Source organism: Lactuca serriola, chromosome 9 (genome assembly GCF_051521515.1).
Source record: "Lactuca serriola cultivar US96UC23 chromosome 9, Lser_US96UC23_V15, whole genome shotgun sequence".
NCBI lineage: Eukaryota > Viridiplantae > Streptophyta > Magnoliopsida > Asterales > Asteraceae > Lactuca > Lactuca serriola.
Genome location: NC_136416.1, coordinates 55,394,442 through 55,466,530, shown reverse-complemented (window position 1 = coordinate 55,466,530; position 72,089 = coordinate 55,394,442). Strand labels below are relative to the sequence as shown.

The 72,089-nt window shown below is 34.3% G+C and overlaps 5 protein-coding genes across 16 annotated transcripts in view; 3 read left to right on the top strand and 2 right to left on the bottom strand.

Annotated features, from left to right (window-relative positions):
* The window catches only part of LOC145073416 (imidazole glycerol phosphate synthase hisHF, chloroplastic-like), a 6,995-nt gene extending 4,986 nt beyond the window's left edge, over positions 1 to 2,009 (top strand). For 4 of the 11 annotated variants that reach the window (XR_013691346.1, XR_013691356.1, XR_013691353.1 and 1 more), the window contains one exon: positions 1,822 to 1,991. The gene's annotated coding sequence lies outside the window, so the exon portion shown is untranslated. Of the gene's footprint in view, positions 1 to 1,821 lie in introns of all 11 variants that reach the window. The other 7 variants (XR_013691357.1, XR_013691355.1, XR_013691354.1 and 4 more) reach the window with 4 other exon arrangements.
* Positions 2,010 to 18,324: 16,315 nt separating this feature from the next.
* Positions 18,325 to 23,276, top strand: LOC145072786 (serine/threonine-protein kinase STY46-like). 2 transcript variants are annotated; one of them, XM_079019261.1, is made up of 16 exons: positions 18,327 to 18,957; positions 19,850 to 19,964; positions 20,062 to 20,156; positions 20,251 to 20,355; positions 20,486 to 20,540; positions 20,651 to 20,761; positions 20,859 to 20,909; positions 21,184 to 21,350; positions 21,442 to 21,549; positions 21,618 to 21,691; positions 21,779 to 21,954; positions 22,054 to 22,149; positions 22,264 to 22,344; positions 22,450 to 22,503; positions 22,582 to 22,716; positions 22,902 to 23,276. In XM_079019261.1, exons 1-16 carry the CDS (start codon positions 18,749 to 18,751, stop codon positions 22,959 to 22,961), a joined length of 1,692 nt encoding a protein of 563 aa, XP_078875387.1. In that variant the 5' UTR covers positions 18,327 to 18,748; the 3' UTR covers positions 22,962 to 23,276. The 2 variants fall into 2 exon arrangements, with proteins under 2 accessions (XP_078875388.1, XP_078875387.1); XM_079019262.1 differs by lacking the exon at positions 20,859 to 20,909 and having other exon boundaries at positions 18,325 to 18,957.
* Positions 23,277 to 31,000: 7,724 nt separating this feature from the next.
* LOC145074145 (uncharacterized) lies at positions 31,001 to 33,550 on the bottom strand. Its single transcript, XM_079020560.1, has 7 exons — positions 33,400 to 33,550; positions 32,568 to 32,985; positions 32,178 to 32,413; positions 31,838 to 32,096; positions 31,536 to 31,715; positions 31,296 to 31,451; positions 31,001 to 31,227 (listed from the first exon to the last, which is right to left on the bottom strand). Exons 2-7 carry the CDS (start codon positions 32,595 to 32,597, stop codon positions 31,051 to 31,053), a joined length of 1,038 nt encoding a protein of 345 aa, XP_078876686.1. The 5' UTR covers positions 32,598 to 32,985; positions 33,400 to 33,550; the 3' UTR covers positions 31,001 to 31,050.
* Positions 33,551 to 36,493: 2,943 nt separating this feature from the next.
* Positions 36,494 to 39,118, bottom strand: LOC145075092 (Pseudouridine synthase family protein). The gene is made up of 8 exons (XM_079021400.1): positions 38,657 to 39,118; positions 38,327 to 38,470; positions 37,978 to 38,220; positions 37,669 to 37,871; positions 37,501 to 37,579; positions 37,219 to 37,394; positions 36,938 to 37,040; positions 36,494 to 36,731 (listed from the first exon to the last, which is right to left on the bottom strand). Exons 1-8 carry the CDS (start codon positions 39,023 to 39,025, stop codon positions 36,717 to 36,719), a joined length of 1,332 nt encoding a protein of 443 aa, XP_078877526.1. The 5' UTR covers positions 39,026 to 39,118; the 3' UTR covers positions 36,494 to 36,716.
* Positions 39,119 to 66,856: 27,738 nt separating this feature from the next.
* Positions 66,857 to 69,838, top strand: LOC145072922 (RNA-binding protein 1-like). Its single transcript, XM_079019414.1, has 2 exons — positions 66,857 to 67,761; positions 68,721 to 69,838. The coding sequence occupies exons 1-2, from the start codon at positions 67,537 to 67,539 to the stop codon at positions 69,585 to 69,587; spliced, it is 1,092 nt and encodes a 363-aa protein (XP_078875540.1). The 5' UTR covers positions 66,857 to 67,536; the 3' UTR covers positions 69,588 to 69,838.
* Positions 69,839 to 72,089: the final 2,251 nt, after the last annotated feature.

The window sequence follows — 72,089 nt, the reverse complement described above, 5'->3', positions numbered from 1 at the left end:
ATATTATTTTAATATTGAAATTTAGTTTATATATGATTACACTTTAGGTTTGATATTTATTTAATTTTATTAACCAACTTATAATCATTATTATAAAGAAATTGAAAAGTCATGGGAGTTTCAAATAAATGTGGTGAAAGGCAAAATACATGGGAGTTTCAAATGAATGTGGTGAAAAAAAATGTTTCCTTTATAATATAGTATGATATGATATGATGATAGGCGAATGTCAGCGCGTGGCACAGAAGCATCTATATAGCTGAAATCTTTACAAATATATGTTTTTATACAAATTTATCACTTTTCACTATTTACAAAATATTCTTTAGGCTGTTTAAGTTGAACTAAAGTTTATATTTAAATTGATCCTATAAGGTTATATTTAAATTAACAATTTAAATATTTTATATAAATTGTTCAAAAGTTTTAACTTTAAAATGATAATGGTTTACATACAACAACATATTTGACCTAATAAATAAGTATAATATGTTAAAAGTTAAAAACATAACTTTATAAGTAGAAGAAAATATATTATTTTCATATTGAAATTGAGTTTATATATGATTACACTTTAGGATTTATATTTATTATCTTTACAAAATATTAAATCTAATAAATTAAGTATAATATGTTAAAAGTTAAAGAGATAACTTTATAAGTAGAAGTAAAAATATTATTTTAATATTGAAATTTTTTTATGACACTTTAAGTTTTTTACTTATTTATCCTTATTAACCAATTTATAATCATTATTAGAAAGACGCTACAATTTATCACTTTTAACTATTTACCATATATTCTTTGGGTTGTTTAACTTGAGCTAAATTTTATATTTAAGTTAATCATGTAAGGTTATATTTAAATTAACAATTTAAGTATTTTTATACAAATTGATCAAAAGTTGTAGCTTTAAAATGATAATGGTTTACATACAACATATTAGACCTAATACATTAAGTATAATATGTTAAAAGTTAAAAAAAAAAAAAAAAAAAAAAAACTTTTTAAGTAGAAGAAAATGTATTTTTTAATATTAAAATTTAGTTTATATATGATTACACAACCAACTTATAATAATTATTAGAAAGAAATTGAAAAGTAATGAGAGTTTCAAATGAATGTGGTGAAAAGAAAAAATATATGAGAGTTTCAAATGAATGTGATTCAAGAAAAAATACAAGCTTTATAAGTATATAATGAAGAGAGATAAGCCATTTTGAGTGGACCATTCAACACGTTTTTCTTTAAGTATATATAATGTGGTTAGTACCATAATGCATTTTGGATAAATTTCAATCTGTATGACACGTTCAACTTATTTAATATGTTTCATATTCTACTAAACCTTAGAACTTTATATATTAGGTGTGAGACACATATATTATACGAATTGATTTAAAAAAAAAAATTAAACATTAAAATATAATTAGAAAATATTTTTTAATATACAACTATAAAATAAAAAAGAGATATGCATTTATTGCAATTTAATATCATATATATTGTATTTAATACTTTACATATATAAATATATGACTTTAATTTTAAAATTGAAACAAATCAAAAATTGACAAGTCTAATATTTATTTAAAAATTTTCACAAAATGACAAATGTCAAAACTCATCAGAAATTGACATGTGGCAAAAAAAAAACTTTCATTTATTAAGGAGGATTCGACCTATCAGTAATAAATATTATCAAAATCAACCGGATGCAATTTGCAAATAATTAAATTGAAATGTAATTTTTATGCTTTGATAATTATCGTTCAACCACCAATGAGGCTAAATTATTATTGTTTTTAAAATGTTGGTTAGGTGGGTTACAGAGTAAGACCACTCGACCGGTAACTATCCTTTGCTTAAAGCCAATCCACAAGATGCGTGGACGTCATTTTAATTTAGTGTTGGATTCCTTTATCATAAAAAGTTATCAATGTATCATCTATGTTGTTTGGATATAAATTTTCTTACTTAATTCATTTATAATATTTTAACTATGTATAGAAAGAAAAAAAGTCATTATATTTTTTATTGTTTTTTTGCAGTTTAAGAACAATAATATATTTAATTTTACAGGTTTAACATGTCACCTATGAAGTAACTTTTTTTTTTTTCATTAAATGCAGTTTATAAAAAAAATAATAAATAAATAAACTTGATCACAATCACAATTTTTTTATATTTAACTTTTTTTCTTAATTAGCAGTACTTTTTGTTAGAAAAATATATTAAAATTATAAAAGTTGTTAAATGATGTGTTATTATGCCTTTTTTGTAGGTTTTTTTTTTGTAAATTTTCATTTTATTTGTATTTTGTTAAAAATGTTTCTTGGTTATCACAATAAAAATATTTTACAGTTAGACAATTTTGATTTATAATAAAATATTTTCAGAGCTTATGCAACATTTTTTTTACATTTTAAAATAAGATATGTTATTTTTAAATGATTTGGTATTGACATTTTTTTATTGTGGGACCTACTCCAAAACAAATATCAATATATCATTACATATTTTATCTGGTTATTCCTTTTTCATCACTGTTGAAGATGAATTAAAGCTTGAAACTACGACATCTTAGTAACCTTATAAACAAACAAATGCAAACGAATTGAAAGCATCATATATAATTTACCCTTAAATAAACAAGTAGACTTAAAATATAATATTCATAATGGCTATAACTAAGGGCTTATAAGACATAAAACAAAAAATTTATAACATCCTAATGGCTAATTCCGAATTAAAGTACATATATTAAATAAAAAAAACATGATATTTGAATGTAAATGATGACTCACAAGAACATTAGCAAATGAAATCAAAATTAGTGTTAGGTCTGGAAAAATGAATCAGAGTGTAGAAGGGAGTTTAATTATAACCTTCTAGCAATCAGAAAAGTAAGATATATTGCACTTAGTCCTAATATTCATTCTGTTTATGTCAAACTTATTCATTCATATTGGTTCAAGAATTATTTATTCCGCTTTATGTTCAACGATTCAAATACATTTTTATAGACGCAATTAAAATTGGCTCAAAATTTTTTCCAAACTCAAGGGACGAAGTTTGAGAGCTACCTAGCAACTAGCAAGGTTTAGTGGGTGAAAATCAGTATTGTATGTTTATTGAAAAGATAATTTGCATGTATATATGGTACTCTATTTATATGTTTTAAACTCATATATTTTAGATTCATGTTGATATGTTTTGATTAAAAAAAAACTTATGCATCAACAATAGTCCAACAGTAGGGTACTACCAATAGTATATGTATTGGTTCAACAATTTCCTAGCTTACCATGGTAACATGAAAACGATGTTTAATAAAAATATTAAAAAGGGGTAAATGGTGTATTAAAAAACTAATATGATATGATTGCGACAAAGTATCATACCTCTTCGTTTAAATAAAAAAACTATAATAATATTTTATATCATAATTTATTAAAGTATCGTCTAACAATAACTTTGATTTTTTTTATTTACCCTTTAAAAGATGAGTAAGTAGATGTAATGGTGAAATTGGTATGGTATCGATTATTTTCTTCATGAAATATGTACCGTATCGATTATAGTTGATATAAAATTCTTACTACAACTATCATTTCAAATATATTTGTATGTTGATAATGATATATATCATGTATATGGGTTTTGTGAATGAGGATCTCCGTGTTCTACAACATTGTCACTACAAGAATAATGAGCATTAGCGGCGACACATAACTTTCGCGTTATGTGTAGCCCCTAAAAGGTGGCTGTCGCCGCTAATGCCTATCGACCCCGATCCGCGTCGAAATATGAGGTGAAACCCTAGCCGTTGATTTTTTTCTCTAATCCAATGACTGAAAATCGATATCGTACATACCAATACCGGCGACACCAATAGCAGCGACAGTGTCGCTGCTAATACTCGAAAATTTTGACCGCCAAAGTTTCCCCCCAAAGTTGTCGTCGATAATACTCAAAAATTTTGACCATCAAAATTCCCCCCAAAGGTGTCGCCGCTAATACTCTATATGTCGTCGCTAATACTCAACCTGTCGCCGCCGCTAATACTCTTCGCAGATATAACCCCCTTCAGCTCCTTCTTCCCTCTTCTGTGAACTCCTCTCTCTTTATCATCACCATGCTTCTCTGCCAGATTACACACTACCACATGCTTTCTATATGTTTATTTTAAATTTTGTATGTAGAATGTGTATTTTATATATGTATGTGTATTTATATGTGTATTTATATGTGTATTTTGTATGTATTTGTGTATTAGTATGCATATATATATATATATATATATATATATATATATATATATGTGTGTGTGTGTGTGTGTGTGTGTATATATATATATACATATATGTGTGTTTTCATATGTGTATTATGTATGTATTTGTGTATTAGTATGTGTATCATGTATGTATGTGTGTTTGTATATGTATGTATATGTTTTTGTATGTATTTGTGTATGTATGGATGTGATTTTGGTTATATGTTTTTATAACGATTTTATATTTTTATAACAGTTTTTATAATTTTATATTGTTTGTTTTGTATATGGAAAGAATATTTTAAAAAAAAATATTAAAAAAAGAGAAAACTACAATTAGCGGCGACACTTTTAGTGACGACAGCAAGTATTAGCGGCGACTAGCTTATTAGCGGCGATAGAGTCAATAGCAGCGACTTTTTTCATTAGCGGCGACAAACTGATCAATAGCGACGTGACAGTACCGGCGACTCAGTACCGGCGACATGTCGCCGCTATTAGTATTACCGGCGACTTTTGGAACTTTTGCCGGCGACTATTGTCGCCGGTAATGACCTTTTTCCTTGTAGTGTGTGACACATGAACGAGAGTTTTGTGAAACATAGTTTTACAATAAATGGGATTGAAAATTCGATCCAAAATCATTTTGTTAATTTCGACAATTAGTTTAAAGCAATGGAAGTGCGAACATGAATTTAAACTTTAAAGTTTAATAATATGATAAATGTTATATCAAGACATTTAAAATCTTAAATATCAAACATACTAAAAACTTAAATATACAATATCCCTATTCTAATAAAAAAATAGTTTTAATATCCTTTTGACATATGTCATCATATTAGGACTCCTAATTAATACACATTTTATTCTTTTTTTTGTCATGTGTCACTCTATTAAACATCTTAATTAATGCATGTCACTTGTCAACCTATTAATTCTCTATTTCAAATTTTAAATTTTTTCACTTTAATTACAATAAATTAATAACAATGCAATAAAAATTCATAACAATGCAATAAAAATTAAAATAAAATTAATACAAATTATAAGGTGATATAATTTCACATATTTATTTAAATTAACGATTATAATTGATTAATATTAAAGTTTAATTAATTTTGTAGCCGTGGTTTCACGGGTTATAAACTAGTATATATATATATATATATATATATATATATATATATATATATATATATATATATATATACTAATAAAAGAATAGCTCTTTTGTCATGTGTCATCATATTAGACATTTTAATTAATGTGTTGCCACTTGTCAATCTATTAGTTTACCATTTTAAATTTATTAAACCTACTCATTAATGTGATTCTATTTTAAATTTTAGATTTTAAATTATTGTTTTCATTAATTCACAAATAAAAAATATCTAATATATATTAAAAATTAATTTTATATATTTATTTGAATCAATGATTATAACTTCACATAACTAATAAAAATATCTCTTAAATTAATAATTTATTTAAAATAACTTATTATTAATTTTGAGTTTTTACTATAAAAGTTTGATTAATTTTATAACTGTGGTTCCCACGGGTTATAAACTAGTATATATATATATATATATATATATATATATATATATATATATATATATATATATATATATATATATATTAGTCATATCTTGAATTTTAAGAGATATAAGTTACAAGTTATGTATAAATAATTATTAATACTTTTCAGAAGTTTGAAAACTTGAATTATTGAAGGTTATTAAGAAATCCAATTTGGAAGAAAATGAAAATTTAAAATTTAAATTCATGTTTATAAATTAATTTATATTTCTTAAACTATACATCGATATTAATTAATTTATATCAATAGTATAAACAGACAATATAAATATAAGGTCTAAACATAAATATATTAAACAAAAATGGTACCTTATATTATATTATAAAAATATGAGTCATATCTTGAATTTTAAGATATACACGCTATAAAGTCTTTTAGACAAATCAATTATGCATAAATAATTACTAATATTTTCCAAAAGTTTGAATACTTGAATTATGGAAGGTTATTAAGAAATCCAATTTGAAGCAAAATTAAAATTGAAAATATTAAATTTATGTTTATATATTAATTTATATTTCTTAAATTATACATCGACATTAATTAATTTACATCAATAGTATAAACAGACAATGTAAATATAAGGTCTAAACATAAATATATTATTTAAAACTGGAAAATTTTTTATTACATAATAACTAATAATAAAATCTAATAACTATTTACCCATAAAAAACTATTCGCCAAAAAAACCATTTATCACCGCCGCTTTGCGCGGAAATATATATATATATATATATATATATATATATATATATATATATATATATATATATATATATATATATATATATATATATATATATATATAGGGTTAGGTTATTTTGTTTTTACTAACTATTGCGTGCCAGAATGCACAAATCTAGTGTACCGTATGATAGTAGAATATGATAACATGTACCGTATAATCACACAAATTTCAACATAAGGGCATTTTAGTCAATTAATCTATATTAAAAAAGGAAATTTTCGGATTTTTAGGGATGATTAATTCCTTTATTTTTTAAAAATCGGAATATTTTAAATTAATTCAAATTTAAAAAGCCGATTTTATTCTGTCAGAATGATAGAATGCGAACCATAAACTAGTAAATATATTTTTCGATTTTATTCTGTTGGAATGGCAGAATGCCAACCATAAACTAGTAAATACATTCTGAAAGAATACACAAAAAAATTCTTGAACTAATAATATAACAATAATTACATTGTATGATTGTGATTCATTGAATAATAACAACATTCTGAAAGAAAAAATAAAAAAAAAAACATCAAAATCTAACAAAAACACTAATCTATTCTGAAAGAATATTATTTTTAAGCAACACTTTATACATTGTAGCATAACACATTCTAGTATAATACACTCTCGTTCTATATGTTTTCTTCCTTCTCCACATCAATGTTAGCCTCTTCAAAACCTAAATCTACAAAGAAAAGATAATCAATTTTCAAAATAAAAACAATTCAATGCATTATAATAGAATACAACAATAAAATATTCTTACAGAATAAACTATTCTTGCAGAATGGTTTTGAATATTCTTAAAGAATTTGTAACATATTCTATCGGAAACGAATGGTAATTACCGGATTTAATTTGAAGAAGAATTCCAAAGCCAGGGTAAATATTGGATTCAAGTTGGAAAGGCTTGGTGGGGGAGGGACTAAACTTGTTAAAAAGGATGAAAGTTTGATATGGAGTACGGGACTTGAACCCGATGATCTTCCCTCCCGTTTTAAGGTAACAACTCCCATACCCTAACCCTAACTCGTCTTCTCTCTAGCCGCCACCATCTATTCGGAGTTTACCAAGCCGCCATCTTCACCCCTCTTACGCTGCCAGCCTTTTGCCTCCACCATCGGTGTTGCAAAGCTGCTGTTGAAGACGTGAACCGCCACCCCCTTCACACTCGTGTTTCGACCGGCAAGGCCACCGACTGCCTCTTGAGGCTCTGCCGACGTTGTTCCGGTTTTCTGTGACAACCCGGAATTTTCATTTGTGCAAACTTTAAAGTCAAGCACTTCAATTAAAAGTCAATTACATTTCTAATAATTTTTAGCCAATTTAAAGTCCGTTTTAGTGTTTTTAGTATTTATTCTTCAAACGAACTGATGAAAGGAAGTACCGTCTCGAGTCGTGGAGTTGCAAAACCGCACATACCACCTTAATAAGGAGTTCACGGACAAACTTTTAGAGTTTGGGCCGTAAACTCCCTAGTAGCCGTGAACTCATGGCTTAGACATGAGTTTACTCCCCAAAACCCTCATTTCTCACTTTCACCCTCAAGTTTACTCCCCATTCTCTCTCAACTATCAACCCGTTCTTCACCCGATCTTCTGAAAACGTAAGTAATTCTCGACTTAAATTGTTGTTATAACCTAATATCTAGTAGCTATACATCATTTCATCCATTCATTATTTCTTTTTAGCTAGATCTTCAAGTGTTCTTCAAAACACCAAGAACACACACTAGTGTTCTTGGATCTTAAACACCCAATCGAGCTTTTATCTTGTAAGTACATTTGCCGTAGCTTCTTGTGAGCTTAATATGAACTTCATAACACTTGAAAATCATCAAGAATCATAAGAACAAAGGATTTCACGGCCAAGGATGTTCTTGGGCCGTGAACCCCTCTTAAGGTGGCTAAATGGACCCTAGTTCCTTCCTAAGCCTTGGTTGCCAACCTTGATCCTTCCTAGAAGTGTTTAAGACCTTAAACAACAATCAAAACTAGTCCCCGTGAGAGTTTACGGCCGTAAACACATAAGGATATGGTCCTTAGGCCGTGAACTCTACAAGGTAGTGTTAGTGTGCCCCTAATGCTTTCCTAAGGCTTGGAATTGATCATTGGATGCTCAATCATGACTTGTAAGACCTTAAAACAAAATTTGGCACTTAGTACCATGAGTTTACGACCATAAACTTATGGGGAAATGGTCATGGGCTGTGAACTTCATAAGGAGTGGTCCTTGGACCATAAACTCCAATGTCATGCCATACAACCCTTAGATGCAACCCGTTGGTACCATTAACACTTGAATCAAAGTGTTTCTATATCCTAGGGTGTCTTAACTTGATTAATTAGTGATTAAATGTCTAATTAGATACATATATGTTTATTATATGTTAACTAGGATCATTGTGTGTGTACAAGTCTTCACTTGTCACCTACCACCTTGTCCAACACTTCAATACAATCCACTCACTACAGGTGAGTTTATACCCCCTTAGTTAACCTTTGAAATGTTATTAAATGTTTTGTAAATGCTTTATGGGGGAATACAATTTGAATCATGATAGTTATTAGATCAATCACATGTGATTAATAACTAGCATACAAATGGATTTTCTATACTTTAAACTATTTTACCAAACAAATGACTTCAAACTACTTATCAAATTATTTTACATGTCAAACTCTTTATCAAATTCACTTTTGTATACTAAACCTTTCTTTTACAGATTTTCAACTTATATATTGTTAAAACCATGTCTACTACACATATAGTTATATAAATAAGGTTTGAAGGACTTAGGAGAGATAACCCACTTTATTTCATGTCCTTGTTTGGTTGTGGACTTAAAGTACCCGATTGTTTGCCCGAGTGTCGTTGAATCCTTACTTATATATTATGTATATATGTATAGATATAAAGACTTTTATCTCAGTTCAATACATTCAGTCATACAAACAAGGCTACTAATAAACTATAATATGTATAGTTTAGGGTTATATTACTTACTACTTCTAGTTCAATGAAGCATACAAGAGTCAGTCCATTCATGAGTCATTACTTACTACTACGAGAACTTATACAACTATACTATGATGAGAACATATACTATGGCCCGAGTTGTAACCAGAATCTCCTGAAGGGAGAGCGTGAGTTTGCATATAGATCTATATTGGATTAACTATCCTACACCTTGCTGCTAGCTACAGCCGGACCTGCAGGTCTGCGGGTGCCAAATGTCATACCTTTTGACGACTTACATTGTCGTGTTTTCCAGTCGATAGTATGGTACAATTAATCACATAATACCTTTATATAAATCCGGTTTAAGGTAGTTAGTACAGCAGTAGTCCCTATAATACAAAACTACAGTAAGACATTAATTTACCCTTTACATTTATTTGGTGATTATTTCACTTAACCATTAATGTACAAACTATATTTTGATAATGATAGTTCCACTTGGGAAAATTACACACTTTTACAAGAAACAAACATACAAAACAGTTGTGCTTTGGTAGAAGGCTACTTTTAGTAGAAAATATAGGATTTTCTAGGAGTTACAAACTTTTACAAACACTTACAAACATTCGCATACTTTTACTACAAACGTTTACAAACTCGTACTTCAAACACTGTTTCAAACATTTTGATACCAACATAAACACTAAATACTTATGAACTCACCAGCTTTAATGCAGATAAACTCTTTCAAAATTACTTGTATTCTCAGGTCATCAGTAGACAGGTACTGATGCCAACTTTTGAGAAAATGGAGCGCATTCAAGACTCATCTTTATTTTGATTCATATTTTGGTGTCTTATATACTACATAACACACTTGTATTAAAATTATATATTTAATGCAATGGATGATGTTGTTTACTTGTTTGCTATTATACTATGTTGTGGTACTATACATGACGTCCTCCGCCCCAGAACGTTTCCGCCGTTCTTGGTTTTGGGGTGTGACATTTTCCTTCTTCTCCTGTTTCCTCTCTGCAACAAGAAACCGGCATCCGCTGCCTGCCGCCTCGGAGGTTGATGAGCTTGTGGTGTGTCCGTTATCACCGGAGCACGGTGACGAGTTCAAGGCTTGTATTCCGACAGGGGTGCACTATGTGGGTCATTTCACGAATAGAAGCATGTTTCAGATCATGTTTGCGTGTGGATGCTTGACTGGAAATCATGGGGTTTGGAGTTGTGTTTAGAAAGATGATTTTTAGATAAGTAGGGGGAATCGGTGGGTGGTGTTGTTATATGAAACTGATAACCTAAATTAGTGGGATATTGATTGATTTTGTTTTCTTTTACCATAATTAATTATAGTGTAGATTACTCTTATACCCTTTTATTATTTATTAGTGATTTAATTATTTCTTGAATTCTCATTGGTGCATTTAGGCACACAATACTTGCTAAAAACATTTGAACCTAGCTCTCTCTCTCTCTCTCTCTCTCTCTATATATATATATATATATATATATATATATACACAGAGAGAGAGAGAGGGAGAGAGAGAGAGAGAGAGAGAGATAGGTTCAAGTGTTTAAAGTAACTATTGTGTTATTGTATGCATAAATGTGGACCAATCATTTTAAAAACCTAGATATGGATAAAATTGTAATCTTAGCTTTTAATTAATTTTGGTAATTAATTATTCAAATCATAAACCCTTTAATTTAGGCAAAATCATTTATATTTACCGCTTTAAAACCCTAGACATAAAACATCGACCTTTAACAATCAAGCAGCTCTTGGCTGCTTCTCTCCCGGTTCCGGCATAGTGTGTGAAGGGAAGAGAGGTGGGTGGTTCAATCGACGGGATGAAGAGGCGGCACTTGGTTCGAAGGAAGCAGTTATCGATCGGTTCCCTACCCCTCTAATCAGATAAGTTTCTAGTATTGTATGTTCTTCTTCAATTTTGATTTCGATAAGAAGCATCCCCTTCAAGGTCTCTGATTCCGATCTTTACACACTCTACCACTGTGTATTTCATTACAACAAAATCGATTAGGCAGGGACAAGAAAAATCAGCGGTGGCAGTAGGCGGCTCAGCCACTTCTTCCTTTTTTTCTGGTAAGGTGAGAACGAGAGACAATGAGGTCGATGGGTACATGTTTCTTTCTTCTTCTTCTTATTTTGACTGATTTACTGTAAACCAATGAATTTTAATCTTCAAATGGGGTTTTTTTTAATTTGATTTGATTTCAATATATAGAATGGATGTTTGGGTTGATTGTTTGACAAAAATTAAAGAAATTTTGGATGTGTTTAGGTTTATTGTCTAATTCTTTCAAGGTGTAATATTTTTGGTGAATTGAGAATTTGTTCTGATTGTTTAATTTTTACAGGAAATTGAAAGTTGTTTTGATGCACACCAAACGCTCGCTAAAATGCTTCAACTGAATGGCATTTCTTCGTTTATAGTATTCTATTAGAAAAGAATGTTTTTTATGATAATCATGAACATATTCTGTTAGAATGCCCCAAATTAATATAATTATTGGTAAGTGAATTCCAATTCTATCAGAATGGAATCACGAATTTCAATTATGTTTGAATGCAATATGGATATTTTGTCACTAATTTATTCATTGGATTTGTTTCCACTGAAGCTGATGCTTGAAGAACGGACCACGAAATTTGAACGAAGCCTCTTAGCAACATTATTCTTTTAGAATGTATTAGTGTATTTGTTAGATTTTGATGTTTTTTTTCCCGATTTGAAAGTTTTTAGTTTTATTCTTTAACAATAAATGTAATTCTTAGCAATTGTTATATGTATTCTATAAGAAATAATGTTATTTTTGTTTTAATTCTTCAATTGCTAGTTCGAGAATTTGTTATTATACAAGAAATTTTCAAAGTCATGATCAAGAAATATGTTTAAGAATATTTTTATTATTTTATGTTTCTAGAATATTTTTATTTTTGAACATACTCAAACATATTCTGTTAGAATGTCCAAATTAAAAACCTTATAATTCGTAAAATCGGATTTTTAAAATTAATAGAATCTATGATCCCTTAAAATATGCATATTTCCTTTATTAAATCTATATTAATAGACTAAAATACCCTTCTAGTTAAATTTGATGGTATTTATCAATTATATTTAATTCAATAATATATATTAATCACTTTCTTAAAATAAGTGAAATGATTGGCCCACATTTATGCATACAATAATATAATAATTACTTTGAATATAATAACCTAAGCATATATATATATATATATATATATATATATATATATATATATATATATGTGTGTGTGTGTGTGTGTGTGTGTGTGTGTGTGTGTGTGTGTATATATATATATATATTGAATTGGTTGATACGATACTATAGCGGTATTGAAAATTTTGTATAACTCTCCTACTATTATTACTCAAGTGGGTTTGGTACTACCAACCAAACATGGTGGCTACTAACATTTTTGGTTCGGTTGGTAACATCTTGGTTTGTTTTTTGTGGTATATATTTGACAGTCTTGAGTAGATGTTTGGTATGTCTTTTATTAGGTTTTATAAGAGGTTTGTTCTGACTCAGTTAGATTCATATTGCTTGATGTTATAATTGGAAGTCTCTTATTCGGTCATATAACATCTGAGATACCTCTTATTGAGTCTAACTCAATCAACCATTGAATTAATTAGATTTGACTCAATCAGTAACTATTAAACAACTCCTAAATGAATAACTGGCTACATTCTAAAAAACTAAAAGAAAAAAGAATCAGATGAAAATGTTTCTCCTCTTTTAAGAAGTAAAAAAAATACAGTCTACGAAACACATCTATATAAAAAGATGTGGACTAAACATCTACAGTCTTCAAGAAAAGACTATTTGTTTTTTAAAATTTACAGATTGCATAAAACAACAAACTTTTTTAATAAAAGAGTTGTTAAGGTGATAGTGGGATTGATGGTTAAGAGTACCGACATGGCAACAGATCCAACGAGTCATGGTATTGCCTATTGAAGACAACTGCAAAGTTTACCTCTCTCTCTCTCTCTCTCTCTCTCTCTCTCTCTCTCTCTCTCTCTCTCTCTCTCTCTCTCTCTCTCTCTGTTATGTGTAACTCATATAAAATTGCAAGAAAACGTATTTTGTATGTTTTTAATTATTTTGTGAATTAGTTTTTATGTTATTAATTAGTTTGTATTTATTTAAAAAATAATAATAATAAGTAAGTTGAAAGGGATGAAAAAAAATGATGTTTATGTATTATTCATTGTTGGATCAAAATGATGAAAATGAAAAGAAAAAAGAATGATATGACAATGATCTAACAAATAAGTTGAGAGGGATGAAAAAAAATAAATACCTTCCATCCTTATCAATTACAAAATTTTGACTCTGGGTTTTAATTGTTTATGAAACGTGATTCATGATGATCTTTTAAAAATTATGCACTACAAAAAAGGTTATTTAAAATTCGAATCCCACATACTTTATAATTTAAGGTGACTAATGTTCTAAAAGAAGAAGATAAAATAAATTTATGAACATCACTTACGCACATCTTTCTTTTTCTTTTTTTAATTTTTTTCTACTTTAACGAGATAGAGTTTGTAAACCCAGTGAAACATAATTTACTTTTCTGTGTTTAGATCCTTATTTTTATTATGTTTTGTGAACGAAGAAATAATAGTTTTCAACATGTCCTTGTATTATTGTGGATCAAAACATCGAAAAGAATGTAAATACCAAATTATAAATGTATTTACGCATATATATATATATATATATATATATATATATATATATATATATATATATATATATATATATATATATATATATATATATATATATATATATATATATATATATATATATATATGTAACATTTTTTTTGTAACTATGGTGTCAAGTTTTTTAATATCCAAGTCTATATGGTTTGTACATACGTATCATATATATTTTAAAATATACACATCAACAATAAAAAAAATTCATATGGCCCATAATAAAATTTTAGTGACATTAAAAAGAAACTAAAACTCAAATTTTACACTTTTTGATAAAAATACCAAATATCATTTTGACAACTTAATAACCCTCATAGAAAATGAATTGTATATATTTGATTGATTCAAGCAATCATGTATTATTGGATAATTAATTATAAGGGCAGGCTGAGGATTGGCCTTTATTGATACTTTTATAGAGGGATCTAAAGAATTTAATTATAGAATCTTATTCTATGGGAGGATGTTGGTGGGTGCTATTGGATATGGAATCATCAAACTATACTTAACTTCCATTTAACCTCCTTATACTTTCCCAATGTTTTCATATAACATTTACCTTATACAGTGGATAGTTCACATTTTGCTCACACCGGCATTTTTTAGAAAGAAAAAAAAAACAACGTCAATTGAAGGTGGTGGTGGTGGTGGTGGTAACGGGTAGCAACGCGCAAGCGTATAACTCCCAATAACGGTAAAGGGGAGCGGTGTTTGTGCATTATAACACCCAAAAATGCTCCGATAGACGTTGTCCATACCCATAGTCTTAGGAAAATGACATTTAAGTGATACATCTCACGATAAGAGCTTGTAAGCTGTAACACTTGATGTTCTCAGAAACAAGTTTGCATAAATATATACCAATAGCACGTTAAGATTAAATGTTGACTCTGAATGAATACACATATTTTCATGGGGGTGTTCGGACATACAATTTTAAATGATAATTTTAAAATGACGAAGAAATTTATTTGTTATTAGAATAACTGTAAAAATTTAATTTTGAAATGGTGACGGATAGAAATCCTCAACCAAAAGTTGAAAGCTTAAATCACATATTATTACACCTAAAAGTTGTCACCTCATCATCTTAGTCATATATGGTGTAGTAACATCAAGTGTGAAAATGAACAATACCAAATAACATGTTATAATACCATCTGATTTCCATGCCATCATTTATTTCTTTACATTTTTTGTTTTTTGAATAATTATAAAAAACAAATCAGTTAATAAAACATGATATTTTAATAAATCCTAAATTAAACATAATATTTACAACAAAGGACAAAAACATTTAAAAAAACACACACACACACATTAAAAGACAAAAGAAAGTTACATTTTTCCCTAAATAGTTCATATTCGTTACCATCTTATATATAATTTGTCAAGTCTTCTCGAAGTTACCTGTGTTTTCGTTGTTCTTGATATCAGCGACTCTATGTAAATATTATGTTGTCTCGGGTTGATATTGATGTATAGGTCCCATAGCCGAATACTCCGTAATATTTCGTCATTTATCTTCAATCACCATGTTGTGCATTATGATACATGCATACATATCGCGTAGAGTTTCTAACTCATATGGTCGTATCACATGTTTAACTATGTGTCATTTTGATTTCAGAACCCCGAAAGCATGTTTCATGTCCTTACATGCTCCTTCTTGTTTTCTCTTGAAAAAATTGTCTCTTGGGTCTACCGAGTGTCGAAACACTTTCACAAACGTGAAATATGGTGGATATATTTCATTCGTAAGGTAATATCCAAACTTATACTCATGTACATTCACTGTGAAATGAGCATATGGTGTCTTTCCTGAAAAAAGATCATCGAATATTGGTGACTGATCAATAACGTTTACGTTGTTGTTGGAACCCGCAACCACAAGAAAAGAATGTCAAACCCATAAGTCTTGAGAAGCAACAACCTCTAATGAAGCGCTCCATGATGACCACTTGTGTGTTGGCATTTCCATGCCACAGGACAATTTCTCCATGTCCACTTTGTGCAACACATAGAGTTGTTTCATATCATTCAATGAAGGTTTGCATAAGTATTTGTCACCGAATGTTTTGACAACACCTCTCGACAATCTATACAAACTTTCTCGTGCAGTTCTCTCGTGTATTTTCATATAATCGTCAATAGAATCGGGTGACTCCCCCATAGTCATAAGCTTAATTGTCACAACACATTTCTGCAACCCTGTGAAACCTTGCTTACCTCTAGCATTGTACCTCATTTGGAAAAATTCATACCTAAACATATATTTAATAGGTACAATGGTGTATTTATTTTATCTAAAAGCTACATTATAATTTACAAAACTTGAAAGAAACGATATCTGATTTCCAATGCATTGACTATCCGTTCAAACATATTTTTTCACGAACGAAACCTTCTTTTGAAGTCGCTAGGTTGGTAGACACAATTATCCTCAAAATAATCGTTAACTAGATGTCTATGCCCTTATTCACGATCTCTGTTTAACATCGCACGTCGTGTGAGTAGTGTAGTTGGATCTGGTTGTAGTAGCACGTCCATAGAATATTGTTACATTATACTCACAAAGATATCGTCTTCGTCGTTATCATCATTAAACGAGTGAAACGGATCAAAATGATCTATTTTTTGTTTTGAATTATTGAAATTTTATATAAAATAGAAAGAGTTAAAAGAAAATGGTAAAAACTAAAGTTTTGATTATGTATTTATATAGGTAATTTTTTATTTTATGAAATATATTGTTTTTAAATGGTCCATTGCAAGCCAAATTGTAGAATTTTTCCCGTTACCGTCGCAACGCGCACCCGCGTAAGTCGTAACGCCAGAAAATGTGCACTCGGGGTGGTGTTTCCCCCATTCTAACACTGGTATTGTATGTCACTTTAGAAAAACACGGTTGGGCGTTGTCCATACCCAATAGTCTAAAAGAAAAGGTACATAGGTAAATTTCATTTTACTCTTTGATGGTTATCTTTATTGCAACGACTATAAAATTGATTATTAGCCGGGGTGGACCTAGGGGTGGTCCATGGTGATACCGGCAACCCCTAACTTTTCCGGCCGCAGTGGAATATTTTTGAAATTTTTTTTTCTACTACCGTGCAACTCCTATTATAAAATCTTGCGTCCGCTCTTGATTATTAGACTCTTAGTTAAATAGATAATCAGATTCAATCTATTTGTCCATATATCAAATAAATAATCAATTTCAAAACACACATACACCATATTTATAAACCTATGTCGTACGTACATACATCAACATAAACATATGTATTTATAGATACATAATGAATACATACATACATACATATGCATGCATACATGCTTAAACTTCATGCAAGTTTGGACGAAACTTGCTTCACCCTCCCATTTTGACACACAAGTGCGAGACGTATAACGTATTACATCTTATATGGGTGGGTTGGGTCAAGCTCATACACAAATCGTACATTGTTTACCCTAGGAAGAGCATGTACCACGCCAAATCGCCAATAAAGGTTTGGTTGACCAATCCCAACTTTGTCAAACTGTTATGTGGTTGATATGTGTTCCATCCTTATTCCTGCTTATAAGATACCAATCATCATCGGATGATGACCATATCATGCTTCTTTTTGTCCATGTAATTTCTTGTAGAATATTTGTAAACACCTACACATGTACAAATTTTGAGAGAATTTGAGCCGATTGCCATATAGATTAGGAAGATGACCTAAATAATACATCACGCATGAGACCACATTTGAAACATAAGTATTCCGAAACGGACCAATTCCAAAATAGATGACCATTTTGTTATATATATAGTTTTTTGACAATTAAATGAAAATACAGGGGTGCTTAAAGTAATGATTTCACATATGAATCTTTCAATTGGATATCGATGGAGTTATAAAAAACCAATAAAAAGGGTGAAGTAAGCAAGGCAAAGAAGAATGGCTTGAATCCACGTCGATACCCGCTCAATGGGTGCGCATTACGCCATTATCGTTTTCCCCAGATAAAAGTTGACGCCAAATCTTGATTTCCAAGAGATTCTTTTTGTAAATCTTGTATTTTATGCTCTAAATGTTGTACTGTTATTTGGGTTTAGAGCTTTTTGCTCTGGACTCCAGGAACTACCATATATATAAAGGGAAACATTGTTGAGCAGGGCGGTATTCACCATTGTTAAAACTTTGTTTTCTTGTGCTTTAAACTGTTTCATTACTGTTGTTTAGTGAGCACAATTTTTGTCGTTGATCTTCGGTTTCTTCGTTGTGTGTGATTGTTTGATTCATTTATGAGTAGTTTTTGGATGTAAGCGAAAAGCTAGTTTATCGTGGTTAGGGAGACGTTGTGGTGAAGGAATGGTGATGGAAGGAGGAGATACCGAGAGTTGTTGTAGTAGCAGAGCTTCGGAGGCGTCGCCGGCAGCGGTTGCGAGTAGGAAGCGGAGACCGAAGGTAGAGGTTTATCAGGAGGTTCTTCGCCGACTTAGAGAGTCGGATTGTGAAGAGGCATGTCAACCTGGTTTTGAAGATCAGCTATGGTCTCATTTCAATCGTCTTCCTGTTAGGTAATTTTGAATTCAGTCGTCTGAAGCCCTAAATTTCTCTTCATTCGAGTGATTCGTTATGGAATTTCTCAATATATTGCATCATCAAATGAAGACAATTCTTCAAAACAAGGTGATTGTGTCAAAACTTACTGCAATTCGTCAGATGTTCAGCTGGTATTTTTTACAAACAGTTGGTGTACGAAATTCACATACTAATTTTATCCCGTTTTTGAATTTGAATCCTGTTCTTCTACACTTTCATTCTTCTTTTGGAATCTAAAGTACGTTAAAATTCGTAAAGCATAATTTCAATAGTAGAAAAGGCAATGGTGTGTATATTCCTAATTTCTTATTACCTACTCTACTCCATCCTTTCAGGAAAGATAGATACTTTGACCATGGAGGTGAAAACCGACCAATTTCAATTTTCATCCATTAAACTTGATGTGCTTCATAAATTATCTCGACAAGTTTTGCATCAACCTTTTTCAACAACTACTAGAATTGGAAAATTTCTTCTGTTGAATCTATAACACATTTGAAGCTCAAGTTGTCTCTAGAAAATACTATATTTGACCTTAAAAGCTTAAGAGTGCATATATTTTACTCGAAATTGACAAAGTCTTGTTTTTTTATGCTCACCAGTCTAATTTGATGGCAAACTTGTCGTTTTCAAATGTGTTAAAATATACCCAAATTATTGTAGTAGTTGTGGAGAGCTTGTTGTTGGGATCTTTAGTCAAAAGCAGATTCTCAAGTATTTTAAACAGTAAATTTATTCTTGTATCCCCTTCACAAAGCTACAATTACTTAAATTTACAGCAGTTGATTTCTTGGGATCCAATGATCATAACTCTGGTGCCATTTTCTTCATTATTCTTATCACTAATATCATAAAAAATCTTTGTAGATATGCTTTGGATGTGAATGTTGAAAGAGCACAAGAAGTTCTTATGCATAAAAAGTTATTACACATGGCACATGACCCAACTACTAGACCTGCATTTGAAGCTCGCCTTATTCAGGTATGGAAAATAATAAACAATAAATGTATTAATGTAATATAAATGGTGTTGATTACTTGATTTAATGTACAAAGTTTTAAAAAACTTTATCATGCAGTTTCATTCTAGCACTGATGAAAATGGTGGTGAGTCTAATTCAAGCTATACACAGATGAAAGATGCTCAAATTTCTATCCATCCACTCAGGAAAAGGCATGATTTGAAAAATTAACACCTAAATCTTGCTTTCAAGTTATAACACAAAATAATATTTATTAAAAACTTTTTAATTTTTTTTTTTTTACAGCAATCATCCACCACCTGCATTTGGTGTAAAATCTGCTTTTGAGGCCAATAAATCAAATCAAGAAGGTGGAATCAAAGTTATGAGTGCAAACCAGCACTTATTTCGGTAATATTCTGAAAGGTTTGATTCTATTTGATCATTATGTTTTTGTTTATTTGTTTTTTTTTTCTGCTCAATTCTTTGTGTGTATTCTTAATTATTTTTGTGATATAACAAGACTTTCAAACTCATGTAGGCCTTTGCATGAAATTACAATCTCAACAAATGATAAGCCTAAACTCCTATGTAAGGTAATTACATTTCCTTTTTTTTTTTACTTATAAATACATTTATATACAACAGTTATTGTATTAAATATTAACTATAACTATAATCTCCTTTCATTATGATTTGTATTCAGTTGACTTCACTTCTCTCTGAGATCGGCTTGAATATTCAAGAAGCTCATGCCTTTTCAACAACCGATGGTTACTCATTAGATGTCTTTGTTGTTTATGGTTGGCCTTATGAGGTATTTCACTATATTTATCTATTAAATATGATAAAAAAAAAATTCAAAATTTTAATCCTTCTTTCAGAAATTGTAATTTATTTCCACATATTTGTAGGAAACTGAGAAACTCAAAGATGTACTAGCAACGGAATTACCAAGGGTTGAGGTGGTTAACCTCCTACCTTTTTAGAGCCATTTTTTATGATTAGCATTAGGAGGACATTTACGTCTTTTGCACAAACAAAACATCTAGACCAAGTCTTTATTCCACCTTTTTGGGTGGGACCCTAAAACCCTGTAACCCTAAACCCTAAAAGGCTAAAACCCTAAACCCTGAACCCTAAACAATGAAACACAGTACAACCTGTTTTGTCTTGTTATGTCCTGTATAACAAACAGGGCCCACATTTTTGTTTCTTACATGTTGAAATTGACTGCAGGATATACCATGGTCAAAAAATTCACAAGTGTCACCTTTTAAGGAGTTGGAGAAAAAGAATTTTCAAGAAAGTGTAAAGATGCCTGTGGATGGAGCTGATGTTTGGGAAATTGATGTTAAACTTTTGAATTATGAATACAGAATTTGTGGTGGATCATATGGTGATTTGTAAGTTAAAGTTATCCACAAGTTATGTATCACAAAATTCATAACTACAAAATATCATTTTTATAATTATTATTTGTTTCTTTATACACAGGTATAAAGGTACATATTGTACTCAAGATGTGGCCATAAAATCTCTCAAAGACGATTATTTAAACGAAAATGTGAAGAGAGAATTCGCTCAAGAAGTCTATATAATGAGGTTTGTTACATTCATTTCCCCCCTTCAAGGGCTTTTTAGGTATTTTACATGTTTTTTCATAATTGCAGGAAAATTCGGCACAAAAACGTTGTGCAATTTATAGGAGCATGTACAAAACCTCCAAATCTTTGTATAGTTACAGGTGATTAATTATAAATAATTCCTCTTCACCGTAGAAAAATAATTTTTTGAAATTTGAATTTTGGCCCTGAAATCTTTTTTTTTTTAGAATATATGACAGGTGGAAGTGTGTATGATTTCCTACATAACCAAAAAGGTCATTTTGATGTGCCAGCTGTACTCAAAATAGCAATTCTTGTTTCAAAAGGAATGAATTACTTGCATGAAAATAACATAATCCACAGGGATCTTAAAAGCGCCAATCTTTTGATGGATGAAAATGGAGTAAGCAAACTAAAATTCTTCTAAATTGCTTAATTTCTTTATGAATTCATATTCCATTTTTTTAAATTTCTTTAAATTATTCTCATTCTTTTTTCACAGATTGTTAAGGTTTCTGATTTTGGGGTTGCTAGAGTGCAAAATAAATCTGGAGTTATGACTGCAGAAACTGGAACTTATCGATGGATGGCTCCAGAGGTTATAATTTTTTACCATAATATCAATTACTTTAATAAATTATATTGTCTATATTGATAAAAAAAAGTATATAATATGTTTTAACAAAGGTATATAATATTTGTATTGTTGAAGGTTATTGAACACAAGCCATATAATCACAAGGCAGATGTCTTCAGCTTTGGCATTGTCTTGTGGGAGCTTTTAACACGGAAGGTTTGACCAAAGTCAAAATAAAAAAAAAATAAAGAAAATGGAATTTAATATTTGATCAAAAAGACATAAACCAACTAATCTTTATTTTACGGGTTGACATGGCAGCTTCCATATGCAAACTTGACTCCACTTCAGGCAGCAATAGGTGTGGTCCAGAAGGTATATATGTTCCCATAATTACCAAAATGCCACAGGTTTAGTGATGTTAATTATTTGAAATATTGCTTTAAATTTCAGGGTTTAAGGCCTGTGATTCCAAAGCATACTCATCCAGGGATTGTGGGACTACTTGAGCAATGTTGGCAGCAAGATCCGTCTTTGAGGCCGGAATTTTCCGAGATAATCACAATCTTGATGAATTTGTCTAAGATGGTAAATATTTAAGGAGTCTTTCAATGATAAAGGGTATTTATGTCTTTTCCACACAACTCACGTGTCAACTATTTGGGTGTGACAAAGAATTGTAATTTTTTGTCTCATTCACATCTGTGGCATGTCTGTGTCTGTTTGTTGTGTGTTCTGTTATGTCATGCGTAAGAAGTGGGACCTACATGTAGGTACTAGAAGAGAAAAGATCTATCAAGAGAAGAAATATTGTAGAAGCGGATGATGTATGATGTATGATGTATGATTACCACGTCCTTTGAATAGCGTGTAAGTTTGAAAAGTAACATAATAGGTAACTTCACGATGTTTCAATAATTTAGTTATGTTAGTTGTGTATAACATTGTTTCTTGTTGTACCATTTCTTTGGGTTCCTAGACTATGTGAAAATGAATTTGGGTAGCTATGAGGGAGAGGTTTTTAGCAATGCTTGTGAAAAGTTGTTAGTACGATGTATAAACATATAAGCATACACGAGCATACGATTTGTATCTATAATGTATCATATATCGTTATGAGAAGTTTGATGGAAAGATTTTTTTTATAAGATGAATTTCGTTGGTGTTTTGAAGGAAATGGTACTAATGTATGTGATTTAAAATTAATCGCACTAGTGGCAAACACGGTCGATTTGTAGGAACTCGGTTTAATCAAACTTATAACCAAATATCACATTTTAGTTGAAATACAATAGTTGTAGGGGAGGGGTTTGAGTTATTTTGGCGTGAATGTCTTCCTAAGCATATCTTAGGGTGGTCGGAAGTGACGACAAGGTCTAATAGCTTTGATTCGATTTTTTTTATTTCTCATCGACTGTATGGATGAAATATCTAATTGAATGTAATCTTTATTATAGACCTAAGTTGCTATGTTATTACAAAATAAGTTCTTGGCAAGGCATGTGAGTTGAAAGTAGTTCTTAAAATCACAAAACAAAATGAAGACAAAGAAAAAGTGATAAGAGTTAACAAAATACATGTTGGGTGTTCTAAATTTTGAATGTGTCACATTGGCAAAGTTAAGCATGTATTCTTCCCCGAAAGTGTAAAATGTTTTAGAATGGGACTGTGAACTCACTTCCGAAGTGTGCTTTTAAATATCGTGTTTTTGTTGAAAGCGTCGGATTGCGTCGAAAATCAAACAGGCTGCGTTTCACTGGATTTTTGGTCGAAATAGGTGGTTGGCTGCTGGAAATATTTTGCCAGAAAGAGGTCTCTAGTCGCCGAAAAACGTCGACGGTGGGTTGTCGGCAGGAAAATGCAGCGTTTGGAGTTGGCAGTCGGAGTGGGAGGCAGGGGAGGGTCGTCGGAGGTTAAGTCAGAGCTGGGGTAGGTCGGTGGGTTGATCAATGGTGGTTGTGGCAACACATGGTGGTTGGCGGCGACACCAACAGTGGCTCGCGATGGCTCGTCGGCCGGAAAACGGGATATATATATATATATATATATATATATATATATATATATATATATATATATATATATGGAGAGAGAGAGAGAGAGAGAGAGAGAGAGAAAGAGAGAGAGAGAGACCGGGAGAAATCGAGAGAGAAATGTGAGAGAGAAAGACCGGATGCACTTTCTATTTAGAGTAACATATCTTGGGTGACTTGTGTGGCCGAGAGCGTGCCGTGTGGTGCGTTCTTGGACCACGTGTCCCATGCGCCCTGATCCGACTTCTCGCGAAAATTTTCAAGTTGAAGCGTTGTTGTATTCGATTTTACCTTCGTAGAACATAAAAATATTCACCTAACGGGTTGCGCAACTAGGTGAATGAGTCGTCTGAAAGTACATTAACGGTGGATTCCCATTCGTTGCGATTCGACTATATTTGCAAAGTGTCAGTTTTTTTGTGAAACGGAAAAGTTAGCAATTAAATCAAATACTAGACCTTTTCTTTATTTGCAAAATGTTAATCCGTTTTTGTAACGAGTTGCGTAGCTAACTTAATGAACCATTTGAAGATTCATTAATGGGAAAGACGATATTGCTTTGTCTTAATCTTATCCACAGTAGTGTTGTTGTTTTTCGGGCAGAAAAAGTTAGTATAATCAAATACTAGATTCAACGGTGATTAAGGGAAAATTGTTTGAAGTTCCAAATTCATAGTTTAAGGCACCTAGCAAAATGTTTGAAGTTTCATTTTTACGATTATAGGTCGTTGACTGTCGCTCAACTGTCACTCAAATGTCTGTTTTCTTCGGATTGTCATAATTTTTGCATACGAACTCTGTTTTTGACGTTCTTTATATCCGTGGTTTCGTAATTTTGTTTATTTTTGTTTAGTGTATCATATATGCATGATAATACTTAATACATATATTATTTAAATCATATGTATCAAATCATTACTTTTGTATAATGAAATATATTTGGTCATCAACGATCTATACTCATCGAAGACTTAAATGATATTTCATATGCATTTCCAAGCGTAAACTTTATTTTCATTAAAATGAATGGAATATGTTACATTAAGTCTTTTATTATGTTCATAGAAATTGTTATCGACGAACGTTAACCTAATTTTTACGATTGTCACAAATATGTATTCTTAAGCTTTAGATAGAATTCATTATGATCATAGACTGATGATGGTGAAAGATGGTGTGTTTAAATATGGCCTAATTCCTTTTAAGTTTTTTTATTCTTGGATGGAATTAAACAGCTTTGATGTCATGGTTTGTAGAGCTTGGCATTCTTGTCCTTCGAATTTTATGAAATCTAATAAGTTCGTTAAATTCAAAAACTAACTCAAATATTTTACTTTCAAGTTAAAGTCATGAAACAAGAATTATAATGTGGAAAGAAATGCATCTAAAAAGAACATTCAAAGTAGGTTGATAAATATTAATAAAGAGACAGATATGGGAAGAGGGTCTTGTCAAATTGCTTGAAGAGAAAAGAGGTCTAATTGCTATTTTGGATAATATTGAGAAGATCAAGTTACTTGATATTGCTAAAGTTAACATCTTTATTTGGATACTTATTCTTAATCGGTTGCCAACCGGATGTAACCTTGCTAGTCATGTGATTGATTTGATCGCTTTATCATGTCCATGTTGTGGTGAGGTTCAGGATGACATGGAGAATTTGTTCTTGAAATGGTCTTTGGTTCGTTAGCTTTGGCAAAAGTTTGCGGACTAGGTTGATGAGATGGTTCCAACTTTTGATTCCATTGATGCTTTGTTTCAATGGATTGATGGCCAAGTTGTTGCAAACTTTGGCAGATTGCTCATCGAGACGGCTTGTTTTACTTTGATTCGGGTCCTTTGTACGTATCGGAACGTGCTTGTTTTTAGGAACATGGAGTACATAAGAGAGCTTATCTTTGATTCCTATAACACCTGGTTTTGAAAGTGTTGGATTGTGTCTTCGGAGGCTAAGGGCATACACGTAATTTGACATCTCAATCTTCTAGGGAGTTTGGGTTCTTGTTCAGGAAGTTTTTAGGTAACGATGAGCTGTTAGAAGCATAGGGCTTCTCGCCACCTTTTTGTGGATATAAAGTTCGTCGGAAACGAACTTAAAACGACGAAGTTATAGCACTTTGAAGTTATTGGCAATATTGGTCCCTAATGGAGAAAAGTGGCAAGAAGGTACCATGCATGCAAGGTGATAGGCGGGAAAGTACGCCCAATGTAAGCTGGGGTACGCCCAGCGTAGAGGAGTAAAATGGATGAGGGTGGTTTGTGAGTACGTTAGGCGTACATAAAGGTATATGGGGTGTACTCCATTCAAACTAAAACCCTAAATTTTAGGGTATGCCACTATAAAAGGAATAATATGTCTCAATGGTTAGCCTCCATTTCACCCTTAGACAACTACCACGAAACCTTAATCCTTCTTTGAGTGTTCTTGGATCTTAGAAGGCCATTAGAGAGCATTTTGGTGTTGTGGATCCATTTTCCAAGCAAGTAAAGAGTAAAGCAAGGTGGTGGTTCAAAGGAAAAGTTGTAGATCCGAGATTGCTGTTTCATTTCAGACCATCTTGAGGTATAAAGTCTTAAACTTTCCTCTTTAATGCTTAGATCTATTATGTTGAGTTTTTGGACTTTCTGATCCCAATGATGGAGCTTTATGGTTCAAATCTGATTCCTAGGCTTAGAGTCACCACTCTCAGTGCTAAATGAGTCCCTAAGGCAGAAAGTTGCCATCTTGAATATCGTAGTGGGTTCATGCATGAGTTAAGATCACTTTCATGAAAGTAGAATACTATTTTTGGATTTTGGGCTTATTTGGGTCATGTAAAGTCACCAAGTCAGTGACTTTATGGATTAAGACATTTGGATCTGTGATTATAGCCTTTGGAATAGAGAATTAAATGTTTAATGAGAAAAGTTGCTTAACATAGCAATACGCGCAGCGTACAAGCCATACAGCCTGTACGCTTAGCGTATAGAGGAGTACACCCCACGTACTCATCAGATGTAGGCTTTGCGTGTTTTGGGCCTCGGGTTGGGCCATACATTGCACTTTGTTTCTTTGGGCCTTATTGGGCCACCAGAAGCCATATTTTTTGGGCCAAGAATATGTTTGGGCCTTAGGGCAAGTCCTATTAAAGGGGTGGGCCCAATTTAGCAAATTGGGCCATTAGTGGGCCACAAGTAGGCTTGGGAAGCCTATATAGTGTTGGGCCTTTCATATTATGGTTTTGGGCCTTAGGTTGAGGCCCATATGAAGGGATTGGGCCCAATTGAAAATTAGGCCATATATATTGGGCCTTGAGTAAGTGTTTATCTTTTGGGCCAAGGTTGGGTAGAGTTCATTTTGGGACAAGGGTATGTGAGGGGTAGAATGGTCTTTTACCCCTGTGAGGACTTATGGTTAGGTTATAAGAATCCCAGACTTATCTAATATGTATGATGATCAGTAGCTCAGGGAGTCGAGACACCAACAGTTCGGGGATCTATCATCTAGCAACCATAGGTTTATTCGCGGGATTCTGCAGTCAGCTTTGCGAGGTGAGTTTTCTCCTGTAGGAACGGGTCGAAGGTACCAATGCCAGCCCGTTTAGGTATGTTAGTATGTTTCCGGACTTCGGTCTGATGTCGGGGCAAGCCCGAGGAATGTTTATATGATTTTGGATTTTGGTCCGATGTCGGACGGGGCCCAAGGAATGTTTATATGTATGTTTCCGAACTACGGTTCGATGTCGAGTGGTACCCGATGAAGGAATGCATGTTTAGTTATACTTGTTGTCTTTGTGATACTTGTATGTGCGTGGTAAGTAGGTGAGTGTGGACGGGGTCCCGTATCTCATCACTAGCTGAGTGTGGACGGGGTTCCATATATCATTATTAGCAGAGTAGGGCAGGGCCCATGATAGGCGAGGCCTTAGGACGAGAATATATAGTACCGTGTATGATTCTTTATATGCTAGTATGATTATATGTTATTGTATGTATGTGTATAGCGGGCATGGCCCAGAGATAGGCGGGGTCTGGTAGAAACAGATCTATATACCGATCGGGGCCTGATGCCGGACTCTGTCCGATGTCGGGCGGGGCGGGGGTCCAGGCTATGTGATTATGTGTATGATATGTGGTAGCTTGGGGAGAGTCACTAAGCTTCATACTTATAGTTTTCAATTTTGGTTTCACGTACTTCCGTTAGCAATGTGAAAAGCTTGGGATGACTGCAGTGCACACATCATTGTTTAGTCTGTGATGTTTTTACTCTGATATGTTTTGACAGATGTTTATGATATTTTGAGATACATGACTTATGATTTTTATGTGATAAATTGTTAGCTATGGTTTTATTAATGATTTAAAATAAAAATTTTGAACCGTATTTTTGGGATGTTTAAATTCCACTGTTTCTTTTTCGTTTAATTGGTTTGGTAGTAGGAACCGTTTAAAAAAAAAAAAAAAAAAAAAAAAAAAAAAAAAAACTGAAATAGATGGATACAAAATCCACTCATAAACTAATTGTTTGTTCCCTTTTACTGGCGTTTAGTTAGTTTTGAATACATATAACCGTTAAAAAAATCATTAGTATAACAAGTAACGTAGCGTGTTAATACTATTGTCAGTATATTCTCACTCTCCCTATCTAATATTCATGCCCCTACCTATCATGGGCGGACCCAAGAATTTTCCGAAGAAGAGACAAAAGAAAATTATAACTTTTTTATGGGGGAAAAAAATTTTGATGAGTCAAAATATATAATTTTGAAGGTTAATATATATATATTTAAAAAAAACCCTATTTTTAATGAATTTTTTTTGTTGTGGGGGCAATTGCCCCTCCTGCCCCCGCTGTAGGACCGCCCATGCTACCTATATAATAATATATTTTTATTTAGGTAGTGGGAATGATGATATGATGTTAGATGTGATTATATGTATGTGATTAGACTTAAAAACTTCTTAAAAAATCTATAAAATCCGTAGGGGTATAGATTTTGGTACATTTTACTACTTTCGTTATATTTATGTCATTTGATATAATTTTGTGTTTAAATTATTTGCTAAATACCAAAGATGAATATTATGGGTTCCTATTCAATTGTGTCAACCTCTCGGCCATTTTTATTAAAGGTGTTTAAAAATATTTGTATCCGATCCGAAAAATACAAAATCCGATTTAAAATTATCCGAAAATTCAAATATCCAAATTTCAGGTTCCGATTCATATAGCATTTTCGGATATTTCAGCTATTCAAAAATCCCAAAAAAAAAATAATCTTTTATTTTATTTTTTTAAATTATTAGTTTAGTATATTTATGTTTTTTATGAGGATTAGAGTTCCGTGTCAATGTTATAGCCGCAAAAACATATCTTCTCCCGAACACCTTCTTCGTTGACATCTTTTATGCTTTTCTTTTAGGATTTATAAGTTTTCTGGTTCAATATTTATTCAGAGTAATCTAGATTTTAATTTGCAAATGCTACAAATTCATGGGAATTGACTGTGGTGGTTTTTATGTTTGATCTTTACATTAATTTACATTTTGCTTGGTGGTGGTGGGTGATGATCTTTATGTTGCTGGTTTTTAATATTTGATTTGTAAATGCTACTCAACAAGAACGTCCTTTCCCAGTAACTATTTTCATGTTCTTGTATTTGATGCTTTAAAAGATTTGTTCTATGTTCTTTATAGAACTAGATTTTAAATTTATTTCAGATTTATTACAGTCTTTAAGTAAATCTAAACAAAGAAAATAAAATAAAATTTTGGATAATGGATTTTTGATATCCAAATCACTGAATCAGTATCTAAATTTCGGATAAAGGGCCCTAATTTTTACTATAGTATTTCATAATTATATGTACAATAAAATATATTAAATGTAATTATAAACATCAAATTATTTAAATAACGACTTAATTTTCTCAAATAATCAATTTGAAAACACACCTAAGGCAACACTTACCTATTATTAACTTATTCGACTCATTCGAACATTTCCTTTTATAACTCTTTTCTGGTATTTACTCATCAACTTATTTAACCCATTCAAATATTTCCATTTATAGCTATTTTCTCGCATTTACCCATCAACTTATTCCACCCATTCGAACATTTCCTTTTATAGCTATTTTCTTGTGTTTACTTTCAACTTGTTATTAATAAATACAAACCTATATTGTCCTTTTTCATAAATATGATACTATTATCACATTTGCATAAAGTATAAAACCAACTTTAACTTGTCAAATCAATTTCCAAATAATTAAATTTACGTTCCAACCAATATCCATGGTTTATCCAATTAAAGCTCTACAAAATTCCAAAAAAAATATGTATACTTGTTTTTCTACAAGAAATTGACAATATATAATTTTCCCCAAATCCAAGTCAAATTTACACCCATTAAATCTTTATTACCCTTTATTTTTTTTATACATGACCAAGTATTTTACATTGTATTTGACATATATTCGCTCAGTTGATACCAATGATACAAAAATAAAAAACTACTTCCCCCACCCAAAAAGGTGGAACAAGGACTAGCTTCAAGTCTCTATCTCTCGTTTATGCAAAAAGACGTAAATACCCTTTTTATCCACGTCATCAAAAATAGTTCTAAAAAGTTTGTCTAGTTTTATCCTATGTAACAAACTGGATCTTACAGTTGAGTACACATGACACAAAATGGGAACTATTACAAGAGTAATAATAGTCTACAACATTTTTTTTAAAAGAAAAAAGTTGAATTAGATTGAGATGATATTAAGGCATATGAAAAATGAAAGCCTAGAGCAAAATTTCAACAGGGAAGACACCCTATTGGTTTTTTTCCAATGACAAACAAAGGGATATAAATAAAGAATGAGTTAGTTAAGACAAAATATACACAATTACAAACCATTTAACTAACTTTATAATCCTCATGCAGAAAGCTCTCATAAAGTGTTCCATTTAATACCTTTTTAATATCATCCCAATTTTCCACCTGTTCACGTAATGGACCTTTATGTATCTTCACCTGCCTACTCTTAAGCTCCATTTGCGGTATCCTCAAAAAACGTTGCACGTCCTCCAATACCTACAAATAAACAGATAACAGATAACAACAAATAACAGATAACAGATAACAGGTAACAGGTAACATACAGTGTGGTTCTTGATAATGTCTTCGTAGTAAAGGATGATGTGGCGAGTGGTATTGAAGTATTCCAAAGCTTGTTTAACCATGTTGTCGGCTTGTTTAAGCTCGGGTATCAGTAGTGTTGTATTTATTGTGGGCTTGTAACTTGCTAGAATTTTAGCCTGACAACATTATAATAATAAATACTTTAGTAAAGAAACCACACACACACACACACACATACACACACAAATTACAAAATTGACCTCATCATGTGAATGCACGTGGGATTTGTGTTTTCCATTTAGAGGTTTAGCATTTTGGTCATAAGCATTTGCAAGTATTGAGATTCTTCTACGAAGAAGATTTCTTCTGAAAAGAAATATCATTGAAACTCCTTTCGCTTTAAAATATTCCACTATTGCTTCATGATTTTGCATTAAACCCTGAAATAAATTCGAAGTCAACCACTCACTAAAGTCAAATGATATATAGATGTTGCTATTATGAGTTATATATGATATATATGTATGAGAAATTAAGTAGTTTGGATGCAAGAAAGTATCACCTGATTAAGCATCCACTTCAAGCCCACTGCAGCTGTGCATTCATTCTTGGAAGCACTTGTCAACCAATCAAGATTGTAAATTTTGTCCAAAGTGTCCACAATTGTTGACATATTTGTCCTCCTTGGTTTAACTGAGAAGATCTCACCATTTGAGCTTACATTCATATGACTATTTAATAATGTCTCAAACCATCCACTCCCAGATCTTTGTGTTGATGAGATAACAAAGTATCGAACAGGATTGCATGCACATTCAGCCCTAATTATACCCCAAAGAGAACAATATCAGTAATTTTACATTTGCTAAAATGAGAGTGAAAGAAAGAAATTTGAAGCATACCGATTAAAAGTTGTGGGTTTGGGGAAATGGACATAAGGCCTCTCCCATTTTTCAACATTTGGCACTTCGCAAGGTTTGTCAACCACTTTAATGTCAATGAAACCGGCCTTTGTGAAGTTGCTAATTTGCTTTAGACCAATTGAACACATGAAAACCCCACATACCATGACAAAAGCTAACAAACTTATTCTCAACACCAAGGAGTTCTTTACTGGAGGTCTAACGATAAGCATATCCTGTAATTCAAAGCATTTGCAGGTATTTAGTGTTTGTTTTGTACTTGCAGCCAAGAATAAAGACATGAACATATAGAACAGAATCAAGATATTTGATATTGAATGAAACCAAAGAAAGGAAAAGAGAAAGGACTATAGATTGAATCAAGTGTACCTTAATGAAGAAGCATAGATCATCAGCCATTATTTGTTGAGGGAATTTAAAGTGGAAGAGAAAGGGAAATCATCTGGTAGCTCGAGTAGAAATTTCCCCTTTCCCAATTCTCTCTTGTTTTACTCATGTTTTTCCCATGTTGAATCTTTTGCTTCACATCAATATGCCTAGAGAGAAAAAAAGAAACGAAAAGAGGAGTGTCTCTTCAGTCTTCACGAGAATAACACTGTTACGAGATGACTTTTTGAACTGATCCACACTTTTCCCCCTTTTATCCTCTACAGATTTTCCTCCGGCTCTTTCGTTTCTGGTCAGTCAAAACTTCAACCAGATTCGAATCCAAATAGGAGATCGAAAGATAACTAGCTCAAAATCTCGAAACCAAAACCTGTCAGGCCTCAAATCGAGCTTCGAAAACCTGAAATAAAACAAAATAGAAGCTCAAGTAAACCATCAAAAGCTGAAATCAAAGAACATATTACGAGAAATCGAGAACAAAAGGAAGGTAGTCAACGCGTGCTACTTCCTGGAGCTGAAAGACAGAAGATGAGGGTTCCGTCTCGCTCTCCGAATGTTCAAATGAGTTCCGTAATGGCGATTAATTACAAAACAAAACTAATCGAAGATGTATAACGAGGAACCATCAGTCGAACCAAATCGAAATGCAACACATGAAAGATGGAAACAGGTTTTAACAGACGATTATCATACAAATCCTTTTGCAAATTCCTTGACGCTGATTCAGCTCTCCATTATAACACAACCTCACCTCTCAAATTTCACTAAAAACATAAAAGAGATAAAAACAAAACACATTTAACGAAGAGTGTACCTTGAAGATTAAAGCTGTTCAATGCGTCGATTGAATCAATGCAGTCATGAATGACTCCATACAAGTGGTTACTCGTCCTCACGATTGCTCGGTGTTGTTATCGATCGCACCGAAGATCCCTTCTTCTGCAATATTAAAGCCTAATCCTGTAAAATATATAATTTTTTATATTATGAATTTCTGAACACCGGCCCGGCCGGTAGGAGAATTGGGCCCAATCATGTCTTTCGGTTAAATGCATGAACTGAAGCATGATGCATAATTATTACATTACATTCCACTTTTAGTAATTTATTACATATCTTAAAAAAAATCTATTTCATAATACTTTTTACTTGCTAATAATTAGGTTTTTAGTATTTAGATTTTTTTTTAAAAGTGTATTTTCCTAACAAAAAGTTAAAAGTATAGTATCATACTTAGATATATTTAATAGAATATATTATCTTTAATGAAAAAATTAAAAGTATAATATTATTATGAGAGAGAGAGAGAATATATATAATATTTTAATAAATAAAAGAAAGTACACAAGTAATTTCTCATTTTCCTCTTATGAAAAGATGACATTAACAATACGTAAAATAATTTTTTATGACTTTATAGAAAAATATAATGTTTCCGCAAAAACCCAAATAAGGATAGGTGATATACTTTTGTTATTATTGCATTTGTATGCAACTTTAAAAAGGCGACTATGGTTGCAAAATAGCAAAAACAACAGCTTGAAATGCTTGAGCATTTTTGTCAATTGTTTTGACTTTTTTAAATATAACTCCTTTCATTATTATACACATAACAAATTTCGTAAAATATTAAAATCAAAGAAATTTGTTACAGAATTTTAATCTCTTATGCACTATTATATATCTTTTTTTTTCAAAAAATATGACTTAATAAACGAGATAACATGTAAAATGTTCTTTAAGAATTTGTTAATAACAATTGAAAAGTTGTGAAAACCAAAATCATAGTGTAATATCTTTAACTTTAATGTGATAGTCAATATAGTGGTTCTTTTGATCGCACCAAATGTTCGAAACAACTTGCACGAAACCACCGAGTACGTGCAAGAATAAAGTACATATATAATATCCTTGGACAATAAAAAATTAATAACTTATTATTTGATTATTATAACTTTAAATCGTTAAATCATATCTAAATTATATTTCATGTTTTTCACAATTAGTTATGTTATTTTAATTAGGCTATGGCAAATAGTATAAAAGGCACTAAGTTTACATTAAAATTCTAATTTAATACTATATTTTTTTTTAAATTTGACATTGTGTTTTCTAATTTTTACAATTTTGACCACTTGACCGGTCAACCTGGTTACATGTTGGTGTGGCATGATGACGTGTCAGTTTCAATGATGTGGCATACCGATATGACATGCTGACGTGTCAAAATTGAATTTTTTTCACAAAAGACACTAAGTTTTCGTTTTTTTTGATTTTAACACTACGTTTAATTTTTTCTTTCAATTTTGACATTTTGTTTTTTTGTTCCAAATTAAACATCATTTTTTCCAATTTTGTTCAATGTTAACCATTTTCCATTTAAAACCATATAAATATTTTTTTAATACATTTTAAACCGTATAAATACATTTCTTTTTCATTTAAAAACCATGTTTTTGTATAAATACAAGGTTTTATTTACATTCAAAACATAATATTATATATAAATATGTATTAGTTATATAAAAATTGTATTTTATATTAAATACGCAACATTAAAATGAGTATGGAGGTTTGGAGACGTGTAGTCGATCAAGGCCCAGACGTCAAGTTTGCAACCCGTGAAATTGTTACATCTTATTCGAAGCTTATTGTTAGCTTTGTTTTATGATATAACTAATGCATATTTATGCATAACATTATGCTTTGAATGTAAAAAAATAAAAAAGAAGAAAACTTGTATTTATATAAAAATATGTGTTTTAACGGAAAAAAATGAATTTATATGGTTTAAAATGTAATAAAAATATATTTATATTGTTTCAAATGGAAAATGCTCAACATTGAATAAAATCGGAAAAAATGATATTCGATTTGGAACAAAAAAAACGTCAAAATTGAAAAAATAAATAAATAAACTTAGTGTCAAATCGAAAAAAATAAAAATTTAGTGTCTTTTGTGGAAAAAAATTTATTTTTGACACGTCAGTATGTCACGTCATCGAATCCGACATGTCATCATGTCACGTCAGCAGGTAACCTGGTTGACCGGTCAAGTGGTGTAAAAATTGGAAAACACAGTGTCGAATTTGAGACAAAAAAACAAGTATCAAACTAGAATTTTTGTGTAAACTTATTGTCTTTCGTGATATTTACCCTTAGAGCTATCCAAAATCGACCTAACTCACCTATTCAATCGGAATTCAACACAAAATTAATTACTTAATTATATTAAGATTTGTAACCTTCTTAATTACACATATCCTTCCTGAAAACTCAATTAACTGAATTACGATAAAACATTCTCACTTATAATATCAACCTACAAATTCGTATGATTGTATTCATACTGGTTTTGAACCTTTTTAAAAAAAAAAAAAAAACAGTTTTCTCGAAACTGATTTTGGTTATAATGGGTTCGATTTTTTTTCTTCTGTTAAAAACAGATTTTATCAGGTTTTTTTTTTTCTAAACGGTGGTTCATTTTTAGTTGATGCGGTTTTAAAAACTGGTTTTTTTCCTTCAGTTTGAAATGGGACCTCTGTATAAATTGAAAATATTAATATGTTAAATTAAACACACTTTAATAGTGATCTAGGCCGTTGTCATATACAAAATCAGGTTTTTAAACATGAAACATAATCATTTAAAAGTTAAAACCAAGGTCCACCATGTTAAAGTTGAAAAGACGTTCATCATCATTCATATTCATCATGGCAATGGCAATGGCAGGCCTTTGATTCCTTTTTCTGTAGAATGTTCGTTAGAAGAGCACTACCAATAGCAAATGGTAATGCAACTGCGATGTTAATACACAAATAATAATCATATTGTTATAGGAAGCGGATTAATATAACTTTTGTAACCATATTTAACAAATTAGGTATTTATAAAGAAGCAGCAACAAATTTATAAGAAAACTGATTATCTAAGAATACTATTAATCTACAACTCTATTATCATCATTAATCAATTTCAATCAACAAATTATCTTTATCCTAGTTGTGCCTCATGTCACAATAATTACTTTCAAAACCCACATCCAAACACTCCCTAACAAACATATGCCTTCAATCAACTGTTCCCAAATGCCAAAAAGGCAAAAATGAATGAGCAAAACTTGATTAGCATTTAGCTCCCCTTCATCTGCAATCCAGTTAATGATATACAGCTTTAAAGCTTAAATAATTATTATAAATAATAATCCGATTTTTTTTTTTTTGAATAAAGTAATTTAGGTGGTTGTAAACATATACTTTGTGCAAGTTTTGAACCGTTTGACAAGTTCCTTTTTTTTTTATAATATGCGAGAAGAAAAACATTTATTTAAAATATAAGGTTTAAATGCTTACCTTGTGTGTACTTATATTACGAAGTCCAGTTAAAACTTCTGCAAAATCTACAGGAGGCAAGCATGAAAATTGCATTTTCTCTCCTGTACAAGGATGCGTAAATCTACAAACAAAATAAAATTAATCACAAAAGAAATAGCAACCTACTTTAATCTTTTACTAATCATAATAGCAACATACTTACATTTCTTTACTCATAATATGTATAGAAATGAAAGTATGTTGCTATTCCTAGTAATTTTCCCCCAAAAACAAAAGAGTTTAGTTTGAAATGGACTGACCCAAGAGTCAAAGCATGGAGACAAGGTCTGTTGACTTTAGCAACAAGCTCTGAAAGTTGACCATGTAATTTTGATGAGTTTTTGAGCTGTAGGCGTGATATGGCCATGTTCTTAGTACCTCCATACACCTCATCTCCCATTAAAGGAATCCCGAGGTATTTTGCATGTGCTCGAATCTGTTTCAGAGTTATCACAAATGCCCAAAATAAGTATAATTAATATTTTAGTATATGAGATTATACAAAATGAATTAAATAATATCAATTAATGTTAAAACAATGCCTGATGGGTGCGACCTGTCTCTAACCTCCACTCAACCAATGCGGACCCACCACCCGCAAGTATCTCAACTACTTTGTACCTGATGATATGATCAAATAATTAAGGGTAAAATCGTCATTTTGTCTCGGTCTAGAATAGAAACACAACCGTTGGTTGTACTTAAATCACCTACTAGCAGCATAACGAGACTTTCCACATTTGGTGGGTCCCGTGTCGGCAGTCATACGAATCCGATTGGTCAAATCACGACCAATGGGAATATCAACACGTCCTGAGGGCGGAAACGGAATTCCACATGTGAGACTAATGTATATCCTTTGAATGGTGTGTTCCTTGAATTGTTGAGATAAATGGGCATGTGAATGTTCATCCTGTGTTGTTGTAAGGAAAAAATTAAAGAAAAATATTAATTATTTTAGAATAGATTTGTAGAAGATGAATGAAAATGGAAGAAATGATGTTGTTTTGTTGAACTACCTTGGCAACAACTAGTAATCCACTTGTGCCTTTATCTAATCTATGCACAATCCCAGGTCGAACAGATGTTTCATTAGTACCAAATGTGTGATTTAAGGGTGATTCATCTAACTCGATATCAGACAATTCATCAGAATCTGAGACTAATTCTTGATCGTGAAATGAAGGTGTTGGGAGACTGCAGTGATGAAGAATGCCGTTTACTAGTGTTCCAGTAGTGTTTCCAGGTGCTGGATGAACAACCTGATCATGAAATTTGAAAATATATGATTCTGGAATAAATGATTCAGAAGAAGAGATTTATCCATGGATGAATTGAAAGGAAGTGGAAGAAGGTTGATGTGATTACCATGTGTGCAGGTTTATTAACAACCAACACATGTTCATCTTCATACACAATATCTAAAGGTATATCTTCGCTTTCAGCTTTTAAGGGTTGCAATTCTGATATTGTGCATTCAACCTTATCGCCATGTCTTATCATGTGTGAGGTCTGAAAGAAAGTTATGAATCGAGATATTAGACAAAACGATTAATCAGAAGTTGCAATGAAACCTTTGACGAAGTGATTTTTCGGATTTGGTTACCACAAGTAACTCCTAAGAATCTAAAACATTGAATTAAATTTGAATTTGAGACGTAATTTGTTTGATCTCAAAATTAAGCAACTGAACTTTACCTTAACAACAACACGATGATTGACGGAGACGAGTCCTGACCGAATGCTTGATTGAACCCTAGCTCTACTAATGCCATTTATCCGAGTAGAAATCCAAGTGTCGAGCCTGGTCTTTCCAACCTCTTCAACGCTCTCTTCGAGCCGAACGCCGGTGTAATTGGTTATTTGTCGACTGCCGGAAAAAATATCTTCTTCTGCTTGTAATTCGTCATCCAAATCCGAGCCTCTTGAGCAAGAAGTGAAGGAAACCTTTTGACGAAATGGAGTAAGAACTGGTGTGTTCCGATGGAAGAAAGAGATGAAGGAGTTGGAGAGGGTTCTTTTAGCGGGGAAAATTGTGGGGCAAGTGAGGGAGTACATCAACGACATTTTGCAGATGAGCTTCAACCTAATCACTGTAATACCTGAAGGTGTGGCAATGTCAATTGTTAAGGGTGCGTTTGATAATTTTTAGCATGCTTGTAGGCCAACTAATCTAACTTCTTTTTCTCAAATTAAATGAACAAAGCCTCGTTTGTTTATTTAATGGTGTTAATGTCGTCAAAGTGACAGTCATTAGTAACGATAATATCGATTTGCTCCTAGTCTCCTACAAACTTGAAGTAGGGATGAGCATAGTTGGGTAACCGTTTTATTTGACGAGAACCAAAACTGAAACCGCTTTAGGTAGTTCTTAAATGTTTGAACCAGTTTCGGAACTAGCGGTTCCGGTTCCGGAAGCGGGTAACCCGGTTACATTAATTTTGTTAACCTTTTTTCGATAAAACCATAATTTAGTTCGATCCAAATCAAATCAATTCGGACCAAAGACGGAAAATTTTTGACCAATATACTCTAAACTGGTCTAAGTAACACACATATTTATATGAAATTATATATATATATATATATATATATATATATATATATATATATATATATATATATATATATATATAACTGGTTCCGGCGGGTAGCGGTTCCGAAAAAACGAGAACCGGAACCGGGACCGCTTAAGACGATTCCATAACTTTAGGAACAGGAACCGGAACCGCGTAAGGTGGTTTAAGTTCCAAAACCGGCAGTTCCGATGCGGTTCCGGTTCCAAAAGTGGGTACCCGGTTTCGATGCTCATCCCTAACTTGAAGGTCATATATCCTTCTTTTATTCTCAAATTACGAAGTATTTTCGAGTATAAAAGGTCATTATCAATAAAACTAACGGGTCAGCCGTTCATATTTTGGTCGGTCTCCAAAATAGATTCTCACGTAAGCAAAAGCAGATTATCATGTGTAATCCACACGATTTAAATCGATTTAATTTAGACACACCTCCTCTTTCTTTCGTTCGTTTGAAACAAAACCCTTGTCTTCCCATTGGTTCATCCTGATGATGGCAACATACATCAAGATCGATATTCATTTCCAATGAGTGCTCATCAACAAACCATTTTGTTATTTTGATTCTATATATCATGTGTTTGAGGATGTCAATTTTATAGGTATTGACCTAAAAGAATGTGTTGTTTTTTTTTTTGAAGGGTTTACATAAGAGAAGTATGAGAACTTGTATTGTTGTATATCAGATACAGAATTCCCAGAAGGCTTAAGATTGATTCCTAATGAGCTTGAATATGATGATTTCATTGACATTGTTTATTGATGTAGAGTCCAATTGCCGATGTAAATGGACCATTTTGGTATTAATCTACATGTATTGTCTGGTGAAATTGGTTGTTACGAGGACAACCATTCAGGTGTATCAGATATGTCAAGAGAAATGGAGGATGGTACTGACCTAACTGACTTCATCACTCCAATGAACAAGACCAATATGGGAAGAGTAACCCAAGAAAGAGTAACATGGGAAAATCAATATGAGGCTAACACAGATGTTGATGCATGTGATAATGTCCCGGATGTTGATGAAGATGATAATGTCTCGGATGTTGATGTTAAAACAAGGTTCAAGGGAAATGTACTCTAGAAGAAGCGGTTTCTTATGGTATGAGAATTACTAACCATAAACAATTGAAACACATGCTTGTAATTATGTTGTTGCCAATGGCTATCAGTTGTGTTACAGAAAAAATGGAAGTATAAGACTCGTGGTTAAGTGATGTGGTATTGATTACATCTTTAGACTCTAGGCTTATTGGATAGGTGAAGAGCAATAATTGTGCTAAAAATTTCAAACTTGGTTTAATTGTTAACTCTATATGAATAGTAGTCATTTTACTAGAGAAGTTCTTGAGAAGGCAAATTTAATGTTAGGATGATAAGAGAAGAAGTGAAAAATAAATTTGGAATGAAGGTGAATACGATCAGTAAGTGAGTACATCAACGACATTTTATCGTTGAGTTTCATCCTAATCATTGTAATCCCCGAAGGTGTGGCAATTTTGTAACATCCCAAAAATCATAGTAAATTTTTATTTTTCAAAAACATCCCAATAACCATAATTGTTTACAAAACCATTGTTTCAAAAGTGTTAATCAATAATCAGATTATCCGAAAATTCAAATAACATAAATCTGAAAGGATATGCACGATCACGCCTTTACCTTGCCATGGTCATCTGAAGTACCTTAAACAATAAACTGAAACTGTAAGCCAAAGTTTAGTGAGTTCCCCCAAAGTGCCACCACACAACATAACATATACAAACAACATCATGCATACATGAGCCTTCAGCATAATTGGACCGCCTTACAGGGCCTACAACCTATATGGACCGCTCTCCGAGCCTTCGGTCCGAATGGACTGCCTCGGAATGCCTACAACCTATCTGGACCGCTCTTCAGGCCTTCGGCCTAACTGGACCGCCTCACAGGGCCTACAGTCTATTCGTATTGTCTGTGTATGTTGGCCTTCAGCACAAAGCAGGATCGCCTCAACCCAACAAACCATAACATGTCGACATATAAAATAAAAATTAATAACCAACAAGTACAGGTAATCATACAGATCTACCAATCTAACACATACTTAGTGAACACATGTAATCATACAGATCTACAGATCACTACCGCATATCAACATCCTATATACCAGGATACAGATCTAACAGATTACTACAACATGGCAACATCCTATATACCAGAATTGTAACGCCCCGATTCTCAGGTATTGATTTATGTATGAATCTTTTTGGGTTTTGGGTCTACTCGACGAGTTGGCCGCCCTACTCGTCGAGTAGTAGCGGGTTGGACAACGTGTTTTAGTGATCTACTCGCCGAGTCCAAGAGCGGACTCGACGAGTAAGAGCTGGCAGATGAAACCCTAAATTTCGAGGCATTTCACCCTATTTAAAGGATCATTGGCCTCCCCCCAGCCTCCCCTTTATTGCTTATTGTCCCTCTCAAACCTTAAATCGAGTGTGTGTGTTTTTTTGGTGTGTTCAAGCTTGGAGGAGGAATTTTGGAAGAGGAAACACTTAGGGAAGCAAGGAAATCAAGGCTAGGAACTCGTGGGGAGCTTAGAGATTCATCAATTGTCACTCTCTGGAAGGTAATAAGCTGCTTCCTTGGCTCATCTCTCTTTTAACCTCTTTTGGATGGGTTTTATGAAAGGCTTCTTATGTTTGAGCTAAGACCTGAAGTTGTAACTTCAGATCTAGACTCCCTTTGGCCTCTAGATCCATAAAGTTATCAGCCTTGCCTAGTATGAGTCTTCCCTCAAGTGTGAGACTTCATTGCAAGCTTAGTTTTGTCATTTAGGGGCCTTAGAGCTTTTCATGCACGTAAAGTTTGCAACTTTACGTGACAATCAGGCCTTGGAAGGCTGGATCTGTAATCTGGAGCCTTTGCATGGCTTAAAAAGCATATGTACGGATGAAGGATTGAAGGGACTCGGTGAGTCGTATGAAGATGGTCATGAACTCGACGAGTGGGATGAACAAGTCGGCGAGTCCGATGAAGTTTGCCTTGGGCTCAGCGAGTCAGTTGATGACTCGGCGCGTCGACTAAGGTTTTCCCAACCTTTGGACACGTATGAACGTGGCGAGTTGTAACGGGAAAACTCGCCGAGCTAGCCAAGGGGTTACGGCCACTGACACTAGGAACCCGACGAGTCACTCAAGTGACTCGGCGAGTGGACGAGTATTACAATGAACTCGGCGAGTAGCTGAGGGTACTCGACGAGTTGAGGTCAACATGGACTGTTAACCTTGGCAGTTGACTTTGACTTTGACCATGAGTTAACCAGTTAACTTTTGGAGGACATTTTGGAAAGATTGAAAATTTACAAGTATGGTTTACAATGAATATAAGGGGTGGAGTTCGTGGCAGTAATCCAAGAGTATGAATTTATCTTCGAGTCAACAGTGCAAGGGGAGTTACCCTCACTATACTAAGGGGTCTAAGGCACCAAGGCCGGCCCATTGGATATGTTATCCTAGCAGTGTTAGATGTTGAGTATGAGTTAGTGTTGCATGTTAATGGTTATGCCAGTTAGGTAGATATGTAGGACTACCTGTGTTGTTATATGATTATCTGCATGCTCAGTAGTTATGTTATATGTTGATATGTTATGAGGGATGGGTTGAGGTGCGACTGCTCCGTGCGGTAACCAACAAACCCGGGGGCATTCTAGTTATGGGCTAAGGGAGACTCGTACTGTGGGCTCGATGGAAATCCATATGTGAGCTGTGGGCCCGTGAGGCAATCCAGACTCACACTGTGGGCCCAGGGGTAATCCAGTCTATAAAGTTGTGGACCCATTGCATGCTATTTAGTTTGTTATGTTATGATATTACTGACGGGGATATGTGGATTGTATGTGTATCGGTATTTTGAGGGGGGGGAACTCACTAAGCTTTCGGGATTACAATTTCAGTTTATTGTTTTAGGTACATCTAGGGATCGCGGCAAGGCGAAGGCATGATCGTACAGCTCCTCCTATTTTGTTTATGGTTCTGGGAAAACTCTTATATTAGATATTTTGAAAACAAACTTTGTAATGACGAATGGTTTTAAATGTTTTGAAAAAAATATATTTTGGCATGAGATTTTGAGTGTTACAAGAATACATATCTAATAGATCACTATAGCATATCAACATCCTATATACCATGATATTTAATACAATGGGCCGTCATTGGTGCCTTCGACCCACAAGTACAATGAGGAAAACTCACTTGAATCGAAGAACTCATAAACACTGTGATACGATCCCTTTTTTGCATTGCTTGCACCCTCGGGTCCACCAACACCAGAATCAGATAAAATCTTAATCAATAGTCCATAATCCTCAAGTTTGATCCAAATTCAAACTTGGTCAAAAAGTCAATGGTCAACGGAAGTCAAACGAAAGTCAAATCCCAAGTTTGGTTGCATACACCTAGCGTACACCACGTACGCCCAACGTACACGATTCAAGCAGTACGGCTAACATACGCTGGCTGATCCCGAAATTTTATTAAGCACTTTATCCTTTAAGACCTTTTTGTCCAAAGCTCAGATCTAGACTCAAAACATCGACTTAATTCATAAAGTTTCCACCTTTATAACTTTCCATGGCTAGAAAAGGTCCAAAAGCTAAAACTTAACTTATTAATCCATTAAGACACCATAACTCTTGCATGGAAGGGATGGAAGGACTAACATCGCATTTCTATGGTTCATAATTGCTCCATAATGGATAAAGTTTCCAACTTTATCCATTAGAATGGTCCAAACGACCAAGATCTAGTCTTTTAAGTTTCAAAGGGACCAAAAGTGCATCCTTCTTACTTAATCCATTAAGTCCAAGTTTCCAACCTTTATATCTGAATTAAAATGATCTTTAGATGGATATGGTTTCCAACTTTATCCATAACAATGTCACAAACTTTCAAGATCTAAACTTTATGCACTAAATTAACCAAAATCTCATAACATCCAAAACTAGCTAGATTTAACAAATGCATCATCAAGATTCAAGCTTTATACCTCTAGAAGAAAGATCAAGGTGAACAAAGTCTAAATCTACAAGCTCCAACCCATGAGGTCCTTCTTCTCCAAGATGCACCAAGAACACTTCAAAGCACTAAAGAACACCTTTTTTTGCTCATAAGGCTCAAACTAGGGTTAGGGTTTCAAGGAAGGGGGTTGGAGAGGTGGAGGTTGAGAATGGTATGGGTTTGGGGAATTTTAGGAGCTTAAATAAGGCTCAAACCACGAAAATAGGGTTTGGGTTCTGATCGTGTATGCCCAGCGTACTAGGGATGCCTAGTACGTCCAGCGTACATCCTATACGCCCAGCGTACTAGACTAAGCCCAACACCTTTCTAACTTCAAACGGTAATAACTTCTTTATTCCAACTTTGTTTTTGACGATCTTTATATCCACAGAAATGTATTGAACATCCCCATAATATTATCTAGATATCTTAGACTAAAAAAGATCCGAACAAAAATCCTTATTTCATGCAAGAAGTCTGAAACATCACTTTTCCCATTTTACCCTTTGACTCCAACATAAACCAGGGGCTTGGATCGCATAACCAATATTATCAACATCCACTAGGGTCTAAACCCTATTCTTTTGAAGCCTAATGTCATTACTATTGGAAAGTGTGTCCAAGCTCATTAACTATTGGTGATATTTCTAATAATAACATGATCCTTTTGGTTTGCCCTCAAGACCCAAATTGAGTAGAATAAATAAAGGAGAAATTAGTTTATTAGTTATCATGGTAATAATTAATTAGAAACTAATTGGAAATATATTTGGGGAATTAATTAACAGTTTAATTAATCAAATGGTTGAATATTCAATTAATCAATAGTTGGTTGATCAGGAATATTTGCATAACCCTAAGAAGAAGGGTGATGGACGAAAATTCTCTTAAAATAGACAGAATTTCGTTCTTAGGGTTATCCATCCCACATAGGCTTGAGGATAGAACCCTGGAAGGCATCCAAGGCTATAGATAGGGCCTGAGGGATTCATTCTTCCTTGCTCATTCTTGGCTTGAAGTTTCGCCTCTTCCTCCTCTTCTCATATGCACGATTTCTAACCCTCTTTGGGTTTGTGAAATTGACCCTTTTCCTAGTTATTTTATTCCACTCTTTGTGTAGCACCTGGTTCTTGGTATGTGTTCTTTTATTAATTCCTTAAAATATTTTGCATTTTGGCCTTGGACTCGGCGAGTTGAAGGACCAACTCGCCGAGTAGAAGCGGGATAAGACGTGGGGTTTAAGCAGTGGACTCGACGAGTCGGGTCCCGGACTCGGCGAGTAGGCCCTGTCTGGACAAAAACCCTAACCCGAGGGATTGCACCCTATTTAAACACCTTAACTCGGCCTCCTTCGTCCCATTTGTTCCCAGAAGACCCCCATAGCAAACCCTAGCTGTTATTGAAGCAATCTAAGGCATTTGGAGTGATTTTGGTGCTTTTGTGACCTAAGGAAGGAGGGAAAAGCTTGAAGGATCAAGAGGAGGCTAGAAGGATCCGATTTTGAGCATCATTTGCAGTCTACAGAAGGTATAAAGTCTATACCTTGTTTGTTCTTTTGATAGACCCTATATTGTGGAGTTCTAGGGCTTTTCTAAGCCATTTTGGTCACCAACCATGATTGCAAGCATGGTTTGGAGTTGTTGTTTCAGATCTAGGTCCTTAAAGGGGTTACAAGGCAGGAAGGAGTGGCTTTTGCACTCAAAGAAGGCCCCATGCATTGTAAGAGCTTGTTTTAGGACCTTTTGAGCTCAAGGTCCCATGCAAGCACGTAAAGGTTGTAACTTTACGTGCTATATCGATTGTAGAAGCATAGATCTATCTTTTGATCAAGGGTTGTACACCATAAATCAAAGATTTAGTGAGAGGATGTGAGCAGTTGAGTGTGGAAAGGTTTTAGGGGGTCATAAGGACCCAGTTGAGTGTGGAAAGGTTTTAGGGGGTCCCGGGGAGTGACCCAACGTTCTGGACCATTGTTCTGGAAGTTCATGGGACTCAGCGAGTGCATGAACGGACTCGGCGAGTCCAAGGCAATCTTCTAAGGATGAAGATAAACTCGACGAGTTGTTCATACAACTCGACGAGTCAAGGACAGGACCTGTGTATCAGTTGAAGATGAACTCGACGAGTTGTTCATACAACTCGGCGAGTCGGATGAGGATTCAGTCGATATTCATTTAGAAGGAAAACTCGTCGAGTCATCGCCTAACTCGACGAGTAGAGATGGGTATAAGGACAAATGGAAGGATAGGGACTCAGCGAGTCAGGTCAACTAGAAGTTGACTTTGACTTTGATTGGGTCAGGGGTAAAATGGTCATTTTACCCTAAGAACAGTTAGCAGTGTATGACTAAGTGTTTTGTGGGAATTATAGCTGGAGGATTTCCGTAGCAGCAGCGGCAACAGTCAGAGGATTCCCGCACAGATCAGCAGCTGCTACGAGGTGAGTTACCTTCCAGTAGCGGTGGGTCTACGGCCAAAATGTTGGCCCGCCAGTAGGAGTTGTAGGTTAGATGATTGTCTTTGTGATATCATCTAGGTTTGCTACTACCTGATATGTTATATGCTGGCATGATATGTTACATGAGATAGTAGCAGAGTTCGGTTGTTAGGACCGAATGGTAGGTCAGACACCCCAGATATGTCTGACAGTACGTGATGATATGTTTATATGCTGGCATGATATGTTATATGTGATAGTGGTAGTAGGAGGGGGAATAGTCCCTAAGTTCGGTTGTTAGGACTGAAGGGTAGTTCGGACACCCCATATATGTCTGATGGTATGTTTATGTTATGATATATGTGATAGTAGCAGTAAGGGGTGGGATAGTCCCCGAGGGTCGGTTATTAGGACCGACGGGTAGGTCAGCACCCCAAAATGGCTTGACATGGGTAGGTTAGCACCCCAGAATGGCTTGACATGGGTAGGACGGCACCCCAGAATGGCCGCATGGGTAGGTCGGCACCCCAGAATGGTCGTACGGGTAGGTCGGCACCCCATAATGGTTGTACCGGGTAGGTCGGGCACCCCAGAATTGCCTAGCAGTATATATGCTATGTGATTGTGTGATACGTGGTGCGATGGGGGAACTCACTATGCTTTGTGCTTACAGTTTACAGTTTTGGTTTCAGGCACCTCTTCAGCGAAGGGGAAGGAGTTGGCACAGTAGCGGCACATCATACACACGCTCTTTGTTTTCCGCACTATGAGATATTTTGGGATTTGTACTCTGACATTATTATGTTTTTATGATTCGGTTTTCAGATACGAGACACGTTTTTATTAAATGATATGATTGGATGATATTTTGTTACAAATGTTTTGCAAATCACTTAATCAAAAATGAAATTTTTGGACGTGAAAATTGGGTCGTTACACTTTGGTGTCATTGGGTGTGATACCATTAGAGGGATTCTGGTTCGGGTCCTCTCACCCATTCTGATGTGGGGGTTTAAGGAGGTATCTATGATTCCTAATGAGGTCGGTTTTTAATATGCTTCATGCTTACCACCCTCACTGCCCTATTTCATTTTGAGAATGGAGTTACCGAAAGCATTTGATATTGATAATGGTCAATCTAAAAGTATTCTAAATACAAGTATAAAACAAAATCTCGTTTTATTAATAGAATGCGAGTCTCATATTATCCATGAAAATTACACATTCTCTTTATATTCGTGTGGTTAACCGACACATCAATCTAGAGTATAATTGAGAATGATATGGAACTCGCGAATCTCAAGCGTAACTTGAGCCAAGGACCATGCGATTTTGCATGTTTAATTCACAATGTATTTAATGTGAATCTTATGTTATCTATAAAAGTTGCACATTATATTTATAACTTGTTAATGGACCTCATGTGGTTAACAGACTTGTCAATTTGAGAGTATAGGAAGAGAATGGTGTGGAACTCGCGAATATTAAGTGTAATTTGATTCGGGGACCATGCGATTTTGTATGGACGATTCACCACCTATTCAGTGATCCGCGGTGACCCCGTCATTGAATCTAAGATGAACATAATTCGAGTTTAATATGCCATTGATAGTCAATGAATCTCAGAGATCTAGGAATTTCATGGTGACTAAAATTGGCAAAGGGCTTTGCCTACCTAAATACTTTATGGTGTGTTTACGACATCCCTTTGCACATCATGAAGCCAAATATTGATCCTAGCCTTCTTAAATAATTTTATTTAGGATGATTATTTTCTAAGGATAAGTAAAACAAACCTTAATGGAAATTGATATTGAATGATGTCTATAACCTTATCCACTAAAGTCTACTGCTATAAAACCTTTGAAATGATTAGCTATAAGGATGATTAATCTCGTTTAAACTCGTAGTTTGGGAATAGTTCTCATAAACGAAAGGAAATACCATTCCTTTGATAAAGTTCTGCCTAGTTTACTCCAAAATTTGCATTCTAAACTATTAGAAAGAGCAGTTATCAAATGTACGTTGTAAACTGACATATTGAAGTAAAATGGACTTTCCTTAAGTTAGGAGTTGACTAGGGTTAGTTGACTAGATGACATGTCCATATAATTAGTTCATTCTGATTCTGATATGAACAACTTGGAATGTCCATGAAGGAGTTGTGTAGCATGTTGAGGTTTCCTTTTGGAACTAACATGGCCAATCCATACTCTCGGACTAGGGACAATGACTATGTCTAATCCATGCTCTTGGATCAATGCCATATAGTAAAGTTCTATTCTCTGAGTATAACTCACTCATACTCGTAAGAAGATACTACCCAATATTCCTCATAATTAATTTAGGTTTACTCTTTATCCTAAATCATCATATATAATCAGGTATATTCTTTAACACGTATTTCAAGCAACATCAAATAACTCGCACATAAACATATATTTAATACTTCAATCAATACTTGTATTAAAATGATGTTCATGAAAGGGACTATGCACTCACTTTTAAAGTGATGATTCCAAACTCGGGCAACGCTTCACTTCTAACAATTCTATTTTCCTTCGACGAAACCTAGCATTATTATTGCTAAGTTTCAGTCTAATCTTTATTGCAACTAATTATTAGTCTAGATTCATCATTAACTCAAAGTCTACTTCATGATCTATCAAGTAAGGAACAACCAGATAGGATCATATCGGAGGTAAAGTCCATTTGGTATACGAAGTATACTGTTTGGAAATCCAACTTTAAACACCTCACTAAATCGCAACCTAGACATCATCCCCGTAAGTAGATCAATCAGTATAACGAATTGGAATCAGTGATAAATCATGTTTATAAATTCATAATAACGATAATGAACTTAAGCATAAGTTATACTTAATGTAGGGTAAGTATAACTCACTTACAATGAGTTTTTCTCAAAATCGGGAGCAACGTTTTTGAGCTGAAAAGCTCTTTTCTCGGAGCCTTCGGGAGCCTCGGGGTTTCCTTCGGGTGCTAGGGGGTTTTCCTAGGCTTTAGGGGGGATTTTGGGGTGGGGGTGGGGGGGTTAGAGAGAGAGTTTAGAGAGAGAAAGTGAAGTTGGAAGGTGTGAGGAGAATGCTTTGATGGGTTTTGAGCATTCTAACACTTTCCTAAGTGTACATGCAACCCTAGTAACCTTGAATCTATGTTTTCTCTATATACATGCAAGTTTCTTTTTCAAGGTTATTTCCTAACTAGCATGGCATGGGGATTACATAAAACATAAAAACTAGTAGAAATACATACCTTGTTGTTGCTTGGATTCCTTCAAGACTTTGTGAGCCTAGCACCCCAAATGTTGTGCCTCAAATGCTTCACACAACACTACAACCTTGGAATAACTAGAGAGAATACTTCTACACTTCAAAATCGGCTATGCCCTCACAAGAATACTCTTAGTGCCGATTTTGCATGCTATAGGGTTTCTTTTATAGTGTGTCATAATTAGGAGTTACAAATGTAAACCCTAATTGTCATGACTCTTCACTTCTCATGACCCATGGGTTTGTAACTCCCATGGACTATCCATGGATCTCCATATGGTTATAACCAAACCCATAAACCATGGATCATTAATCCACCATAAAAGAATTTATGATTGTCATAATCAACCCTATATATTTAATTAGTCTCACTTTGATCACCAAATTAATACTAGATTAATACTTGATCAACACTAATTAAATAATATTATTATTAATACATTAGAACTTATAATATATTAATAATCACAAGTGTACTTTCTCTCATTTTGTCTATCCAAGTATTGCAATGCCATGCAACCCAAATGGACCATGCCGGGTCGGGTCAAGTACATACCAAATAAAATTATGGACTTAGACACTATATCCAACAGTCTCCCACTTGGATAAGTCTAATAACTATATTTGCAAATATGACTTCAAAATCCGACTAGCAATCGTAGCTCTTTCAAAATCTCTCGGAACTGAGATGATGATGATACGCCATTTAAGATAAGTGATCATATAATCCTCTATTCTCATGATATCAGCCGGACAAACACATGGAACATGGTCTTACTTATTGTCCAACATTTGTTTCTCGATCTCTGATTTGTTTCGACATAGAACTAAATTGAATGCATCAATTAGGTTCTGACTGGGCCCGGTACATAGGTCAAAACCAAATCATCGAGGGGCCCAAATATCGCTTCTATTTCTAGAAGGAACAGATAAACTTCGACTGATATGCTTGTACTAACTACTTGTTGAATTATTCACAAAGGCACGTTTTATAACATCGAGTTACCAATGCGTTTTCGTACAATCAATGAATAACCAACTCATAGTCAACAACTCATATCTCTAGGTTTGAAGATTTATATGATATTACCGTCTCACGATCACTCGAGATAAATTCCATGAAGTGATGCAAGTGAGCGTGGGTTGAATCCAATACTCATCCCTTATGAGTACTCATGAATGTTGTAGCAACCATTGCATTGTCTAAAGCACTTTAGACAAATCATACAAGCCAAATTCATGACAGTCTTGATTCATATCTACTTCCAACATATGACTGACTGTGGATGGTTTGAATAATATGATATATACCATAACATAATTATTCTGGAAGTCAAAACATGCAAAGTGAAACACAAGAATAATACTAATCTTATATGGCCCCAACACTTTGAGTGTAAATAAAACACCTTTTATTTAAGCACCATATTGATTACTCATTATTTATGTTTCGATTAATCAACTTTATGCTTGAATTAAAACATTAGTTGTCCCATGCTCCAAGCATGTACACTATGGTTTTCCAAACAATTATGCCATACTCTAAGTATGCATACTATGTTTACATATGGTCCTCTCTTTGTGAAATAGATCAATTGACAATATTCCAATGATGCTCATTTCATAATTCCAATCCTTGTTGTAAATACAAGAATACCAAACTCTTGCCATTTACTCTAATATGTTAGATTCTAAACTTATATGCAATGATCCCCTTGTAATGACTATGCACGGAAGTCACAAAGACTTGGCAACAGACATTACAAAGCATTCCAATGGAAAACAATTCCATGGAAATGAAGTCTCAAATTCAAAGTACATTCCTTTGAACATCCTTTTTGCATTAAGCTCTCTAATCTAACACAGATTCAAAGAGTAACTTCCACCTATGGAAACAATTCCATATTCCTTCATGCATTAAGTTCTCTAATCTACACAGATTCAAAGAGTAACTTCCACCTATGGAAACAATTCCATATTCCCATTTTGACCATCACTTTTGAACAAGAGTTGCCTCTTTTCAAAATATGTCTATATGGTCCTAACTCTATACTTCCAATTGTCCATGAGTAACCAATCTTTGGTAAACCTCAAACTGTCCTCGACAATTGCTTAATCATTTTAGTCATATCCAGTTCTAATCCCTTTTCCCTTCTTAATGCCCTAAGCATTAGGAAAATTTAGAATGGATGAATATTATAGTACATGCAATCGATCCTATATCCGAAGCATATGAGACACGATTCATGCTATAAAATTTTTATTTGCCATGTTCTCACAATTCGAACTATGAAGAGGTATGCCGTAATCATAATCGAAATTTGAGAACGCAACATATATAGAAATTCCTTATGTTGAACAATTCCAACATAACATTCATATATATCCTTGACTAAAGCTGATAAAACTCAATTTAAGCTGGTAGAATTGGAATGAAGTATAAAATCCTCTCCCTTAATTATAGCAAACAACTTTTCAAAGCAAATTGAAACTTTTGTTTTCTATAATTAACATTGCTAACTTGCAATACTTAACATAATCATCTTGCTCCCACTAGCATAATGATTACCAACATAACACTTTATGCTCCCACTAGCTTTGACATGTACTCAGAAATCAACTGGACTTTTAGAAATCAATACTTTATTGACTTTCTTACCAAAGTTCATATTTCTGATATTAGATTTCTTTGATAAGACTTTATCAAAAACATACACCTTTCCTTAGATAGCTCACATGTTTGTCTAGACCTTTTGCAATTCTCACTAGTTAGTGTGCCGGTTAACCACACACGCTCCACTAACTATATGAGAATGCAAATATCACAACCACTATCTACTTAAAATCTTCTTAGTGGAAGCGTTTCCTTACCATCATTTTCATGAATCGAAGAGAAACCTTATGAAACTTAGATTTTATGGTGTATGTGTTATTTTCCATGTGAATTTTGTCAAAACCATAATCACGGGACTAGGTTAGTGACACTTCCAAATTCATATGGACTGAACTTGTGCAATCTTAATTTCTTGCCACCCGGCAACACAAGGTCCTACCATTGCTTCCAGGTTGTTATGCAAACAGTCGAGAACTCTTAGAACTCCAATGCAAAGCCAACCTTAACTGGGATGAGCACAGAATATGTCAACACAATAGGTTACAACCCTCAAGTCGTGGGCTAGTGATTAACAAATCTCTTGATTGGTTCTTGAACCTATCTTAAGATCTTTTTAAGACTCCCACTGACCTCTTGACATATATGATTCTCTTTGTTAAGAACCATTCCTTGACAAAACAAATATTCAAGAGCTAGTGCGGATTCTTATCAAGTTAAACACTTCTCACTATTGGTCTTATCTGGTCTTTGTTTTATCCAAAACATCACAACTTACCAATCTCAAATGTACAAGAATAGGAAACATCTTACTCTACATTTGACAAGTGTTATGAACTTTCTAAAGACTATGTCACTCATGTTACAATCTTGGAGTATAACTCCAGGATTTGTTTTTGGCACGAAGTATGAATTATCTTTAGATTTAACCATTTCAACAATTCACGATTTCTCTCATCAGGCAACAAACACACTAAGGTGTCCTTAGAGGAACAATTGTGATAAGGTTCCATAATCACTAAGATAATCATAAAACAAAATACACAAGTACTCTCCCATCGCTTCAGATTGGAGAAACTTTTATCTTTCTGCCTTATTTGATTCTTCTTATTCATTCTGCCATACATTGAAACTTTTCCAATATTTCAGAATTACACTTAGACTCGTAAGCATAACCATATTTACTAAACTTTAGTAAATCATAATGAATAATCTTATCAACCTTTGTGGTGGACCTGACCAAAACACAACCAAGTGTACCCAATCTCTTAGTCCTTCGCTTGACTCACATGAGAATGTGAACAAGGAATTAGTCTTAATTTACCAAAGATGAAAATTCTCATTCATCACACAATACAACTTGCATGATTCCAAGTTTCTATCCAACTGAAACTTGGGTGATGAGAATCTTTCCTTATTTGGTAAATCATGACACTACCACTAATGAAAGAATCAAATCCATTTACCCATATTGCTTATCAATGGAAACATATAAGCAACAACCTTTTTCATAAATGCCATTGTAAGGATACTTAAAATAAATAAAATCAAAACCATTTTTTCTTTTATTTGAAAATTTTGCGGAAAACTTATCCTTACAACCCATATGAAAACCTTGTTGTTATCTATTCCTAAGCAATATGTTTCAACTCTTAAGTAACAACTCAAAATTCTGATCACTGAACCATGCGATCGAAATCCATCTTCACGATCAGAATCAGCATATACTTCCTTTAAGTTTCTTCACTCTTCTTTGATTCTTAAAACATCAACATGTGACCCAGTCACATCATGCAATAAGAATCTCAGAATAGAAACTTAATAGAGTTAGACGATGGACTTTACCTGAAGTAGAGTCAAACATTTGACTTTACTATCCTTATGAGCTTTTAGGTAAATTAGGCAGCTTCGCAACCAATGCCCTTCCTTTGGCAACAGAAACATATGGACTCTCTTGAAACGGTACACGGGACTATCACAGACTTAGCCTTTCTCTTTACCATTTTTTCAACCGAGTTGACTATGGCCAATCCCTTTCATTTGGGAAGAGAAAGGTTTTCTGGACTTCCAATGTTAGCATTGTCAATGTCCATGGAAGTTTGGGAAGTTGATCTTCTAATCAAATTTTTCTTTACCAATGCTCCAAATCATTTCTGATTCAGCATCATCAAGCAAATAGGTAAGATCATTAAGGGTCATGTCGTGATCTGTCATCAGGGAGTGACCAAGTTAACAGCCAGCTACCTTGAGACTTCGACACCCGACTCTCCCGGCTTGTCAATATGTGACTTAATCTCCAAGACCTAAGCACATATAGACTTTGTTTGCTAATAGGGATTGAGTGACTTAGAACTTATCATGTCTTGAAACTTGTGGGATAGGGAGATTTATTGGAGTAGGTGAAGGAAGTGAAGTATGATTTTCAGTCCCACTAATACACAACAAAGGGATTGATCTTTCACCTTGATTGCCATTCAGGATATCATCTTCATTAGGAAGCTTCTTCCTAAAGATTTGGGAAGACCATAGCTGTCTAAACTAGTCATCTATAATGGGAGAAATTCAAGTTAGTTGATTTAAGTCCTTAATATAACACCCAATATGAAATATTAAGGCTAGGACCCAATAACCTATTTATAACTGGAAGAAGGATGCCGTAATCCAAATTATAAAATAGTTAAAGGTAGGTAAATGACGATTTACCAATTTCCACCATTAGAACGAAATATTTTATTATTAGGTTTTATCGGTTTTGAAACTCCTAGATCTTTTGAGATACATTGAACTTTTCAATGGCATGTTTGAATCTCGATTGTGCCCTCTCAAGTTTGTGACTGGGATGCCGAGGATCACAAACAAGGTGTGAATAACCATACAAATTGACTTGGTACCCTTAACAATATTACCTAATCGATGTGCCGGTTAACCACACACGCTCCACCGATCTATAATAAAGTCAAGTTACCCTTTGCCACTCTTACTAGTACATGTTAGTGTGCCGGTTAACCACACACGCTCCACTAACGACTTGGTAAGGTACAAAGTGTAATTTTATGGACTAGCACCAATTTCGCATTTTCCTAAAGTAACTAAGATTGGGAATCTATAATGTATAGTTACTTTATAATTCATTATACTTTTAATGAGTATTTAAAGTCGTATCTTACCCGTTCGGCTAAGGACCCTCCACCGATCAAGGAAACGGTGGGTGAGAGTGGACACCCATTAAGTCACCATTTTATAGGCAACAACCTTATACCCCCCTTATAGACCGACTTCGTGAATAAGGCCTACTAACGGTAAGAATGACATATTCTAATACATATCTATATAATTAAAATTATAATAATAGTATAAGGGTGTATTTTAAACAATTAAAATACTTGGTAGTTTAATCTATTAATTAAACTATACTCTTAATTTAATTAAACTTAAATCATGTCTTTATGGAATTATTAACTCTTTTAATTAAACACTTTAATTAATTTAATGAAGTCCATAAAGTTTGAATTTTTGTTTAACTTAAAAAAAATTTGGAATTAAAGTGTAAGACTTTACAAATTCCAAAACTTGAGGGCAAGAATTGAAACTATTCCAAGTCTCTTCAATTTGTAACTTATGAGTTTTACTGGTTCATAAAGTTGAAGACTCTTCATTATATGAAACCTATTACTCTTTAATTTCAACTTTTAAAGAAGTGACTTTTGGTTATCCATAACTTGAGGACAAGTTATGGACACCATCATTGCCATTAAGATCATGAATTAAACATACATGAAGGTTACACATAATTCTTATGATCTTCTAAAAACTCATAAGAACACAAATTCATGTCAAACAATTTCAAGAATCATATTAACATATACAATACTTGAAAGTTGATAAAAGTCATGCAAAAATGGGTTAACATAATCATTATCATTTTGAAAAACAGATTTTACAAGTCCAAAACAGATTGGGATAATGATTTTAATCCATTTCTAGCAACAAAACACGAAGAACTGCCCAACACGCTCCTACTCGTCGAGTGCAAGATCCTACTCGACGAATAGGATGAATTTGTTCATGGACTCAGCGAGTCCTCCCCATGAACTCGGCGAGTCCAGTCGTCAGTAAGCAGATTTTTCGATTTTCAAGCAGTTTTGCATCAAGTATACAGAAAACAATCATAGGCTCTGATACCACTGATGGGTTTTGAGCATTCTAACACTTCCTAAGTGTACATGCAACCCTAGTAACCTTGAATCTATGTTTTCTCTATATACATGCAAGTTTCTTTTTCAAGGTTATTTCCTAACTAGCATGGCATGGGGATTACATAAAACATAAAAACTAGTAGAAATACATACCTTGTTGTTGCTTGGATTCCTTCAAGACTTTGTGAGCCTAGCACCCCAAATGTTGTGCCTCAAATGCTTCACACAACACTACAACCTTGGAATAACTAGAGAGAATACTTCTACACTTCAAAATCGGCTATGCCCTCACAAGAATACTCTTAGTGCCGATTTTTCATGCTATAGGGTTTCTTTTATAGTGTGTCATAATTAGGAGTTATAAATGTAAACCCTAATTATCATGACTCTTCATTTCTCATGACCCATGGGTTTGTAACTCCCATGGGCTATCCATGGAGCTCCATATGGTTATAACCAAACCCATAAACCATGGATCATTAATCCGCCATAAAAGAATTGATGATTGTCATAATCAACCCTATATATTTAATTAGTCTCACTTTGATCACCAAATTAATACTAGATTAATACTTGATCAACACTGATTAAATAATACTATTATTAATACATTAGAACTTATAATATATTAATAATCACAAGTGTACTTTCTCTCGTTTTGTCTATCCAAGTATTGCAATGCCATGCAACCTAAATGGACCATGCCGGGTCGGGTCAAGTACATACCAAATAAAGTTATGGACTTAGACACTATATCCAACATGCTTCACCCGAAACCTCTATTTATAGGCTGGAAAATAGATCTACTCGTCGAGTCCATGGCCAGGTGTCACCATCCGGTGGCTAGCCTTGGGGAGGAAGCAACGGTCATCATTTCGCCACGTCACCTGATCTCGCACAACTCATTCCCGACTTAGAAAAATCATGATTCTCACACACGAGCTCCGTTTTTTGACCTTATTTACATACACGCATAGGTAAAGACAAGATCTACAACTTTCTTTTTGACTCCGTCGGCTAATTCACGATTGATTTTAAATTTAATAGTAATAAAAGATTATATTGTTAAATGACCGCGTAAAATTCATAACTTCTACATACGGACTCCGTTTTCATATGTCTTATTATCGTTGAGCTCCTATTAATGAGATCTTCAATTATCATTTAGGTTGCGTTGGCCAAAAACTGCTCGATCTAAAATTCGAATTTCGGGTTGTGCACTATTATGTCAAATCTTAGAAAAATCATAACTTCCTCATACGAAGTCAGATTTGGGCGTTCTTTTTTTGTATGTTCTCGTTTAATGTATACTACAACTTTCATTTAGATCTCTAAGGCTAAAAATTAGTTTATCAAAAAATCACTTTTTACGATTCAATGTGTCGTGCCGGTTTTGCCGTAAAACTTCGACATGTCATAACTTCTTCGTTATAACTCGGATTTCGGCGTTCTTTATATGTACGGAACCCTTATGACATCTAAATAATCTTCTATTAAAAAGTCATTTTTGACGCTTATCGTCTCTACATTGACTAGCCCGAAGCTGCCGGCGTTACATCTACCATCGGGTTGGAATGCCCCGGCCTGTTGGCTTACGCACTAAGCAGTGACGCCTCAGCCACCAACCATACATGTGCACATATAACAAATAATCATATAACAGACTACAACCATTCACACAGATCTACAGATCACTAAGCATAACAACATCCTATCTACTAGGATACCGATCTAACAGATTATAACAATACGATAGCATGCATAATAGGATATCAATCCAATGTGCCGACATTGGTGCCTTCGAACCGCAAGTACAGTGAGGGCAACTCACCTCAAAAATATGAACAAAACTAAAGAAATCCTACACCAAAATCTCCGTTCTCTACACGCTACCTATATCCAACAAGACCAATTCCATAAAAACCCTAAATACCCAAAATGACCTCAAGGTCAAACTTAGTAAATTGGTCAAGGTCAACGGTCAAGGTCAATAGCCATGTTGACCCAACACGTCGGGTTTCTATAGAAACTAGACGGACGGGAAAATCCCAACCAACACGCCGTGTTTGCTCAAGCTTAATGCTTTCAACTGTTCCATCGATACCAGGGATTCCAAGACTCGGATCTAAACTCAAATGCTATAAAAAAAAGGTTAAGGTCTCCAACTTTATCCTTTGGGGCTACCTCAAGTGTTCAAAAACCTATCCATAAGGCTTGAAGATTCAAGGGCTTAACCAATAAGCATAAAAACCTTGACATCTGAAACCCAACCTTTCCAGAAGAGATTCTAGCATCAAAATCAACCCAAAGGTTGGTGCTTTATAAACATGCATGTCTAATGCATGTCTTGAACCCAAAACGGGTCAAAAAGGGAAAATATAACCTAAACTCCATGCATGGCCTCAAAACTTGGCTAAAGACCAGATCCAAGCCACTACAAGTTCACCATGACCTGGAGATTCATAAAGTATGGGGTCCATCCATTGCAACTGTAACGTCCCAAAAATACGAGCCAAAAATTTCATTTTTAAAACACGTAATTAGCAAAACATTAGAAATAAAACATTCACCGATCATATCATTTCATAAAAGATGTGCGTGTCTAGAAACCAGTTTATAAAAACATAACAACGTCAGAGTACAAATCCCCAGGAAGATCTCATAGTGCGGAATATGAAGTGTGTGTGTGATGTGCCGCTACCGCGCCAGCTCCTTCCCCTTCGAAGAAGAGGTACCTGGAACCAAAACTGAAATTGTAAGCACGAAGCTTAGTGAGTTCCCCCATCATACCACATACCATACAATCACATATCATACATACTGTCGGGCAATTATGGGGTGCCCGACCTACCCGTTACGGCCATTCTGGGGTGCCGACCTACCCGTGTCAAGCCGTTCTGGGGTGCTGACTACCCATGTCAAGCCATTCTGGGGTGCTGACCACCCATCGGTCCTAACAACCGATCCTCGGGGACTATTTCACCCCTACTGCTACTATCATATATATCATAACATAACATATTATCAGACATATTTGGGGTGTCTGATCTACCCTTCAGTCCTAACGACCGAACTTGGGGACTATTCCCCTCCTACTACCACTATCACATATAACATATCATGCCAGCATATAAACATATCATCACATACTGTCAAACCTATCTGGGGTGTCTGACCTACCCTTCGGTCCTAACAACCGAACTCTACTACTATCACATATACATATCATGCCATCATATACATATCAGGTAGTAGCAAACCTAGATGATATCACAAAGACAATCATCTAACATACAACTCCTACTGGTGGGCCGACATTGTGGCCGTAGACCCACCGCTACTGGAAGGTAACTCCCCTCAAAGTAGTTGCTGATCTGTGTGGGAATTGAATGTCTTCTGCTGCTGTTGTCCCGGAAGTCCTCCTGCCAACTCGTCGAGTCCCTATCCCTTTGTCTGACCATTGTCCCGTCTCTACTCGTCGAGTTTGGCATCGACTCGACGAGTTTTCCTTCTAAACTGATGACCAAACGTCCTTCATCCTACTCGCTGAGTTGTATGAACAACTCGTCGAGTTCGTCTTCATCCAAAGAACACTCTATGTTGAGACTCGCCGAGTTGTATGAACAACTCGCCGAGTCTGTTCCTGAGGCAAGAAGATATTGCCTTGAACTCGCCGAGTCATGGCATTGACTCGCCGAGTTACTACATGAGTGAGTCTGGCTTCCAACCCACTGAGTCACACCCTATGACTCACTACTCCAACCCGCAACACGAAAAGGGGGAAAAACTAGGGGACTCGCGACTCGACTCGCCGAGTCAGATGGACGACTCGCCGAGTCTGCCACATGCAAATACTATACATGCGATTCTGCTTGAATCCAGCTCATACCATACATAAATATGGGTTTCTAGGGCCTGGTTAACATGTAAAGTTTCCAACTTTACGTGTAAATAAACGCCAATGAAGGCTTTAGGGCTCAAAATGCACTAAAAGAGTAGATCTAGGGCTTTCATGCAATATGGATCCATAAAGGCAGTAGATCCAAGCTCCTGGAGCTCAATCATGCCTAGATCTAGAGGCTAAACAACTTATTACGAACCTTAATACACAAACAAGCTTGGGGAAAGGCTCAAGAAGGACTTTCATGGAGCTACAAGGGACAATAAGCATGAAAACAGAGGGAAACTGAGTTATACATCAAGGAAATCACTGAGATAACACAAATATGCCTGGCCTCCTCCTTCTCTTCTTGATCTACTCTCCTTCCCTCTCCAAATCTTCAAGAAAACACACCAAAATGCTTCAATCTCACAAGGAACAAGGCTTGAACGAAGTAGAGAGCTCTGAGGGTGAAGGGGGCGAGCTTGGGGGCGGATAAGAGGGTTTAAATAGGGTGCAAACCCTTGAAATTTAGGGTTTCATCAGACAGCGAGGGCTCGCCGAGTCCAGAATGTGGACTCGCCGAGTCGCCAACTTAAACGTGCTCCCAGAACCGTCTCTACTCGGCGATTCGGGCCTACAACTCGCCGAGTCTAAGGCCAAAATGCAAAATACTTAGATAAATTTTACGTACCAGGAATCAGGTGCTACAACAACATCCAAGAATAAGGAGAAAAAGAGACAAAACTCAAGATCTAGCTACATAGAGGAATAAAAATCGGATCTTGGACACTTACAAAGGTCCAGAAGAGTGCCAAACTGAAAATGGGAGCTTTGCTTGTGTAACGCCCGTAGATCAGGGCTAGTCAATTTAGAGACGATAGGCGTCAAAAATGAATTTTTGATGAAAGATTATTTAGAATGAATAATCTTAAATAAGTTGTAGTATATGTTACAAGGATTCCGTACATATATAAAACGCCAAAATCTGACTTCGTATGAGGAAGTTATGATTTTCTGAAGTTTCGACTTAGCGGTATGCAGCCTGAAATACTCGATTTGAGATCGAGCGGTTTTTAGCCGAAACAATCTAAACGAGAATCGAAGATCTCGTTGTTGGTATCGAAGCGATGAAAAGTTAGGCGAGAACGGACGTCAAACGAAGAAGTTATGAATTTATAACGAAGTTTTCCTATCCGGGCCTACTAAAAATAATTAATAAAAATAAAGTCAAAATTAGCTGACGGAGTCAAAACGAAAGTTGTAGAGCATAGTCTCACCTACGCGTGGATATAAAGAACGTCGAAAACGGAGTTCGTATGAAGAAGATATGAGTTTTCGAAGTTTATTAAATAATTAATAATTAAATTTAATTATTAAATCCCGGTATTATCCGAAGACGAGTCATCGGACTCATCCGAAGTACGCCCCGCGTACACCGAGGTATGTCGACATTCGCACTCGAGTATTTCGGATACGTAAGCCATGACGATCCGAGGCGTACGCCCCGCGTACTCCGAGGTTCCAGCCTCTATAAATAGGATCCGAAGGCAGCCGACTCCTTTGCTATCTTTCTCTCTTCTCTCTCCCGTTTTACCTCGATTTGCGTGCCAGAAGTACCCCGAAGCCCCGGTAATATTCTTGAGCCCCGAAGCAAGTCCCGAGATCCCGAAGATCCCGAGAAGTGCGATTCCCGAGCCGAAGCTCTGCCTGAGAGAAGTTCAATTTTTGTGAAGATCTTTCAGATTTGCTGAGGATTACTACTTCTGCAAGTCGTAGTGCTGTCCGATCATCTTCTGATCAAGTGATTGTATACTACCTTTCATAAACACGATAATAATACAAGTATGGTTTGAGTGTATTAAGTATATTGTGGTTTATACGTGTGAGTGTGTAGTTACTTTCTTCTAACACATAAATATTAAGTATTTTCTATAAAATACGTGCTATGTGTATAATATGAAGTTGTTTATACGTGTGGGTGTATAGTCCCTTTCATAAACACGGGTATAATACAAGTATTGTTTGAATGTATTAAGTATATGTTTGGGAAAGTGTGTGGTTACTTTCTTCTAACACATAAATATGAAGTATTTGTTATAAAATACGTGCTATGTGTTTATATATTGTTGTTTATTTGAGATGAGTATGGAATGAATGTTTTATATAGTTTTTAAATGAGTTAAACTATATATGTATTTAATATCTACAAATATGTTGGGTAGAACATGGGTAGATGAGATAGTTGGTATGTGATAAAATGATGAGGTATGAAAGATGATTAAAAATGATATTGGTAGATGCACCAAATAAAGAATGTCATAAACTAGCAGATGTGCTTGAGAATAATATCGGTAGATGCACCAAGTAGTGAATGTCGTGATCTTGGCCGATGCGCCAAATAGAGATTGTCATAACAATAGTAGATGCGCTTATAGGATAATCTTGGCAGATGCGCTAATAGGATAATCTTGGCAAATGCGCTTATAAGATAATGTCGGCAGATGCGCCTAAAAGAGAATGTCATAAACCTGGCAGTCGCGCCTCATAGTGTATGACGTAATCCTGACAGAGGCGCTTAAAAGATAATGTTGGCAGATGCGCCTTATGTAGAATTGGAAGTTTGTGCTAATTCCTTAGGTCAATCCTTAGGAATGAATGAATGACGGGTAGTTGAATTCCTAGGGTAAAATCCTAAGAAAGATAATAGGGATGGGTAATTGGGTTGATTGTTTGATAGTTGAATATAATAATTATATTATTGTGGGTTGAAAACCCTATATGCTCACCAGGCTCCCAAGCCTGACCCACTCAGTTTTCTTTGTATCACAGGTATCGATATGAAGATATATTTCACGGAGAGATTAAAGGAGATGTAAAATCTTTAGTGTAAATAATGTAAGTTCTGTTTATGCTTATGTGTCTGTATCGGAACATGACATCCCGAGATTTTTTTATATAATGAAAATACATTTCTTTAAAAGAAATGCTTTGATAATTTTTATCATATTTTGTTTTGGGAACAAATTCCGCAACTGTTTTCTTTAAAAGATTACTCTGATTTTAAAAACAAAGCATAAACAAATTGGTCTTTTCTGGCCGAGAAATTGGGGATGTCACAGCTTGCTAGATCCTTGATTCCTTCTTCCAACTTTCTTCTTTTTTTGCTTTAAAATACTATACTAGCTCACAAATGAGAGGGAATTATGATTAGGTTCACAAGGGCTGATATAGGGGTTTGGAGGCTGATAGAAGATCAACCCTAGGGGATTAAGGATATTAAATAGGGTGCAAAACCCTAAAATTTAGGGTTTCTCATCCAGCCGCCAACACGCCGAGTTTCCCTCACCAACACGCCGTGTTGGTCCATAAAAATACGCGGCCCAAAAGTCCTTCAACACGCCATGATGAGGCTTCCACCACTCTGTGTTCAAATTAAAAAACATGCTTAAAGGAATAAATCTCATACCTGGGAGTCGAGATGTTATAGTTTGCCTTGTGTGGATTTTTATTAAGTGTTTAGCACCCATCTTTTGGTGGTGAGAGCTGTTGGTTGTGATCAGTGCGAGGTTGTGCAATGTTTTAGTCGGCATTGTGATTCAAGTGAGTCTCTCACCGTACTCGGGGGTCGAAGGCACAAATATCGGCCCATTGGTTTATGTTATGTAGGACGACCATGGGATGTCCCTTGGTATTTGTACAAAAGACTTGGATACTACTCCCGACAAATTATATGCAAGACTAGGGTTTGGACATTGACAGTTATATGTAGTATGTTGTTGTCTTTGTGATACTTGCATGGAAGACCAGGAGGTAGCTCTTGGCACTTGTTTGTAAGACCTAGGGTTTTGTTCCCCGACCTGGATAGAAAAGACCATGATACGGCTCATGGTATAATGACAAGACTATGGTTAGCACAAAGCAATCTCTATTGTATGTATGATATGTGGTATTTGGGGGAAATCGCTAACCTTTGTGCTTACGCTATTATGTTTATGGTTTCAAGTACTTCTGGTATGAAAGGAAAGGGCCCGGTGTGATTACACATCATCCCCTAGAGTTTTTCCACGTTGGCAATTTATGGTCTTTACTCTGATGTTTAAATAATATATTCACTTAATCGGTTTTGGAACAACTCGTCTGTATGGCTTATTGCTTTAGAAAATGAAAATTTTACTATGAATTTTGAGGACATTACAAGTTGGTACTAGAGCCTTGGTTTGAGTGATTTGAGCACACTCTCGAGTGTGCCTGAACTCAAATTAAGGAATTGGTAATCTTTTTGTAAGAAAATAAGTTTTCTAAAAAGACTTTTATAAAGAATGGGTGTGATGCATGCAATCAGCTGAGCTCAAGTAAGTGATTCCCAGGATACCCATACATGTTGATATGTTATATGATATGGATGCTTGAATGTTAGGATAAGGCTAAGGATACTTACAGGAAATGCATGATAAATTGGTCTAATATGTGATGTCTTGTAGTCTAGGAGGAATTGGATTCTATGTTAGATTTGGAATATGTATTGGTAGAAGTAATTGCTAAGTGTACGCTTTAAAAGTTGTATACGATTATGATCATATAGCCCTAGAATGACTGAATTAGCCTTGTTTCTTGTTCCTCGTTTGGTTGTGATCTTAGGGAAGAGTCTTTTATTCGACACTCTATTTGATCTCGTATTGTGTATAATTTGCATGCTTAAGGCAACCGGTAGTGAGAGTAGAAGTTCCTAGCATGGTAGTAGTAAGTGAGATTGGGACGTCCTTTATTTGATTTGTGGCTTGGAGTGTTACTACACGAATGCTTCTTGCTTAGTGCTTTGTGGGACCCTTATTGATGTGAGTTAACCGTTAAGTGAATACATTAAGTCACATGTTGTAAAGGTTAAATAATCTCAGAGTGATGGATTTGGCCATATTACGCATCTCTCATCTGAGTCTAATCGTTATGGGGTTAAGTATTTTACTCGAAGGATTATCTAAACTTTTTTGCATGTGATTGCATTCATGAAGTAGTTAGCTGACATTAGTGGGAGTTCTTTAGCAGCTGATGGCAGGGTGAGGTCGGAAACCTAGGAGAGCCTAGGAAGTGTTTTAGTGGGTATGAATGCGCTATTTAGCGTGCATTTGGAATACCAATATGTGAAGGTGACTTAGAAGATTTGAGTTAATTCTTGAGGAAAGTATGATTAGATGTTGAAGGTATTATTAGGCCCATATCATTGAAAACATATGATTCATTCTCGAATCAAGGAGGGTCATGAAGATTCTAGGAAGCCTATAGGATGAGAATTTTTTTGGGTATGATTTGATTTTTGGATGGTTGCTTTTTAGAATAGTGATGATTACACTTGGAGGAGGTTCAGGTTCTGGTTCGGGTTTAGTTGCTGGTGCTGAGCCAATTGATGAGCAGATGCAGGAATACAATGTATATATTTTAACAGTACAAATTCTGATGTTCACACTACGTTCTTTGTTTTTTGCTGTTAACTAGAAATGACAATACATATTTTTTTTTCCCAAAAAACACAATTTTTTTAAGATTTTCCAAAAGAGAATTTTGAAGTTCACCATTTACGAAAACTCATATTTTTGCAAATAATGACATGCAAAAAATTTTTTAAAAAAATGCATGACACTTAGATTTCCAGGCTATCTAGATTTTAGTTGGTGCTCACCTTCAAAAGCTATGACTATTTGGATTCTTTTTGAATTTTCTACTATTTTTTAAAAAATAATTAAAAAATTAACTAAAAAATTTCTGTATATAATTGTGTACAATAAGATTTAATTAGTTATGGATTGTTTTGGATTTGGATTTATCCTCGTAATATAGTTGACCTAAAGAATGACCTACGGCCAAATAGATGATATAGACGGTCAAAGTCAAAGGAACCCCGTCTCCACTCCCACACCCCAGGTCGTTCGTTTCCTAAACGCAGTTGGATTCTCGACAGAATCTAATAAAATGCCTCCAATTTTCTCAATCGTACTCCACCTTTTTTTGTTTTCAGTGTCTTCCGTTTACTACATACCCAAAACTCTCTTCAATTTGAAACCCTAAAAATCAATTTCAGTTTTCTCTGGGTTTCGGTTCTTGAAACCCTAGAAAAGTAAAAATAAAAAGGGTTTATTTCGTTTTGCTCCCAAAAAATTCCAATGTTCAACACAATTTACACAAAACCCTTTTTGCTGTTCTTGAAACCCTAGAAAACCATAAAAGGGGTTTCTTTGTTTCAAACACTTGTTTTTTAAACAATTATTTTTCTGGGTGTTGTTTAGTTTTTGATTTGTTTACGCTAAATCAAAGTGCAGTGTCTGTTTTCCTTCCAAAATTCCAACTCTTTATAGCTTTTTCATGAAACCCCAGAAGAACCAAGAAAATGAAATTTTACCTTTTGTTGTTTACAGTTAATGTTTTATAGTTTTCCCCTTTTGTTTTGTTGATAAACCCTCTGACTAGATAAGATCAAGAAACGGCGTTTCTTTCTTTTCTTGTTTATAATTCATCTTCTTTTGCTTCGTAAAGTTAATTTCTTTTAATTTCAATGGAGGATTGTGATCAAAGTAAGGTGTTCGTGGGTGGGATTTCTTGGGAGACCACAGAAGATGTGTTGCGAGATCATTTCAGAAATTATGGGACTGTGGTGGGTTCAGTGATTGCTAAAGATCGAACCACTGGTAGCCCTCGTGGGTTCGCGTTTGTTTCTTTCTCAGATGCATCAGCTCTTGATAAAGTTCTCGTCGACACTCATACAATTCTTGGGAGAACGGTTTGTATTTCCATCAAATTTATCACTAATTTTGCATATTTGCATCGAAAATTTTTCTTTCTTGGTTGAGTTAATTTGACTAATTTCATATCTAATGTATAGTTATTATTAAAACTTAATGTTTGACTTTTAAGTGCTATATTCGTTGTTTTGTTTCCCACGACTTCTTACCCCAAATTATTTTGATACCAAGTAATCAAAACCTTTGAAGTGGTAATAATCAATTTAAAGGCACACTACTCAATCACCCGCTTAGAAATTTTTGTTCTGGCTCAAGAAAAAAGTTGATGAAAGTATTAAGAAAATCCTTTTTAGAGGTATGAAACTAAAGTTTTGAGTTAATTTGGCATTTGAAAGTACCATTAAGTTACATTTTATTACTTTTTGGAGTACTAAATGTGCTAAAATAAGTGTTTTTGGACAAATTATGGAAGTCTTTGCACCTTTTGAGCTATAAAACAAAAATTATGAGTCAACTATGCTTTTGAAAGTAATAGTAGATTGAATTATCACTTCTTTTTCGAATGACTGATTTGATTGACTTTAAGTCATTAACTTGCCTTTTTTGTAACCTAACTATTATTTTAACAATCTTTCAAAGAAAACAATGAAAAAAATGCGGTAATCTTTTGCTTTTTTTTTTTTGTCCCAAATCACTTATTTTCCAAAAGTCTAGTGTTTTTCTTCCATTCTTGGAAAAACGATGAGAAAAGATCACAACAGTTTTCAAAAACCATGTATTGTGATCAAATTATCAAACGTGTTTTCCTTTTTCCAAGTTGAATTGAAAATTGTTGCAGATTTGTTATAAACATGTATGTCTTTTTGGAGTTCAAGATACATGTTGTAGGAGTGAAAAATCTACATCAAATTAGTTTTTATAACCTCAGAAGTCAAACCCAACAGTCAATATACAATCTTTTCTTTCTATGCATGATTCTTTTGATGATTCTTGATAGGTTGAAGTGAAAAAAGCAGTACCCAGAAGTGAACAAAACCAAAATCATCAAGAACAGAATCGAGGGCAAAATAGGAATAATGGAAAAAGTAATGGTACTAAAAGCAACGATAACATAAAGACTAAAAAGATTTTCGTAGGTGGGTTATCTGCTAACTTAACTGAAGATGACTTCAAATTCTACTTTGAAAAATTCGGTAGGATCACAGATGTGGTTGTGATGCATGACAATGTAACACACAGACCACGTGGCTTTGGATTCATTACTTTTGACTCTGAAGACTCAGTTGAAGAAGTCATGCAAAAAAACTTCCATGAATTATGTGGTAAGTTAGTCGAGGTCAAAAGGGCTGTTCCTAAAGAGATCTCCGCCACTACTAGCGGCAATACCGGCGGCATTACCGCCGGAAACCGTGATTCTAACTTTTCCGGTCATCAACAGGCGGCGTATAGGCCTAGATACGAGGTTTTACCGAGTTATGGACCGTTCCCGGGGTATGGCGGTTACCCTTATGGTGGTGGTGTGTTTGGCGGTGGTTTTCCGGTGGGTGGTTATGGGTTGGCTCCGGTGACACCTAGGGTTCCGTGGGGTGGTCCGGCGATGGTTAGTATTAGGGGTAATCCGTTGCCATTGACGATTTATCCGGCTTACTTGAATGGTGGACATGGGCTGATGAGTATGGCGGCGAATGGTTATAATGGGATTGTGGGGGGTGTACCGAGTGGGATGCCGAGTCAACTCGGTGGTGGTGGTGGTGAGCAACTCATGGTGGATGTAGATAACAACAATTCTTTGGGGTCATCTGGTGGGGAGGTTGGTAGAAATGAGCAAAGTGGTGGTGTTGAAGGTAACATGAACATGAACTGACTAGTTTGGAAAGGTGGAAGACTTCTGATACTGATTTGGGTTTGGGGGTGTTTTGGTAATTTACCATGGTAACCATTTGTTTAGTCCCCTCACCTCCAAGTCTCTAACTTTGTTATAAAGATGTTGGGTTTCTGTGTATCATTTTCTAGTTTTAATAATTTATGGATTCTGGATTTGGATTTGTGTAAAATAGTTCTTATGTTGATTTGGCTATTGATGACTCCAATGTTGAAAGATTTAATGTTCTTGCATCTAGTTGTTGCTTTTGCTATTCGTTTTTTTAATTTTGACTTTTAATTGAAGATGACAACGATTGCTTTCTTGTTTCTTGTGGTCAATGCGGCTGATGAAGTGATTGCAAGCAGTAATTATGTAGTCCACGCGAGAGATTGATAGCACACCATGCACAAAAATACTTTTTAAATGCATACAAAACAAAGAACACCAAGAATGATCCTAGAATCCTAAATAAGTTTCGGTTTTATTATCAAAATGTAAAATGATACCTCGAAGAAACAAAGAGATTATAATAAAGAATAACCGAATTCAAATTTGATTAGGATATTGTATCCTAGTCAAAAGCTACGGTCAACTAACAAAATTCAAACAAATATTAAATAATACTAGAAAACAGAAAAATGTCACCAGTCCTTAACGAAAGATCATTGGTCAAGGTGAATTTGTTGGAAATTTAAAGGGGATAAATTGCAAGTTGGCAATTTCTTTTGTCCTAGACAGTTGGGTGAAAAAATAGGGGAAATGACTCTCGAGGGTAATTAACTTTTACGTTTTTATTCATTTGGTTTTTTTTTTTTGTATTCAATATACCATTGAACTTGTTGTTTGTGTTCATCACAACCCTTTTGACATGTGATAGCCGGTCAAAGGGCTATAGTGAACATAAACAATAAGTTCGATGGTATATTGAGTACACAAAAAAGGAAAGACACAAAATGAGAACAAACTCAACAGTTGGTTACCCTCCTGAGTCATTTCCCCCGAAAAGATAAATGAAATTAAAGCTGCAAAATTATCAAAGACTGCAACCTTCTTTGGCTATAACGTATATGAACACCGTTTCAGATGGGTAAACATCGTTAAAACATGGTCTATGCTATGCTTACTGTGGTTAGCTATCAACATCTCTCTTCAAAAGGATATGATTGTGTATGAGAGGTATATTTATTAGCATAAATGTTTACCTCAAGGTATATTATGGTGATGTGTCTGCAAAAGCAGCATGATATTGTACATATTGATGTTGTATCTCATCCTATGAATTCGATCTTAAAGCTAAATAAACTAAAAAATCACAGCACTTGTGATTCCACTCGTTTGTAGACTTGTCTAGAATCCATGATACGATAAATCATTCGATTGGAAATGTAAATGTAGTCATGAAATGCGCCTACTTAGTCAAGATTCCTCTAATAAATATTCAAGTGCATTACAAAGTTGTACATGTATGAATAGTGTTCTTTCATGGGTTATGTTTTGAAGAGAAACAAGAATGAATCTCATAAAGTCATTAATATCAGTAGGAGATGACGTGGGATTTGCTGTAAATGAATAAAAGGAAATGACTCAGCAGGGTAACCAACTGTTGAGCTTGTTCTCATTTGGTCCATTTCCTTTTTTTTTTTTTTTTTTGTACTCAATATACCATCGAACTTGTTGTTTGTGTTCACCATAACCCTTTGACCGACTATCACATGTCAAAAGTCGGTCAAAAGGATTATGGTGAACACAAACAACAAGTTCGATGGTATATTGAATACAAAAAAAGGAAAGGGACCAAATGAGTACAAACGTAAAAGTTAATTACCCTCAAGAGTCATTTTCCCAAAAAAATAAGAGAGTTCATAAGGCTTTTCTCATCTTAAGTATAGATGCACATTGTTTTGATCCGATTTGGATGTAGTTTGAGTGACGTAAGCAAGGATTTGACCGGTTTTTCCGTTATCGGTTTTGGATCGATTTAGTCCGATTTGGAATTTATTTTTTCTAAATAACATTTTAAAACTCAAATATAACATAAGATGCAACATAGGTTCATTATAATATTTAAAACATACATCAAACGTCAATAGAAGAGATTTTTGGATGCAAAAAATTAAACTATTAAACTAGTAATAATAATAAATTGGCGTTAAAATCTTTTGCCAAATAGTCTTCATTTTTGTAGTCTTCTACACCTTTGTTTTGTTGTTCAACCTTTGCGGATAGGGTAAAAGGTCTCACCAATACCATCCTCTTTATCTTTGTCTTCATCGATGTCATAAGCCGGTTTCGGAGGCGTTGCTATGCTTGTTCTCATTCTTATTCCATTATTTCTGGCTCTTCATTATCTTGAAGCGGGTCTTCGAGTGTTGACAAGTATTATATGTGTTATACCAAATCTAAGTAATCCCTCAAGCAAATGCAAACCTCCACCACCGCTGAGGTAAAATCCGTTTTCAACTTTGAAAAAACCTATCAAAGAAAAAACAGATTACGAAGCTA

Coding starts and splice junctions, on each gene's coding strand:
- LOC145072786 (XM_079019261.1), top strand. CDS start 18,749: ATGGTGATGGAAGGAGGAGATACCGAGAGTTGTTGTAGTAGCAGAGCT. Junction 20,910..21,183: donor CGGAATTACCAAGGGTTGAG/GTGGTTAACCTC, acceptor AATTGACTGCAG/GATATACCATGGTCAAAAAA. Junction 21,955..22,053: donor TTTTGATGGATGAAAATGGA/GTAAGCAAACTA, acceptor CTTTTTTCACAG/ATTGTTAAGGTTTCTGATTT.
- LOC145072922 (XM_079019414.1), top strand. CDS start 67,537: ATGGAGGATTGTGATCAAAGTAAGGTGTTCGTGGGTGGGATTTCTTGG. Junction 67,762..68,720: donor ATACAATTCTTGGGAGAACG/GTTTGTATTTCC, acceptor GATTCTTGATAG/GTTGAAGTGAAAAAAGCAGT.
- LOC145074145 (XM_079020560.1), bottom strand. CDS start 32,597: ATGGCTGATGATCTATGCTTCTTCATTAAG. Junction 32,414..32,567: donor ATCTATGCTTCTTCATTAAG/GTACACTTGATT, acceptor TTTGAATTACAG/GATATGCTTATCGTTAGACC. Junction 31,228..31,295: donor ACATTATCAAGAACCACACT/GTATGTTACCTG, acceptor GTTTATTTGTAG/GTATTGGAGGACGTGCAACG.
- LOC145075092 (XM_079021400.1), bottom strand. CDS start 39,025: ATGTCGTTGATGTACTCCCTCACTTGCCCCACAATTTTCCCCGCTAAA. Junction 38,471..38,656: donor ATCATCGTGTTGTTGTTAAG/GTAAAGTTCAGT, acceptor ACTTTCTTTCAG/ACCTCACACATGATAAGACA. Junction 37,041..37,218: donor CTCCATGCTTTGACTCTTGG/GTCAGTCCATTT, acceptor TTTTGTTTGTAG/ATTTACGCATCCTTGTACAG.